At 35.8% G+C, this 71,707-nt stretch overlaps 8 protein-coding genes across 10 annotated transcripts; 3 read left to right on the forward strand and 5 right to left on the reverse strand.

Annotated features, from left to right (window-relative positions):
* Window positions 1-11,014: 11,014 nt before the first annotated feature.
* LOC108341314 (protein ASPARTIC PROTEASE IN GUARD CELL 1) lies at window positions 11,015-11,618 on the forward strand. Its single transcript, XM_017579016.2, has one exon. It carries the CDS (start codon window positions 11,097-11,099, stop codon window positions 11,616-11,618), a length of 522 nt encoding a protein of 173 aa, XP_017434505.1. The 5' UTR covers window positions 11,015-11,096.
* A 589-nt stretch (window positions 11,619-12,207) lies between these two features.
* On the forward strand, window positions 12,208-13,503 carry LOC108346649 (uncharacterized). Its single transcript, XM_017585709.2, has one exon. The coding sequence runs from the start codon at window positions 12,208-12,210 to the stop codon at window positions 13,501-13,503; it is 1,296 nt and encodes a 431-aa protein (XP_017441198.2).
* Window positions 13,504-16,621: 3,118 nt separating this feature from the next.
* Window positions 16,622-20,251, forward strand: LOC128193316 (pentatricopeptide repeat-containing protein At5g50280, chloroplastic-like). Its single transcript, XM_052876894.1, has 2 exons — window positions 16,622-17,491; window positions 18,732-20,251. Exons 1-2 carry the CDS (start codon window positions 16,686-16,688, stop codon window positions 20,038-20,040), a joined length of 2,115 nt encoding a protein of 704 aa, XP_052732854.1. The 5' UTR covers window positions 16,622-16,685; the 3' UTR covers window positions 20,041-20,251.
* A 3,194-nt stretch (window positions 20,252-23,445) lies between these two features.
* On the reverse strand, window positions 23,446-26,059 carry LOC128196376 (pentatricopeptide repeat-containing protein At2g22410, mitochondrial-like). The gene has a single exon (XM_052877175.1). It carries the CDS (start codon window positions 25,896-25,898, stop codon window positions 23,865-23,867), a length of 2,034 nt encoding a protein of 677 aa, XP_052733135.1. The 5' UTR covers window positions 25,899-26,059; the 3' UTR covers window positions 23,446-23,864.
* Window positions 26,060-30,817: 4,758 nt separating this feature from the next.
* Window positions 30,818-50,395, reverse strand: LOC108331426 (phosphatidylinositol 4-kinase alpha 1). Of its 2 annotated transcripts, XM_017566091.2 has the most exons (26): window positions 49,226-50,395; window positions 48,546-48,887; window positions 48,281-48,442; window positions 47,727-47,897; window positions 47,442-47,600; window positions 47,218-47,345; window positions 46,761-47,067; window positions 46,332-46,500; window positions 45,824-46,041; window positions 44,646-44,804; window positions 44,348-44,530; window positions 43,267-43,806; window positions 42,802-43,161; window positions 41,902-42,116; window positions 38,427-38,610; window positions 38,105-38,241; window positions 37,854-38,004; window positions 35,846-36,112; window positions 35,467-35,544; window positions 35,288-35,332; window positions 33,377-33,549; window positions 33,081-33,276; window positions 32,534-32,674; window positions 31,749-31,957; window positions 31,411-31,572; window positions 30,818-31,318 (listed from the first exon to the last, which is right to left on the reverse strand). In XM_017566091.2, exons 1-26 carry the CDS (start codon window positions 50,213-50,215, stop codon window positions 31,060-31,062), a joined length of 6,105 nt encoding a protein of 2,034 aa, XP_017421580.1. In that variant the 5' UTR covers window positions 50,216-50,395; the 3' UTR covers window positions 30,818-31,059. The 2 variants fall into 2 exon arrangements, 1 of the variants encoding a protein (XP_017421580.1); XR_008248320.1 differs by lacking the exons at window positions 30,818-31,318; window positions 31,411-31,572 and adding an exon at window positions 32,293-32,459 and having other exon boundaries at window positions 31,820-31,957.
* A 5,215-nt stretch (window positions 50,396-55,610) lies between these two features.
* Window positions 55,611-58,444, reverse strand: LOC108330999 (uncharacterized). Of its 2 annotated transcripts, none has more exons than XM_017565602.2 (5): window positions 58,234-58,444; window positions 57,934-58,086; window positions 57,436-57,796; window positions 57,157-57,314; window positions 55,611-55,954 (listed from the first exon to the last, which is right to left on the reverse strand). In XM_017565602.2, exons 2-5 carry the CDS (start codon window positions 58,018-58,020, stop codon window positions 55,691-55,693), a joined length of 870 nt encoding a protein of 289 aa, XP_017421091.1. In that variant the 5' UTR covers window positions 58,021-58,086; window positions 58,234-58,444; the 3' UTR covers window positions 55,611-55,690. The 2 variants fall into 2 exon arrangements, with proteins under 2 accessions (XP_017421091.1, XP_052733166.1); XM_052877206.1 differs by having other exon boundaries at window positions 58,171-58,438.
* Window positions 58,445-60,192: 1,748 nt separating this feature from the next.
* On the reverse strand, window positions 60,193-61,290 carry LOC108330529 (uncharacterized). The gene has a single exon (XM_017565009.1). It carries the CDS (start codon window positions 61,288-61,290, stop codon window positions 60,193-60,195), a length of 1,098 nt encoding a protein of 365 aa, XP_017420498.1.
* An 8,523-nt stretch (window positions 61,291-69,813) lies between these two features.
* LOC108330530 (uncharacterized) lies at window positions 69,814-70,623 on the reverse strand. The gene has a single exon (XM_017565010.1). The coding sequence runs from the start codon at window positions 70,621-70,623 to the stop codon at window positions 69,814-69,816; it is 810 nt and encodes a 269-aa protein (XP_017420499.1).
* Between the last annotated feature and the right edge of the window lie 1,084 nt (window positions 70,624-71,707).

Genomic DNA, 71,707 nt, shown 5'->3' on the forward strand with positions numbered 1-71,707 from the left:
GTTAGCAGGTGGGTTGGAAATGATAACAGTTTTAGAGTTAGTCAAAAGTTGGTGCCCTTTAGAGTTGTTGATGTGTTGATGAGCTTAGGTTTAGAAATAGGTGGTTTAGAGATTCCCTTTGATGAAGTAGTTGGTGGATTGGTTGGTGAAATGTTCAAATAAAAAACCATCAGTTTGAAGGACTTGACAGACATGTTTAATGTCATTGTTGATGATAAAAACATTGAAGTCGATGTAGTGTGTAGGTTATATATATTAGTTTGTTTGGTTGTTTTCTATTTCCCTAGGAAATCAAGGCATGTTTGTAACATGCCTTTTGGAGTGTTAGATGACTTAGACCGTTTGTGTCTATATGATTGGTGCACCGGTGTACATAAACACATTGTAGAGAATTTAAATAAATGTAAGAAGAAAATTATGGGAGCAGGTATCCCCCAGTCAGTCACTCTCAGTGGCAATGTGGCAGTGTTGCAGGTAATATGATATGTAGTTCACTATTTTGATGTAGTGCAGAACATTGTGAATTATGTTTGATGAAATAATTTTATGATATTTTAGGCTTGGGCGGTTGAGAGACTCTCTTTGCATGGTCATCCTTCGCACCGGTTTTTCCCGCGCATAATGAGATGGTTCCCGTTTAAATCAAGGACCGAAAAAATTGAAAATATTTTTATGACCGGAGATGTAAGTGTTTTGTTTTTCGTTATTTTGTATGTTAAAATGGATTGTGTATTTTGTCTGAATTTGTTGTGTGCTATTGGTGCAGTTAAATATGGAGTGGTATATACGAAATGAAGATCGTCATAGGCCGGAAATCCGTGCAGCTTTCAACATGGATGACGAAGGATCCTTGGGTGAAGGATCCAAGGTTGACAAAGACGATGATGAAGACGAAAGCTCTGATGACGGGGCATGGGAAGCAGGTGCGGAGGAGAGATTGAGGAAAAATAACGAACATATCAGAGCATTGAATGCCAAGATTGGAGTTTTGACTAGGGAGCTATTTGAAATTTATCAAACTCCAATCTTTCACGAAGAAGATGCATGTGCCACTGATTAAGAGGTTGGGGGTGGAGTTGGAGGTGAGGATAATGCTGAAGTTGGGGGAGAAGAAGAAGGTGATGGACATGGAGTTGGAGGTGAGGAGAATGCTGAAGTTGGGGGAGAAGAAGAAGGTTATGGAAATGAAGTTGATGACCCCCTAGGTGCACATGCTGAAGTAAGAGGGGATGATGAAACTGTTGGTAACATTAATTTTATTGAAATAGAAGATGATGCTGATGAAGGAGAACCAGAGGTGGTGCCATTGGCTATACCCCCATTGCGGAGTTTTGTTGGTGATCCAAGCACTAGTGTTGATGCTGTTGGAACAATCGGTACCGTTATAGAGTTGCGCAGCGGAATAAAATATTCGGAAAGCGTGTTACGGTCACAAATCAAGTTTTGATGGTTCGTTTTAGAAAAACAATTTTCTTAGAGAAAATTAATCAAACAGTTAACATGCGTAAAAGGTAAAGAGTATAGAGAGTAGAAAAATTGATACACTGGATTTTTATCCTAGTTCGAATCAAAAGAATCTACGTCCAGTCGTTAATCACTATAAAAAGTGATTAACAATTCCACTAAAAAGATGTTTCACAGATTACAACAAATAGTTAATAAAGCAGATAAATAAACCTTCCTTCGACGAACGAACCGGAAGAAGAACACTCTGCCAACTCGAAGAGAACCGCTCCGACTATCGACAAACGAAACGCGAGCTTCTCCTATTCACGAGACCAGGCAGAGCACCTTGCTAACTCGAAGAGAGCTTGCTCCGACAATCGACACACGACACGCGAGCCTCTCCTGTTCACGAGACCAAGCAAGGGAACTTGAACTATAGCTTCTGAGAACTTCCTCTGACAAACAGTATTCTGCAAGAGCTTCTGTTCAACAACGTTACCTTCTGATTTCTCCAAATCAAAATATATAGCCAAGTACACTGAATGTCAAAGGACAGCTCCCAACTGCCATGAATAATCGATTATTGTAAGTGATAATCGATTATTCAAGTCCGTTACAGGTTTTCAAAGATGTGATAATCGATTATATGAAGAGATAATCGATTATTCCTGTATGACTTTGTGATAATCGATTATTGCCATTCCATAATCGATTATTGCAGTTAAAAATGCAAGTTTACAAGGTTTACAAGAATTTCCTACTACATTTAATTTCTACAAATTGCTTTTAACTAATTCTAATATCTTCTTCAACTAAAACTTCTTGTAGCATCATCAAAACAAATTTCTTCAAGATTTACCAATACTCCTTATTGGTAACAATCTCCCCCTTTTTGATGATGATCAAAAATTCAATTTTAAAAGCAAGTTTGGCTTACCTGCAAAACATACAAGCTAACAAACAACAACAAGGTTAGCAATACCTGTAATAATTTATACTTCTCCCCTTGTATTATTCTTCTCCCCCTTTTTGATCAGAAGCAAAAAGATCGGATGTTGAAGGCTCCCCCTAAATATGATCTCCCCCTCAATTAATCAAAGGATGCATATAATCAAGAGATCATTTTATTTATGAAAATAAATATTACATTATAAGAAGAATGGACAAACTAGCCGTTTATGGTCGTTTATGGCCGTTATGGGATGCTCCAACGGCTCTATTTTTGAACCTGTCAGCGTGATAATCGATTATGGCTTGTGATAATCGATTATCAGTTCAATAATTACTGCCCAGAATTGCATGATAATCGATTATGCATAATGATAATCGATTATCTGCTCAAGATTTTCCAGAATTGATTTTAATGCATGAATAATCGATTATAACTTAGTGATAATCGATTATGAAGCGTTAAGTTTACGAAAAATGCAAAAATTTGCATAGATTTTGATTCTAAGATATGTCTAACACTCCTAACTCTCTTCTAAGCTCAAAAAATCTATCTCCAGGTTTAACAAGAAAGCATTTCAACTAGCACAATCAGTTCAGAAACTAATTTTGACAACACAAATTTCAACTTCCCAAACACCAACTATGATTCATGCACTCTCATATCCCAATTTGTTCAACTTCATATATTCAACTATGCATATCAAAACAACATATGAAAAAAAAATTCAATCACAAGAGCTGATTCAGGTGCTATCTTTCAACATTTTTTAAACAAAATAATTTACATCAAAATTATGCAAATTTGATAAGTTCATTTTCTACATCCAAGCTCTCAATGTATATTATCATAGCTCATTCGTTATGCATTTGAACTTAAAAATAAATCTCCACAGAACCAACTTTGAAATAGAAATGACAATTTAATTTTCACATATCTTAATCATTAAAAATTTCTAATGAAAATCTGTCGGCCAACTCATTTAAATGACTTTTTCATAGTTTTTGATGCTTGACAGAGATTACACCAAAGTAACTTCAAAGTACTCATGAAATTGAATACTAAGCCAGTTAAACACAAATTCAATAGATAATTATCAACAAAGCACTGAAATAACAATGCACATGGCTTTACATGACATGAATGAAATTCAACACCTGAATATTTTAAATAAATGAATTCACTTGATCAAAATGTGTAAACAGACACGAACATACCACAGGATGAATGAAACAGTGATCAACATATCATTTTCTCAACCAGGCATGAATATAACAGTAACTAAATAATGGAAGATCAAGTAAATACAGGATGCAACACCACAGTTTAAACAACACTTAGCTCAATTACTTGGTGCTTGAATGAAGGCTTTTGGATACCACTTGATGGAGTTACATCCTGATTTGTAGCATCACTTCAAAGAGCATAATACCATAGAGCTCTCTTATCCTTTTGAAAACTTAACCTGCAAAGTAAAAACAATAGAGTTTTGGTCCCCATAATCTCATTTGGGTCCTTTGAGGTTAGAGACAATTTACTTTATAACAGGAATCCAAGCATATTTTCCATTTGGAACATCAAAATGTTTAATTTTACATTTGTTAGAAGTATGTCCCTTTTTCATACAATAAAAACAACAAACATCATGCACCTTGTTTTTCACAAAAGTCCCTTTCTCAACCCAAACTCTACGAGTTCTCTTAACTTTAGACTTTTTATGAAGATGCATGTTTATATTTCTAAGATTGCTCTTCCTAAAAACATTTTGAACATGTGAGATAGGCTTGATTTCTTTAGAAAGTAAATTTTCTAATATGTCAATGTCAAACATGTGACTTTTACAAGATAAACACTCAACAGGTTTTTCATTTGAATTAGATTCAGACAATTTTGTTTCAAGATTACTAACTTTGTTTCTTAATATGACTTCCTCATCTAATGCATTATCATACTTAATTTGCAATTGTTTAAATTCCTTTTTCAAATTTTTATGAGCAACATTCAATTTTTCAGATTCATCAAGCAATTCAAGAAAAGCCTTTTGTACATCAAATTCACTAGATTCAAAGCTGGAATCACTTACTTGGCTTCCAGTATCTTCTGATTCAGCCATTAGACAAATATTGGCTTCTTCATCTGAATCACTTGAGCTTGTTGAGCTAGATGCATTGTCTTCCCAAGCTATGTAAGCTTTCTTCTTCTTTGGGAATTTCCTTTCTTTCTTTTCTTCACTTTTCTTGTTCTTTGGACATTCAGTTTTCATGTGTCCTTTTTCTCCACATCCATAGCATTTAACACTTGAAGAAGATTCTTGATTTTCTCTCCTTTCTTTATGAGATTTGTCCTTACCTTTTGCCTTCATAAACTTGGCAAATTTCTTTATCATGAGGCTCATGTTCTCCTCATCATCAGAATCATCATCTTCAATCCTATTAGATTTCTTTACTTTGGAGATTTCGGACTTGAAGGCTAGTGTCTTTCTTTTGCCTTGATCTTCTTCAGCCGTCAATCTTCTCAACTCAAGCTCATGCTCACGGAGTTTCCCAAACAAAATTGGCATTGACATTTGAGTGAGATTTTGAGACTCAGAGATGGCAGTTACCTTTGGTTGCCACGACCTGTCCAAGGATTTCAAAATTTTTACATTCAATTCATCAGTATCAAAAGTCTTACCCAACCCTGTCAAGTGGTTCACTATGTGAGTGAAACGCTTTTGGACATCAGAAATTGTTTCTCCAGGTTGCATTCTGAACATCTCATACTCCTGAATGAGAGTGTTCTTCCTTGCACGTTTCACATCCTCTGTTCCTTCATGTGTGACTCTCAGAACTTCCCACATTTCCTGTGCTGTCTTACACACAGAAATTCTATAAAATTCATCAAGCACAACAGCAGATGAAATAATATTACGAGCCTTAATGTCAAATTGGGCTCTTCTATTTTCCTCAGGAGTCCAGTTAAAGTATGGTTTTTCTTCTTCTACACCATCAATAGTTCTTTTTGGAATATAGGGACCATTTAGTACAGCTTCCCAGATGCCTCTGTCAACAGACCCCATAAAAATTTCCATTCTGACTTTCCAGAATGCATAGTTATCACCAATAAAGAGTGATGGTCTGTTGATGGAAGCACCCTCGGCATATACTTGAGTTTGATGACCGGCCATTTTCGAAAAAAAAATTTGAAAAAATATCAAAGCAAGCTCTGATACCAATTGTTGGAACAATCGGTACCGTTATAGAGTTGCGCAGCGGAATAAAATATTCAGAAAGCGTGTTACGGTCATAAATCAAGTTTTGATGGTTCGTTTTAGAAAAACAATTTTCTTAGAGAAAATTAATCAAACAGTTAACATGCGTAAAAGGTAAAGAGTATAGAGAGTAGAAAAATTGATACACTGGATTTTTATCCTGGTTCGAATCAAAAGAATCTACGTCCAGTCGTTAATCACTATAAAAAGTGATTAACAATTCCACTAAAAAGATGTTTCACAGATTACAACAAATAGTTAATAAAGCAGATAAATAAACCTTCCTTCGACGAACGAACCGGAAGAAGAACACTCTGCCAACTCGAAGAGAACCGCTCCGACTATCGACAAACGAAACGCGAGCTTCTCCTATTCACGAGACCAGGCAGAGCACCTTGCTAACTCGAAGAGAGCTTGCTCCGACAATCGACACACGACACGCGAGCCTCTCCTGTTCACGAGACCAAGCAAGGGAACTTGAACTATAGCTTCTGAGAACTTCCTCTGACAAACAGTATTCTGCAAGAGCTTCTGTTCAACAACGTTACCTTCTGATTTCTCCAAATCAAAATATATAGCCAAGTACACTGAATGTCAAAGGACAGCTCCCAACTGCCATGAATAATCGATTATTGTAAGTGATAATCGATTATTCAAGTCCGTTACAGGTTTTCAAAGATGTGATAATCGATTATATGAAGACATAATCGATTATTCCTGTATGACTTTGTGATAATCGATTATTGCCATTCCATAATCGATTATTGCAGTTAAAAATGCAAGTTTACAAGGTTTACAAGAATTTCCTACTACATTTAATTTCTACAAATTGCTTTTAACTAATTCTAATATCTTCTTCAACTAAAACTTCTTGTAGCATCATCAAAACAAATTTCTTCAAGATTTACCAATACTCCTTATTGGTAACAGATGCAAACCAATTGTATACAGCAGTCAGCATCGGAGAGATGAACGTACACATGTATGTGGTATGAATTGTAGTTGTGGTTGAGGAATATGTATTGTTTGTGATTGACTAATATTTGTATGTTTAGGGTTGTAAGCGAGATAATTGGCCAAAGCTTGAGCACGACTTCAATTTACACTTTGGCCCCAATGAAATACGTTGATAACATGGTTAGTATTGTCACATTTGGTTGTGTTTCATGTTATAGTTTATCTTAGTAATGTGAAAATTTTTTATTGTGTAGGTGGTGTTATTTGCTTGTACGGTCTTTATGTACTTTGAGAAAAGGTTGTCCGGTGTTGTTAAGAGGTTTCATTTTAGTCCGTTATACTCGGTAAATAAAATTTGATATTGTGTCATATTTATGATTGAAGAAAGTATTTTTGATCGATTTTTTATTGATGATTTTGAAATTGTCCACAGCACCATATTCTTACAGATTATAGGAAACGTCCTCAGAATCGGCATGTAGTGTGGATGTGAGCAGATGGAGAGGCGCCACTTGAAGAAATGCTAGAAGAAGAAAATTTGGAGGACGCCAATCTGGTAGAAGTAGAGGTTAAAGCCGAGCAGTAGAACGCTCGTTCTGTAGTAGTTGTTAGAGTTTCTGTATTGTATTTTGGGACGTTCGGTGTTTAGTTTTGTAGAACCGTTCGTCCAGAACTTGATATATTGTAGATAGATTCTGAACACTGTATATCCTTGTGCGTACGGTTTAATTAGCTGATGTAATTTAAGACTGCACTGTTAAATCTGTAAATGTGATTAGTTCTAATTAATGGTTATTACTATTTATTGGGATGTTACAAGATGGATTGAAAGAACTGCAAGAAAGGTGGGACAAACTGTAACATCCCGATTATATAATAACAAATATTACATAATCAAGACGTCAACATTCCAATAAAGAGAACAGTCGGATCATGACGTGTAATTAAATGTAAAATTACAGTCATCCAGAAATAAAAGAAAACGGAAATTCAAACTTAAATAGCTTAAAGAGTCGAACACTACACGTGTTCAGATGGGAAACTCCTAAGAAGACTACTCCGCAACCTTAGTATCCTCCAGTTCTTGCTCCAAAGGAATCTCCTCAACAATATCTGCTCCCATCGCAGTGGATGATCATCGCCAACGAAAACATACCCAAACAGCACATAACGAAAACAATGCAAGGGTGAGCTAGGTACGAAAAGCATGTTAGAAGTACAACACAATTAATTCATGTCATCATATACAGGAACAATAAAAACATACTCATAAAACCACATCTCATAACCTCATACGACTCATCCTTACACCTACATAGTTCAGCTGGCACTCCCCAACACCATGCAGAGTAAGTCACAACTCATATTTACGCTCGCATAGTTCAGCTGGCACTCCCCAACACTATGCAAGGTAAATTCCCAACACACGACTCATCTTTACACCTACATAGTTCAGCTGGCACTCCCCAACACTATGTAGAGTAAGTCACAACTCATATTTACGCTCGCATAGTTCAGCTGGCACTCCCCAACACTATGCAAGGTAAATCCACACACCTGACTCATCCGGATTTGTATAACTGTCGAACTATCAGTCGTCTTTGCACTTGCATAGTTCAGCTGGTCTTTCTCCAACACTAGCAAGGTAAATCCCCCAATCTGTCTATGTCCAAATTCAAAGACTATAGACGAGGACCTCCCTCTACTCTCACCACTTACATTGTTCTCCTCTACTTGAGTATCAACAATGCTTTGAGTGTAGGGATAGACAGACCAAAATACAAAGTTCACTACAGTTATACAGAACAACAACAACGCCCCACATAACACTTTCGTCCATCTCTCCCCGAGATGTCCAAATCATACTCCAATTCATTGTTCACATTCACAATTATATTTTCACAGTAAATTAACATATCTCATATATTCACATACTTTCACGTAAATTTCATCACAGCATATATTCCAAACATTATTACACATAATTCAATTTAAAAGCAAAGGAACTTAAAATTCAACATATTTGTAAAATACTATTTGGACGAGCACTATTCACTGGACACTATTGGACGAACGCTCAAACTATTCGGACGAACGCTCAACTATTTGGACGAACGCTCAACTATTCGGACGAACGTCAACAACTCGGACGAACGCTCAACTATTCGGACGAACGTCAACAACTCGGACGAACGCTCAACTATTCGGACGAACGCTCAACAATTCGGACGAACGCTCAACTATTCGGACGAACGCTCAACTATTTGGACGAACGTCAACAACTCGGACGAACGCTCATCTATTCGGACGAACGCTCAACAACTCGGACGAACGCTCAACTATTAGGACGAACGCTCACCTTACTGTTTGGACGAACGCTCAACAATTCGGACGAACGCGCATTTATTTGGACGAACGCTCAACTATTCGAACGAACGTCAACAACTCGGATGAACGCTCAACTATTCGGACGAACGTTCAACTATTTGGACGAACGTCAACAACTCCGACGAACGCTCAACTATTCGGACGAACTGTTTGGACGAACGCTCAACTATTTAGACGAACGCTCAACAATTCGGACGAACGCCAACTATTCGGACGAACGCTCACTCACTGTTTGGACGAACGCTCTACTATTTGGACGAACGCTCATTGGGACGAACGCTTAACTATTCGGATGAACGCCAACTATTCGGACGAACGCTCAACTATTTGGACGAACGTCCAATGTAGCTCAAAACGGACGAACGTCCAATTTGGATCAAATTGGACGAACGCTCACTTAGAATAAAGGCCGAACGCTCAACTTAGAATAAAGGCCGAACGCTCAACTTAGAATATAGGCCGAACGCTTGATCGAGCCATTTGGACGAACGTCCAATGTGGCTCAAAACGGACGAACGTCCAATTTGGATCAAATTGGACGAACGCTCACTCTAGCATCGCGCGCTCAGGCGCGACATGCCAGGCGCGACTCTTCCAGAGGCTGGGGCGCCTGGGCGCGACAGGGGCGCCCGGGCGAGAATTCTGCAGAATGCAGAATTCTGCAGATTTGAGGCCAGAACCTCGTTTTACCATTTTCAACCCTTTTTATTAACTTCTAACACCCTAAATTCATATTTTATACAAGATTGGACTTACCTAATTGATTATAAACGTTCCTTATTCAATTCTTAAGGAATTCATACTCAAATTCAACCATAAAACACCAATTTTCACAACTTAGATACTCAAAATCCAATTCTACCACTTTGCACCTATTTTGGTCAATTGATGGTTCTAACAAGTCATAATACAGTGGGTGAAACTGTTCCAAAGGCTCAATAACACTCTAGACCCCAAATACTCAAAATCACTACCTCACTTCCTCTCCAAATAACTAAAAAGCTACAAAATCCTAATTTCCTGCAATTCCAAAACATACAAGATTACATACATGAATCAACATATCATTTTCAGTCCAACCATACACACAAACCTCAAATTTTCCAGCATCCTACTCATGCAACCACTATCAACATCCAGAAAATCCAACTCCCCTTACCTCTTGAAGACCTCCTAGCAATCTTGAATGCAGTAAAGCTCTGGACGTTCTCTGCCTCACCTTTGGATGTAGCACCCAACACTTCACTTGAATCTACCTTCCTCAAGCTTGCAGCTGCAACGCCGGACGACCTCTGCCTCACTTCTCCCAAGTCTGCAGCAAGCTTACTTTCCTCTCCAGATGCAGCATCCAACCTCCTTCAATCCCTGATTTCCCTTTTTAAGAAGAAGGACACGTTGCTTCTCACAGCCACTGCTCAGTGCTATGCCCACCAAGGAAGGAGATGATGGTGTTCTCATGGTGCTTGGAGCACTTGGAAGTGGAGAGGTCCACCATCCACCAGCCGTCCACTCCACCCAGCCGTCCACCATCATCGTGCAGCCGTCCACTGAGCTCCTTCCCCCACTAACAAAGTGCAGCAGCCCATTAGAAGGCCTACCCTACCATTTTCATTTTTTTTAAAAATTTAAAAAGGACACCCGGTCCTTACACAAACTTATACAGGATTTCGAGGAAACTGAAGAAAATATTGAAGAGAAAGAAGAACAGGAGAAAGACTACGTGCAAAATATGAGTGTTGAATCTACCAAGAATGGGAAGAAAGTTAAATTTTGGTGTCCTTGTGGTAAGGGATGCCAATTTTTGATTTCCGACGACAACGATTGCTATTATAAACTGGCATAGGAAAATTTTCAAACATTGTTATCATTGTTATCAGTACTTTTACTTTTAGTGTATCGTGACTGATCCAGAAAGGAGTTTTATCAGTTCAATTGCTATGCTATCCAGAAAGGAGTTTTATCAGTAATTCTGCTATATGCTATCCAGAAAGGAGTTTTATAAATTATGCTATGATAACTGCACTATTAATCAAATCGACTTCGTTTTCGTACTGTCTCGTGGACCGTGACTCCGACGCCGTTTCCACTCTTGAATTCGACTCGCCGATGCCGCGCAACGCTGTCACCGCGCCGCTTTTGCGGAACCCCGAGCTCGACACGTTCTATTACCTCGGTTTGAAAGGAATCAGCGTTGGTGGAGAGACTCTACCGGTACCTGAGTCGAGCTTTGCTGTCGATGCCACCGGAGGAGGCGGCATCATTGTCGATTCCGGCACGGCCGTGACACGGCTACGGAGCGAGGTGTACGACGCGCTCCGCGACGCGTTCGTGAGGGGGGCGCAGGGGTTGCCGAAGGCGAACAGTGTGTCGTTGTTCGACACGTGCTACGACTTGTCATCGAGGAACACTGTGGAGGTGCCGACAGTGTCGTTTCATTTTCCTGAGGGGAGGGAGTTACCGTTACCGGCGAAGAATTACCTGATACCGGTTGACTCGGTTGGGACATTTTGCTTCGCGTTTGCACCAACGTCGTCGTTGTCAATCATTGGGAACGTGCAGCAACAAGGGACACGTGTCGGTTTCGATATCGGTAACTCGCTCGTTGGATTCTCTGCCAACAGCTGCTAATGAAAGAGTGAATCTTCCTGCACCTCCCTCACCTCATCCTGCACCCCCAAAATTACCTATATATCCTTCATTTAATTAATTAAAAGTCAAAACCTTCTGTATAGTATAAAATATTAACCGAACGGTTACAAACAACCAACCGGATATTCAGGTAATCTGTTTATATCTTATTCTGTTTATATTTTATTGGGCTTATATCAACAGCTTAAGATCCATGAGGTAAATTATAAATACAAAGCCAAGGCCAAAGGCCAGGTACGTTCCACTTACGCATTATTCACTCTACGCTACTCTCAAATACTCAATAGTGAAAATCATTCACAAAACATTCAACTAAGAGCCGAGGCTCCTCAAAATCACACGCCTAACTTGAGCGTCGGAGTACCTTTTGCAGGTACATCCACCCCCGTCCAAAAGGAGACCGATCGGCTTGCGCCAACACCGATCGGCCAACAGCTGGAGTTTGGAGGCGAACGAGCAGCCCAGACACATCAACAGGTTAGTTTCTCGGTCCCAAAACTTTCCACCGAAACATTTTGGCGCCCACCGTGGGGCCGAGCGGCAAACCCAAATGGTGACCACGAGGAGCATGGAGGAAGAGCAACACACCAGAGATTTGATAGCGCAGATGCAGGCGCAAATACAGGCACATGCCAGAACCATACAAGCACAAACGCACGCACAACAGGAGATGCAGCGACGACACGCAGAGGAAATTACAATGTTGAGAGCAGAACGAGGTCGTGTCGAGCGGTCAACTCAACACTCGGAGTCCACAGCCGATCGGGGTAACAACCAACACAATGATAACGCTGGAAGTCGTAATCAGCAGCCATCTCGGCATACTGACCCGAACGATCGGGGAAGAAGGGAACCGTCCCCCTTACGAACCGATCGGCCCTCCAGTCTGCTCCCTTTCACTGCGATCGTCATGCAAGCTCCAATGCCGGAGAAGAACCCTCCTGTATTGGATAAGTACGATGGCTCGACAGACCCCGACAATCATCTCAGGATTTTCACCAATGCAATGGTGTTCTACACGGACAGTGATCCGGTTATGTGCAGAGCCTTCTCCTTATCACTCATGGACGAAGCATTAGAGTGGTATAACACTCTTCCCCCAAACACAGTGGATTGCTTCGCCACTGTGGAAAATCTTTTTAAAAGGCAATACGCCTCCAATCGTAATCAGGAAGTAACGCCAGCAGAATTGGTAAATACTAAGCAGGAAAAGGGAGAAACTTTGAAGGCCTTTATGAAAAGGTATATGGAAACTGCACGACGAGTCAAAGAGGTAAGTCAATCTTTTATCATCACCACTTTGCCTTCCTGTCTAAAACCAGGGTACTTTGCTGAGAAGTTGTATGCGCGACCCCCAAAAACAATGGAGGAGCTCCAAGAACGGATAGCCGAATTCATCCGCATGGAGGACATGCGAATTTCACAAAGAAAGCGACAACAAGAAACTGAGGCAAGTGGAGGTAGAAAGGACGGTAAACGACCGTTCGACAATAATGGTAAAAGCGGGGAGTTTTCCCGAACATTTAAATTTAATCATTATACACCCCTCAACACACCTAGGGCAAAAGTTCTTGAAGAAGCTCTAAACGCTGAACTTCTCACACTCCAAACGAAACCATCTCCAAGATACGCAGATGAAAGGAAGCGCTGTCATTTTCATCAGAATCGTGGACATACTACAGAAGAATGCATTACGCTCAAAAACGAAATAGAACGTCTCGTTCGGGCAGGACACCTCCGTAAGTACATACAGGAAGCAAGAAGAGGTCCCGAACGAGCGTATCGGAAGAACGAACGAAGGCGAGACTATAGTCGTACTCCTGCTCGCCATCGTGAACGATCGGTTCGCGGAGTTATAAACTGAAAATAAGAATCCCAATCTCTATTTAATGTCACGTTTAAATTCTTGATTTAGACTTTTGTTATTTTACTAAACTTTCGTTATGCAATGAATAAAACCGAGCAATTCACGCTCGACCATCGGTTACCAATTTCGATCAAGAATTTTCAGCTCAAAGCAGAGGTAAAACCCTCTCAAAGTCGAACGGTAAAGCCCGTTCCCTAGGAAGCACTCCTAGGTCGAAGACCGAGCGGTAAATCCCCCTCGGGCGAGAGGTAAAACCCTCTCAAAGTCGAACGGTAAAGCCCGTTCCCTAGGAAGCACACCTAGGTCGAAGACCGAGCGGTAAATCCCCCTCGGGCGAGAGGTAAAGCCCTCTCGACGACGAACGGTAAATCCCGTTCACTAGGAAACACTCCTAGCTCAAAGCAGAGGTAAAACCCTCTCAAATTCGAACGGTAAAGCCCGTTCCCTAGGAAGCACTCCTAGGTCGAAGACCGAGCGGTAAATCCCTCTCGGGCAGGAGGAAAAGCCCTCTCAACGACGAACGGTAAATCCCGTTCACTAGGAAACACTCCTAGCTCAAAGCAGAGGTAAAACCCTCTCAAATTCGAACGGTAAAGCCCGTTCCCTAGGAAGCACTCCTAGGTCGAAGACCGAGCGGTAAATCCCTCTCGGGCAGGAGGTAAAGCCCTCTCAACGAAATGTCGAAGACCGAGAGGTAAATTCCTCTCGGTTCCTGTCGAAGGCCGAGAGGTAAATTCCTCTCGGTTCCTATTGAAGGTCGAGCGGTAAATCCCGCTCGGTTAAAAGTTGAAGGTCGAGAGGTAAAACCCTCTCGACAAATGTCGAAGGCCGAGAGGTAAATTCCTCTCGGTTCCTATTGAAGGTCGAGCGGTAAATCCCGCTCGGTTAAAAGTTGAAGGTCGAGAGGTAAAACCCTCTCGACAAATGTCGAAGGCCGAGAGGTAAATTCCTCTCGGTTCCTATTGAAGGTCGAGCGGTAAATCCCGCTCGGTTAAAAGTTGAAGGTCGAGAGGTAAAACCCTCTCGACAAATGTCGAAGGCCGAGAGGTAAATTCCTCTCGGTTCCTATTGAAGGTCGAGCGGTAAATCCCGCTCGGTTAAAAGTTGAAGGTCGAGAGGTAAAACCCTCTCGACAAATGTCGAAGGCCGAGAGGTAAATTCCTCTCGGTTCCTATTGAAGGTCGAGCGGTAAATCCCGCTCGGTTAAAAGTTGAAGGTCGAGAGGTAAAACCCTCTCGACAAATGTCGAAGGCCGAGAGGTAAATTCCTCTCGGTTCCTATTGAAGGTCGAGCGGTAAATCCCGCTCGGTTAAAAGTTGAAGGTCGAGAGGTAAAACCCTCTCGACAAATGTCGAAGGCCGAGAGGTAAATTCCTCTCGGTTCCTATTGAAGGTCGAGCGGTAAATCCCGCTCGGTTAAAAGTTGAAGGTCGAGAGGTAAAACCCTCTCGATAAATGTCGAAGGCCGAGAGGTAAATTCCTCTCGGTTCCTATTGAAGGTCGAGCGGTAAATCCCGCTCGGTTAAAAGTTGAAGGTCGAGAGGTAAAACCCTCTCGACAAATGTCGAAGGCCGAGAGGTAAATTCCTCTCGGTTCCTATTGAAGGTCGAGCGGTAAATCCCGCTCGGTTAAAAGTTGAAGGTCGAGAGGTAAAACCCTCTCGACAAATGTCGAAGGCCGAGAGGTAAATTCCTCTCGGTTCCTATTGAAGGTCGAGCGGTAAATCCCGCTCGGTTAAAAGTTGAAGGTCGAGAGGTAAAACCCTCTCGACAAATGTCGAAGGCCGAGAGGTAAAATCCTCTCGGTTCCTATTGAAGGTCGAGCGGTAAATTCCGCTCGGTTAAAAGTTGAAGGTCGAGAGGTAAAACCCTCTCGACAAATGTCGAAGGCCGAGAGGTAAATTCCTCTCGGTTCCTATTGAAGGTCGAGCGGTAAATCCCGCTCGGTTAAAAGTTGAAGGTCGAGAGGTAAAACCCTCTCGACAAATGTCGAAGGCCGAGAGGTAAATTCCTCTCGGTTCCTATTGAAGGTCGAGCGGTAAATCCCGCTCGGTTAAAAGTTGAAGGTCGAAAGGTAAAACCCTCTCGACAAATGTCGAAGGCCGAGAGGTAAATTCCTCTCGGTTCCTATTGAAGGTCGAGCGGTAAATCCCGCTCGGTTAAAAGTTGAAGGTCGAGAGGTAAAACCCTCTCGACAAATGTCGACGGCCGAGAGGTAAATTCCTCTCGGTTCCTATTGAAGGTCGAGCGGTAAAACGCTTTCAGTTCCGCCAACGCAGCCTCCCTCAAACTCATCAGTCCTATAGTTAACCACGGCTAAAGCCGACCGCTTAACTCGGACTTGGGGGGCATGTATAGTATAAAATATTAACCGAACGGTTACAAACAACCAACCGGATATTCAGGTAATCTGTTTATATCTTATTCTATTTATATTTTATTGGGCTTATATCAACAGCTTAAGATCCATGAGGTAAATTATAAATACAAAGCCAAGGCCAAAGGCCAGGTACGTTCCACTTACGCATTATTCACTCTACGCTACTCTCAAATACTCAATAGTGAAAATCATTCACAAAACATTCAACTAAGAGCCGAGGCTCCTCAAAATCACACGCCTAACTTGAGCGTCGGAGTACCTTTTGCAGGTACATCCACCCCCGTCCAAAAGGAGACCGATCGGCTTGCGCCAACACCGATCGGCCAACAGCTGGAGTTTGGAGGCGAACGAGCAGCCCAGACACATCAACAGGTTAGTTTCTCGGTCCCAAAACTTTCCACCGAAACACCTTCATTTAATTAAAAGTCAAAACCTTCATTTAATTAAAAGTCAAAACCGTAATTAATAAATTAAATTTTTTTAACCCCCAACCATTTTTCTAACTCCCAACCACATTCCCTTTTTATAAACCCTGAGCTGCCTTAGGTGCGTGCACTGTTCATGGTTTTTTTACTGTAATGTACAACTCCATTGAAATGGCACATAAACTTTGTGCATATTTTAATTAAAACTCCATACTAATTGTTTTTCTTTCTAATCCTTGGGTTTATTATATTTTTAAACTTCGAATGCAATGCACGTTAATTATTTCGTGTGTAAAAGTAAAAGACAGACACGCCCCCATGTCACAATGTGGAAAGAACTACAAGAAGATAGCCTCTGCATTTACAGAGACGAAACATGTCTCCGAACCTCATCCACCTTAAACCTCTTTCTTCTTCTTCTACTTCTTCTTCCATCTTCTGCTTTCACTCTTACTCTTCACTCTTTACTCATACTCTTTCAAAACCTTTCTCGCTCTCACAATCCATAACCTCTTTGTCCTCTCTCTCTCTACGTGCAGCTCAATCTGATGCCCATCACTCTTCAACAACCCCCATTTCCCTCCCACATCTCCAGCAACCACAACACCAAGAAGACACAGAACACGAAGAAGGTCATGACCCAAATGATCCAAACTACAATTTCTCCGACAATGACGCATGGGTTTCCTCCCAAGACCCTCAAGACGGAGAAAAATTGTACCTTGAGGAGAACCCTTTTACCTCGTGGCATATCGATGAAGAGCCTGAAATGAGTTTGGAGATTGATGAAATGGGGTGTTGTCAAAAGAGGGAATTGCGTGAGGCTGAGGGCGTTGTGGGGGAAATTGTTCAACTTGCAAGGAACTTGCCTCAAAATATGACTCTGGAGGAGGCTTTGGGTGAGTATGAAGGAAGGGTCAATGAGAAAGATTGTTGGGAGGTTCTAGAAATACTTGGGGAGGAGCGCCTCTTGCTGTGTTGTGTATGTTTCTTTCAGTGGATGAGGTTGCAGGAATCATCACTTGTTACACCTAGGGCCTGTATTGTGTTGCTTCCGCTGTTGGGAAAAGGGGGGATGGGTGATGAGGTGATGGGTTTGTTCAGAAACTTGCCATCTAGCATGGAGTTCAGAGATGTTCATGTTTATAATGCCACAATTTCAGGACTTCTGTATGGTGGCAGGTATACAGTTCTTGCACAATTATATGGTTTGCTTTGTTTCTTCCTTGCTGCTTTTGTGCTTCCTACGACTGGTAAGATTAGCTTAAGTAACAAGGATTCTAATCAAAAATAAAAATGCTTGTACCTTTTTCTGAGGTTTTTTAAACTCTGTAGCAGCTTGATTGAGTTCCTTGTTATACGCTTGGAATTGTGGTTGAAATGTGATTGTGGAGACCCCAAAATCCTTGACATTGCTATCACGATCAGTCTTGGATCATATTTTAAAACCTCTGTCTTTTGCTTAGATAAGATATATCACATTTTCCTTGCATACTATTTCAGTTGTCACTATTATAATTTTTCTAATTGTCCTTCTCCCATCTCCTGGAAAATGTAGAAAATAATTGTGTGCAACATGTCTGTTATCTTATCATTCCTGTAATTCTAATTAATGCTGATATCTAGAAAACTGAACAAAGACCAAACAAGATGATGTTGTGACTTGTGACATGCATATTCTCTCGCTGTTCTGATGCTAGTGCATCAGTTTTGGCATGATGTTTTAGGTTGTCTATATTCTTTTCAAATTCTCTTAAAGGGGTATAATTTTGCTTCCAAACTCCATTAATCCTGTGGTGAGAAACATTGTTTTTGTGTATTGCTCTATTAAGGCAGAACCAGAAGTTCATATTTTCTTAAATGTCTTTGTTTTCTAAATGTTTCTGTATTTCTGTTACAAGTGTCCAATTGTGGAAATATGGTTTTTGACAGAATATAATTTAAAATTTTAATTGAATGTTAAACATTAGTTGGTTACCACGTTGATGATTTGCCTTTCTGGGGTTTGAGCAAATCATAAGCATTTCTCTTCTACCAATTTAGTTTTTCCCTTATGGCAGATGAAAATCTTCTTGTTTACCTCTTGGGTGTTTGGTCTTATGACGTGGTTATTTTGTTACTAAGAAAACTTATAAATGACTATAAAGTTTATGAAACTTAATTTTCTACATGTCAAAAAATTATGATATTTCACATCACTTCACATGTTTAGGCGCTGCTTTCCAACATAATACTGTGCTACGTTGGGGGAATACTAATTAAGTATCGTAAACACATTTAATTCCTTACCAAGAACTTGATGTTACAAAAAGTTATTTCATCTCTTCCTACTACAAATTATCTTACTCTGTTTTGGTCAGCATTTTTTTTATGAAATGCTATACAATGTATTGTGTAAGATTTTATCGTGTTCTTATTTTAGGTACGAAGATGCTTGGAAAGTGTATGAGTCGATGGAAATAGAGAATATTCATCCAGATCATGCGACATGTTCTCTTATGATTACCGTTATGAGAAAACTTGGCCATAGTGCAAAAGATGCATGGCAATTTTTTAAGAAAATGAATAGAAAAGGGGTCAAATGGAATGAAGAAGTCCTATGTGCATTAGTAAAGTCTTTTTGTGATGAGGGTCTGATGCGGGTAGCTCTGGTCATTCAATCCGAAATGGAGCAAAAAGGGGTTTCTTCAAATGCAATTGTGTACAACACTCTGATGGATTCATACTGTAAATACAACCATGTAGAAGCAGCTGAAGGGCTTTTTGTGGAGATGAGAGCCAAAGGGATTAAGCCTACTGTAGCTACCTTCAACATTCTAATGCATGCATACAGCAGAAGAATGCAACCCAAGATTGTAGAAAAGCTAATGGCAGAAATGAAAGATGTTGGCTTGAAGCCAAATGCCGAATCATATACTTGTCTAATCAGTGCATATGGTAAGCAAAAAACCCCGAGTGACCTGGCAGCTGCAGATGCATTCTTGAGGATGAAGGAAGTTGGTATAAAATCCACCTCACATTCTTATACAGCACTAATCCATGCATATTCAATTAATGGCTTGCATGAGAAAGCTTACATAGCATTTGAAAACATGAAAATGGAAGGTATTAAACCTTCTGTAGAAACCTACAATACTTTACTAGATGTGCTTAGGCGGGCAGGTGAAGCTCAAATACTTATGGAAATATGGAAGTTGATGAAGAATGACAAAACCGAACCGACACGGACAACGTTCAACATTCTTGTTGATGGTTTTGCTAAACAAGGTCTCTACATGGAGGCAAGAGGCATAATATCTGAGTTTGGAAAGCTTGGAATGCAACCAACAGTGGTGACATACAATATGCTGATAAATGCACATGCAAAGGGAGGGCAACTCTCAAAACTGCCACAGATATTCAAAGAGATGGCAGTTCTTAAATTACAACCAGATTCTGTAACTTACTCGACTATGATATTTGCCTTTGTCAGATTTCATGATTTTAAGCGGGCATTTCTTTATCACAAGCAGATGGTCAAGAATAAACAGACTATGGATGTCAGTTCTTATCAGACTCTTCTGGCCATTCTGGAGGCCAGAGCTGCTCGGAAAAACAAGGATTGGAGAGCCTTGCTTGCTCAGATTAAAAGTAAGACTGGTGTGAAAGTGATTAGGCAGAAAGATGAGTTTTGGAAGTACTACAAGAAAAGACATGTAAGAAAAAATAGTTCTGATGTAAGTGTACAGTAAGTTAAGGATACAATGCTCTGTAAGAATTGTAGGTTCAATTTTGGCACACTTTTATTTTCTCTAAAGAATCAATATTAGGAGTTTCTTGATATTAGCTGTGAAGAATATATGTCAGTATATGCTGCCTCTTCAATCAGCAATATCTTTCACATTATATTTGTATGTTGACATTGAGTATCAACAACGATAAATAGTACAGATTAATGTAGTCAAAGACGTGTTATGTTTCGGATAATATTGATATTTAGATTATGGAAATCTTGGGTTGGCTCTCTCATCATACTCAAACTAAAAATTGTTAAATTTTGTCTGCAAGATCGTACATGGTCACTTTTAATTCTTTTAGAAAGCTTTTGCCTTGTTCACGCTATGCTTTGCGGGTATATGGTCAACCTAATGAAGGTTGGCGTTGGATACCTCACATCACTTAACATGGTTAACTTGGTTTCATACTTACCATTGTTCCCAACTTATGTTCGTCTTTGGTTCAACATAACAGACAAGAATAAAAAACATGTAATAGAAATAGAAACCTTAAACAAACATTCTATGACGTGATTGCCACACTACCTTTTTTTTAAACATATGATCAGAGATTTCCGTGCATAGAAAAAAATGTGTTCTGAGAAAAGTGACTTAATAAATGTATCTGAATACCTCAAGAAAAATAATTTTTGTTTGTTGGCCAAAGAATATCCTTGGTTAATATGAAAAACTAAACATGTAGAAACAAACTTCTAAAAAAAGTATAACATGGTTATAGTTAAGAAGTGGTTGTTAATGGTGGACATTTTTCACCTTAACTGGGCTGTGATCCAATAATAAACAGTTTTATACGAAAATGTATGTTTGTTCACTGAATTGGGTGACCTAAATAATTAGGAAAGCTGCTTGACCACAACCAGAAAAGAGACTAAAAGTTGGGATGAATTAATGGTCCTTCAAGTAAAAACATGTCAAATGCCATACAATCCGTGATTGTAAATCCTTCCTCTTCCTTTTTTGGTACACATTCTTCATAACTGAAAACATGAAGGCATGATGAAACACATGAAGTACTTTAGAATAAATGATAATGCTCGTTTTATTAATAAATTTAATCTAAGTAAGAAAAAATAACCAATTTGGTTATAATTCAAAGATAAGGGGAAAACAAAAAAAAAAATTATAAGACTTAGATAAGATGAATATGGTCTTTCAAATTCTAAGATTCTGAAAGGATTACTTAAATTTTGAAAAGAAAAAAAAATCCTTACTACTGCACAGGTAAGCATAATTTATTAATACTCCAGTGGTGGGAGAGGGTGGATGGTGATGTGATGTGAGGCCAAGGAGGCTGGGGAGATCCCTCATGAGTTGGTGGAGCAAGCTGTGCAAGGAATGAGTGAGACTGCTGAAAAAAGGCTCTGGTAATCGTTTACAGGACCCCTGTAAACGATTACCCGAGAGAAATTAGGAATTATGATTCCAGAAGTTAGCATTTCAGATACTTGTTTTTCAATTTCTGTTTTAAGCAAATGGGGATAATGATAGGGCCACACATTCACAGGATCCACACCTAATTTGACACGGATTTGATGGTTCATTGACCGGTTAGGAGGTAATCCCTTTGGTTCTAGGAAAATATCCTCAAAATCTTCCAAAATGTCCTCCAACTCTGCTTGCTGCTCTGGGTGCAATGTTTCACCTTCATCCACCCTCTCCTCTAATTCTGTACAACCCATATTCCATACCAAAGAAACCACTTCAATCTCAATTTCTTTCAATAATGTCGCTGGTGTAATAACTCTTTTTGTTAGAGTTGGGTCTCCTTGAATTCTCACTTCCCTCGCATCTTGGTTAAATCTCATAGTTAAAGTCTTCCAGTTAGTCTTAACTTCTCCTAAAGTAGCCAACCACAAAACTACCAAAAATAGATCTACTCCACCTAATTTAAAAAGATATAATTTTTCCTCAATCATCAATCCCTTCAATTGCAAAAGCAAATTTGGACAACATCCAACAGGATGCTTCTTATGCCCATCTCCCAAACAAACAATGTAGGAAGGAGTATTTTCTACTTCCAAATTCAATTCCTCCACTAACTTGGTGGAAATAAAATTGTGGCTAGCACAACTATCAATTAAAACTAACACCTTCTTCCCTTTGAGCACCCCTTGTAACTTCATAGTATTAGAAGATATCAGCCCACCTATAGAAAAGACTGACAAATCCATATGATTCTGTTTTTTCTCCTCTTCATCTTCTTCCATGTCTTCCTCATCATCTCCCATAATGAGAACTCTAATATTTTTTTCAGGACACTAGTGTCCCGGACTAAAAGGTCCCCCAATATGAAAGCAACGCCCCTCCTCTCTTCTTCTAATGTATTCAGGATAGGGTAGATTCCTCATTCCCATGTTTCGGCAACTCCCTATGTCATTACTCCCAACTCGGGATTCCATCATGGTTCCTCCTTCCTTCCTAAACATGTTGGCATTATTGAAACTTCCTATTTCGTTCCTTGTCCCTTTCAAAGTTTCCACCCTGGAGATCACCCCTCCACTACCATGATAACGATTTTGATAACCTCCACTTCTATTAATAGTTCTCTCCCCCCATTCTATTCTCCTTCGAAGCTTCCTCCACATCTCTCGCTATCTCCATGGCCCTCATGAGATCCTTAGGATTATGCGGTCTAATCTGACTTCTTATATTAGAATGTACACCCACAAAGAAGTATCCCATTAATTGTTTCTCCATCAACTCAGTTGCTTGTCCCACCAACATTTAAAATTCTTGAATATATTCCTCTATTTCGCCTTTCTGCCTAATTGATACCAACTTTTTGAATACTGAAGATCTTTCTTTTCCCCCAAATCTCCTAATAAGGGCTTGCGTCAACTCCTTCCAAGTGGGGTTATTGGTTTTTGTCTTCCAAAATTGAAACCAATGACTGGCTACTCCCTCCTTACTAGTAAAGGTCAATCTGATTTTCTCTCTAGATGTAACCTCCTGAACTTTGAAGAATTTTTCTGCTCTTGTTATCCATCCCACAGGATCTCCTCCTTCAAATGTGGGAAGTTCTCTCTCCTCGTCCATCCCCACTGATTCCCTCTTCTTTCGTCCTCCGATTCTTCGTCATTCTCATTCCTTTTCCCCACTCTATCTCCATTCATAGATCCTCTACTTCCTTTAGAGTCTCTTTCTAAATTTTTCCTTCTGCGCATTAATTCCTCCATCATTTCATTGAGCCTTTGAAAATTGGCTCTAGATTCATCTCTCCATTGTCCTCTCCAACATGTTTAATCTACCCTCCATGACTCTCTCTCCCTGTTTTTTTGATCCGGGAGGTTGGGCCAAATTGTTAGGTTTCTTAGTATCAAGTAACCTAGATACTATCTTAGAGTCAATAATCACAACAAGTTTATGAATTCTCACAAGGGAAAAACAATTTTATTGAATGGGAAACTGTGAAAGCAATCAACAACAGTCAAGGGAAAAACTTTCCCTTACACATGACAAATCCTGTTTCAGAAATAAAACACTCGACAACCAACACAATACACCCCCAACTCCTTAAAAGACATAAACAAAACATAACTGACAAAGAAACTACTGCTAACTGCTATAAAACTCCTCCTAACTCCTACAACCACCACTTACTAACTGTTCTTTCTATTTTTTCTGACATAAACCTTCCAAGACCTATCAAATGTCTTCATGGTATTTACATATATTTTCTAAGGTAGGACACCCTTGGTAGAATGAAAAGTTGGTACAGGCTATCCAGGGAAGATTGTAATAAAATCAGCAGAAGAAATAGAGAAAACAAACTGACAAGTTTAGGAAACAAATTCATCTCCATAAGCAGGAATTTCACATTTTAACATAAGAAGCTCTAGTTGCTTTGTCAATGAAACCAGGCATTCATAAATCCATTCAAACTGTGGATGTAACACATCCTTTGCCACAAACTCGTGCACAATGCCATTGATTTCAATTGAGCTGCAACCAGGAATCTTTTCTACTCCTCTCTTCTTCATTATATTTCTTGCGTTACTTGCCTCCTTCCACATTTTTGCCTCACTGTACATAGTAGCAAGCAAAACATAAATACCACTATCTTGAGGATCCATCTCAAGAAGTTTCAAAGCTGCCCTCTCTCCTATTAAAACATTACCATGAACACGACATGCAAAGAATAAAGCACCCCACACAGCAGCATCTGCTGCTATTGTCATATTTCTAATAAGCTCTTCTGCTTCCTCCAAATGACCAGCCCTTCCTAAAAGATCCACCATGCACGAGTAGTGTTTAAGCTGAGGAGTTATATTAAAGTTAAAGCTCATTTGGGAAAAGTATTTTCGGCCTTCTTCAACTAAACCTCCATGACAACAAGCTGATAAGACACCAAGAAAAGTGATCTCATCAGGTCTTAAGCCACTACGGATCATTTCTGAGAAATAGGATATAGCATCCCAGGCATTCCCATGAAGTGCTAAACCACAAATAATGGCTGTCCAGGTCAAACAATTCTTTTGAGGAACCTCTTGGAAAACCTGGAGAGCCTTTGCAATATTTCCACACTTAGCATACATGTCAACTAGTGCAGTTCCCAATGCAACATCGAGAGAAATACTATGCCTTTTAGTATAATGGTGAATCCATATTCCTACGTCAAGTGCTCCTAGTTGTGAGCATGCAGACAAACAGTTAACCATGGTAACTTTATCAGGTTTGATTTTCTTAATTTGCATTTCATGGAACAGAGCCAGGGCCTCTTTACTATTCTTAGCTTGGACACAGCCACTGATGATTGCATTCCAAGGCACAACACTCTTTTCTGGAATTTTATACAAAAGCTCCCGAGCGACATCCAGAAAACCAAATCTAGCATACCCCAAAACCATTGTCGTCCATGAAACAATGGTCTTGTGTGCCATTTTATCAAATAGAATTCGTGCAGCCAACAGGTCTCCACACTTGACATACATGTCCATAAGTGCATTACTGAGTGGGATTGTCAACTCAATGCCATGTTCTGTGACATAAAGATGAAATTTTCTACCGAGATTCAAATCCTGCAGTTGAGAACAAGAAGAAATAATCCCAATCATCGTAATCTCATTTGGTTTCACTTTCTCTCCCACCATTTCCTGATAGAGTTTTTTAGCCTCATTAGCTAGCCCTCTTCTAACACATCCCGTAATCATGGCATTCCATGTTACCAAGTCCCCCACACAACCATTGTTGAACACATCATACGCTGCCTCCAACTCTCCATACGAGAGTAACATAGTTATTGATGCATTGTGCACAAATATATCAAATTCAAATCCAAACTTCAACACATGTCCAAGTACTGTATAACCAACACAATTCATAGATGGGAAAGAGCAAGCCTTGAGCAAGAAAGGATAAGTATGATTATCTGGTTTCGTAACACCAGATTGCAAAATTCTCTTGTACAACAAAACAGCTCCTTCTAAGTCCCCACTTTCCACAAATCCCCTAATTGTCACATTCCAAGAAAATACATTTGGTTCTGGGATCCAATACAAGATCTTGGTACAATACTCAAGGGCCTGCGATTCAGATAAAGCACAGAATGTAACAAGACGACTTGCGGCAAAGCTGTCGTTAATGAAGCCAGTCAGGATCATCTGGGCCTGGATTTGCTTCAACTGGAGCAAGGACTGACACCTTTCTAAGAGAGAAAGGAGAGGGTTGTTTCGAACGAAGCTGTGGGAGGTGTTCCAATTGATGGGTTTCACATAAGGACACAAGGAACGAGTGTGTACACAACAAAGGAGACCTAAAAGTGGGATTTTTAAAGGGTATCTGAATCTCAGTTTGTTGGCAAACAGGATAAACATGACTTGCCAATGATCCACGAAAGGCAATAATATAGTGTCGGGTTTCTCGTAAGTCCTATATAGAGATATAGATATAACAAGTGGGAACAAACAAAATTTTATGTGTGCATGATACTGAAGGATTGAAATGAATTAGGGTTGACAGTTGTAAGGACCTAGTATTTTATTTTATGTTATATTTTTATTTTAATATTATTTTAGAAGGGGTGGGGGAAACAACTAGGAAGTCACGGGACTTGGTTTTATTTGGAAGTGGGGAACAAAGAAGTCCGTGACTTCTCTCTTGTTTTGACACCATGCAAACTTGGAAGATAAAAAGGAGGTACTGGGTTCTCAAATGGGGAAGAGTCTTTGCTACCTTGCTGCCATTTTTGTGAGAAAAGGAGAAGTTCAAAGCTTGGTGGAATTGCTTGGAGCTGCAAGTTTTGGAAGAGTTAGACTCAAAGAATTCACAAAAGAAGTCTTCAAGAGGTAAGGAGTGCTAGATTTTGTTTTGATTAGTTAACCTTACTGTTTTTGTAGAAATCTAAAAGCTTTAGAGTTAAAAATGGAGGTTTTCTGGTTTTCTGGAAAACCTGCGATTCTGCAGAATCTGCAGAATCGCGTTCGTCCAATTTGGTTTCAAATTGGACGTTCGTCCAAAACTTGACAAATGGAACGTTCGTCCACGTTGTTTTGAGCGCTCGTCTCTTTTTCTCTGTCGAGCGTTCGTTTCTGAACGTTCGTTCGTCTTAGTAACGAGCGCTCGTCCAAACAGTGTTGTCGAGCGTTCGTCCTTAAGTTACATGTTGAGCGTTCGTTCTTAAATATTCTGAACGTTCGTCCTAACAGTATATGACCAAATATAGGTGGGTTTCTGAGCGTTCGTTCATATATAGTGGATTAACGAGCGTTGGTGATAAGGAATTGAGTAGAGAGCGTCTGTGTACGTCTGTGAACGTTCGCCATTTTCCAGGTAAGGGAAGCTTATTTAATTTAACTGGTTCGATGTATGTGTGTGAACGTTCGTTGTTAATTGCATGAGTATAATGCATGATGTTGCTGAAATTTTGTTGAATGCACGTTCGTTAATTGATTGTATGAATATAATGCATGATATTGTATTTTCTGAATGTATGAACGTTCGTTATTTTTGGTAAAAAGAGATATATGAATTTACATGATACGGATTGAATAAAATGTGGAAGTTGATGCCGATATGAACGTATGAAATTATGAGAATTACATGTTGAGGTTAACTGGAATATAAATGAATTGAAAAGAGTCTTCCATGATAATGAATGTTGGTGCCGAACGGTCTTTAACCGTTCGGTTTTTCCTTATCTAAAATGGTCACAGTTTGATTCGTTCATTTGGAATGATTCCTGGTCGAGGACGAGCGTCCTGATGTTACACTGCCTTGTTGAGCGTTCGTACTTTTGTTTGCTCGGTTTTAATGGGAGCGTTCGTCCGAGTACGGTTCGGTCTCATACCGAACGTCCATCCTAATCGGTATTTAATCTTATACTGAACGTTCGTTCTGTTTAGTGTTCGTTCATAATGAGTGCTCGCTCAAAATGGTGTTCGGTCTTATACCGAACGCTCGTTCAAATTGGGGCTCGGTCTCTCACTGAGCGTTCGTCCTAATGGTGCTCGTCCTGAACTGAGCGTTCGTCCTTTAGGGTGCTCGGTTTTATGATGAGCGCTCGTCCTAATTTCTGTTCAGTCTTATACTGAACGCTCGTTCTAATTGGTGCTCGGTCTAACTCTGAGCGTTCGTTATGATGGTGCTCGGTTTGAACTGAGCGTTCGTCCCAAAATGTTGCTCGGCATTATTTTGAGCGCTCGTACTATTTTCCACAGCGTTCGTCCAATGAACAGTACCAGACTTGTACATTCTGAACTTAAACCGTTCGTTCTTTGATTCGAACGAGCGTCCCTTTTGGGTCTCATTTCACAGCGTTCGTCCTCGACATATTGGGGACAGAACGTTCGTTTTTGATGGTTTTCTTAAGAATGATGAAAATGATGATGGAATGATGAATAATGAATGACGAACAGTTTATGAGATGAAATGAAAGTATGAATACATGATGAAAAGTGAATGATGAAGAATATATGAGATGAAAGCAAATTGTGACTTTTGAACGAGCGTTCCAGGTAGGAACGACTCAGATGAATGTTGAAATTCGTAAAGTATGACTGTGGGAAGTTAATGCTGGCTGTTCGATCCTGATATTCCGTGAGTGATCATCCTCAAGTAGAGGGGCACGTCATGCGTGGGAATGGCAGGAGGTCGTCGTCCTTAGGGGTACTTTGGACGGACGTACTAACCTCGGGTGGCAGCTGATGAGGATGCCAGTTACTACACCACCCGGGCGCATGAACGCCTGTAACTACGCAGATTTCATACAGTCCGGACAGTCAGTCGTGTTGAGTTTTATTTAGTGTGTGCATTACAGTGGGTTGTTATGTAATGAATATGTATGTTGAGTTATGCATGTATGTTGAATTGTTTACCTGAAATTGCATGTTGATGCATGAGTTGAATTACATAAGCTTACCCTTTCGTTTCCTTGTGTTGTCTATTGTCCTTGTACGTCCGTCTTGTCATTGCAATGATCATCTGTGTGGATGTGAGCAGATGGAGACGAGCGTTTGGAAGATGCGTTGAATGAAGAGAACCTGGTTGATGTCGAAGTGAAGATCGAGCAGTGAGACCGCTCGGCCTGTATTGTATTTAGTTGAATTGAGTGGTCGTTCGACCATCTTTTGTTTTCGTTTAAGTTTATTTCGACCGTTCGGTATTTGTCTGTGTAAACCGTTCGGTCAGGTTTTTATTTGTGCGTTCGACTTCAGATTGTGATTCGTGTTGTAAGGAGTACGGCTTGGCTTTTGTTTTTAGTGAAAGACTGTACTGAATTATTATTAAATGTGATTTTTCTGAATCTATAGTGCTGACTGTATTTTTGGGATGTCACAACAGTGAGAGAGAAGAAGAAGAAGAAAGGATTGAAATGAATTAGGGTTGACAGTGAGAGAGAAGAAGAAGAAGAAAGGGTTACCTTTAACGTTAGTGAAGAAGATCAATGTGTTGTGTTCTTTCGCAGGGTGTTTTGTTTTTCGTAATTTCAACTCACTGCTTTCTAGGAGTTCCCGACACTGAAACACATTCCCTGATCTGTTTTGTCTTCCCTTCTTTTCCTTTTTTTTTTCGACAACTTTCCAGGAATTCGGAGACATATTCCTGATTTCAGATTTTTTTTGTTTTTTTATTTATTTTTTTTATTATTTCTATTTTTATATATTTTTATTATTTTTATTATTATATATTTTTTATTAAAACAAATAAAGTGTAACGAAATAAAAGACGCACGCCCCACTGTTGGACGAACGCCTCGAAAACACCAAACGCCTATGACGAGTACTAGAAAACATCTAGAACGGCCGTTCACTATGGACACGAAAAAACGTAACAAGACCGAACGTTCAATGGAGAATAAACCCATCAAGACCGAACGTTCAACTAACATAAGAAAATGACCGAACGCTATTTGCTGAACACCACAATAGGCCGAACGTTCAAAACCGAACGCTGGAGAAAATAAGCACAAATAGTACGAACGCTGAAGACAAATATCATGGAGACCGAACGTTCATCAAAACACTATGACCGAACGGTAAAGCTGCGGGGACGAACGGTCAAACGTTTGAACTGAGAATAGCCGAACGTCCTAGCGGTTGAATGGACGAACGGTCGAATAAGGCAAAGGACGAACGGCTGAAGAGAAGGACGACCGGTAGATGAGGAGGAACGAACAGGACGAGCGGAACGATCGTAATCAAAACTTACTGTTTGGCCGATCGTTCAAAACCGAACGCCGGACGAGCGGTAGATGAGGAGGAGCGTCCTCAGACCATTTTAAAACACAGCACCGCCTATGTCGAACGGTAACACTATGAGACCAAACGTTCAGTTTGAGAATAAACATTCGAACGTTCAATCTGCGAGGACGCACGGTCGAACGCTTGGCTGGCAGAACGGTATCCGGCTAGGACTCGTTCTCTCTCTCTCGCTCGTGCACCCTTTTCTCCAACTCTCTCGTCTTCGCGCCGCTTCTCTCTCTGTCGCTCGTGCACCCTTTTCTCCAAACGTTTTGGTTGTTCGCGCCGCTTCTCTCTCTACGAAGTGATAAAATAAAATTCAAATTTGAAACGCACAAACGCAAGCTGCCCGTGCCCGTCCTCGCCACGTCACATTTGAAGCAGGTTTGATCAGATTTCCTCAGAACGCAGCAGCTTTTTTCATTTAAAACGTGGCCCTCTCAAACGCTGACACGTGTGCTGTATCGAAATGTTGTCAAATTTGGTTGTTCGAGTATCATTTTCCTAAAAAAAAACACATGTTTTCTTAAAAGAAAACAAAACTAATTCACTCCCGATGATGGCAAGTGTTCCTAGTGATTCTAACCACATCAAAAGTGACCATCAAATACGAGTAATATTTCTTTCATTTAATTCCATTCTCTATTAATGTTCATAAATTATCTGCAGTCCCATCGTTCAAGTTTATTCCCTTCAATCTAAATTGACTTTAGATGATGATGATATCAACAATAATTTTAAACTGCTAATAAAAGGCCCTTAACAATTCTAAGTCTATTTAGACTCAAGATACAAAGTCATATCGATTTTAAAAATTAAGATATAAAGTGAATTTGAAATTAAGTGATAAAATTTAATTATTTACTACTAATGAGACAAAATTGAATATAATTAATAAATAACGAGGAAAAAAGAATAATTAAACCTTATTAATAAAATAAAGATTAATTCACTCTCATTATTAAAGTAGTCAATGTCTGGTAAAACATATAGTGCATTCAATATTTATCATAAACTCAATCTGGTAAAGAAGGTAACGGGAGAGCTTGTACGAATGACCTCAATGAATTGTATTTACCATTAATAAATAAGATTACAAAGCTGTATTTTTACACTATGAGGAACCCTCAAAAAAATATTACAGAACTTGTGAATATTCATCGCACTTTACTACAATTCCCTCAATACCTACTATAACCGTGAAAATTCCTCAAAAAGAAAAAAAGTAAAGCATATGACAACAATGAAGGTAAAACTACAAGCAACCATGTACATGTTAGGTAAGGTCTATAGTATCTCACTTTTCGATGCCTTGCTGCAGATATTGTATCAAGTCATAGCCAGCAGTGGTCCACTTATTGTAAGCATCTTTACAAACATGGGTCATGAAATTGGCTGCTTCACGCTCACTCATCTCCGGATGAAATCTCTTCCGAAGATTGCCAATAGGATCACCCCTGCTGAAGCAAGGCAACCCGCTGTCTAGCATTAAAGCTACAGTGGTGATGATCCCATCCATACGTCGACGGGCAGCAAGGTACCCCTTCACACACAAACTAGATGTACACGAAACAGTGTAAGAACGCTTAGTTTTCTATATACATGACTTGCAGGGAAAAAAAAAGTAAGTTCGGAATGCCATTACTACCTTAAAAATTGGCTCCATGTATCACTCTTCATAACACCAGATGGATCTAGTAATTGTGTCATCTCATGGCTCAGCTTAAAATGAGCACTTTCGAAACGCATATTCCCACCCGGAGAAGTTTCAAGGATGAAACCGAAATCAATATGAACTAGCCTTCCAACACTGCATCAGCATTCATATTAGTCATTCTATTTATGGGACAAAAAGGCAGAAGGGGCAGGGAGGCAAACAATGAAGATGTTCTAATACTTCAGAGGCATCTAAAGCTAAATTCAGATCCACTAGAAATTATAACTGACTTTGCTGACACAGTAATAGAAGAAAGACAGAGATCATACTTATCAAAGAGAAGGTTGCCATTGTGTCTATCCTTTGGTTGAAGCAAAAGACTAGCAACAGCATAACCAGCACTGCTAATGATGAAGTTCTGGCGGGCAGCCTCAAAACTGGCAGATCCTACAGGTCCAAAGTCTTGTTGAAATATCTCAAACAAACCTCCATCAGTCGTTTCCCCCATCTGACTTCTACTACGTGAATTTGGCACAACCTGGAAAAGTAAAAAAGAAAAAAAATTACAAAATCCACAAAACAATTAGGACCAAAATATTTTGAAGAGATACAAGGCTAAAATACAAGTTAAAAATTTACATCAAATAATAATAAGAGAACTTTTTAACCTAAATGACTTTCAGTATAGTTAGCTAAACACTTATATTATTTGTTAGTTTAACAAAACATAAAATAATAATATTATTGTCCATAGTCCAACAAAATTAGTATCATAGGCCATCATACGCGTGTTGCAGGAGTACCCAACAAAATCAACCAAAATTGTTTGTCTATCAAAACAGTGTGTACGAGTTTGATAAAAAAAAACTTCACATGTAATTCAACTTGTTTGTGTCCAAGGATCGTAAAACTTGTGTTTAACATGATAATTTGACAACCATGCCAGTTCCACGTCCTAGACTGAGAATCCAATTGCCCAAAAGTACACTTCCAAGGACTACCATAAGTTAGCAGTTGTCACTGCACTGGCATTCTCCATTCTGATCAAGAAAACACTTAGACTGATGAACCAAAGAATTCTCACAATGTTGTAGCATAACGATAGCGCACTCACCTCTATTATACCTCTCTCAGGACCAGTTGGCAGAACACCATAAGGATATAAGTAAAGATTAATTCCAACAGCTTCAAATATATCACTAAGTAGTGATATTACTTGAAGGGCGAGAACATCTTGTCTACAGTCATCTCCGACCTTCAATGCAATCAAATAGTCAGCCCAAGAACCACAAAACACTCAAATTAAACTTAATTGACAAGAAGCAAGAAAACAATCACGCGTTGCAAAAAAATTGGTTTATCCAAATACTAACCATACTCCAAACATGTTACTAACTACTATTTATTTTGCTCATATTTCATATGAAACTATCTCAGCATCTACCAACCCAGTCCTAAAAAAAAGGAAAAAATCTATAGCGTACTTTAAGAAAATATACATGTATAGCTAGGGTATACATGAGCCATACTAAGGGTATAGTTTGAAAAGGGCTAATTTTCCAAGTCATACAGCGGAATGTTCTGCAGTTTTGTTAACAGGATAACAACTAAAAATCTTGAAATGAGCCTACAAAGGATATCATGAATAAAACCCAGCTAACCTTGAAAATGCAAGCTTGTGGCTTTTCATCGCTTCTGTCCCCATCTCGATCTACTACATTAAAAGTAATCATGATTGGGACTTTTGCAGCTGATTGTAAGGGAATACCACTATCCACTCGAATTCCCGTAACAAGTTTGTTAGGAGCTGTTGGGAGATAAAGGTCCTCGCCATCCAGTTCAATTTTCTCCAACTCCCTAGCAGACGGTAAAAATAAACACTAGCTTCCACCAAAAAAACATTGAAAAATTAACTTAATTCACAATTAAAATATGCCTTCAGACATTTGCCCAGTACCTCCGAATACCAGCTCGGCGTTCTTCTTTAGGGAGTGGAAATAGTACACCAGAGATGGATGTAACTTTGTCAAAGAAATCAAACTCTCTTTTAAATATGTCAAGTGCCTTTCCCCTAAAACCGTCAATTATGCGCTGCCTTACAGCTGGCAGCAGTTCTAGAAATGAACCATTCTGAAATAGAAACAGAAACAAACGTATAAAGCATGATTTAAAAAACAAAAAATCCCGCAGATTCTATGCTAAAAATTATGAATTCACATCGAATATATTTAAATGTTAGCAATACATTTTCTTATATACTCTAATCTAAATTGTAAACTACAAAGTCATGGACAGGTTCATTAAGCTAGGCACGGACCGGAAGAAATTGTTATTTTTTGGACTTTCAATAAATTTCTGTTAATAATAAAAATGTGATTGAAAGAGTGTTATAGTGTTTGATGCTAGTATTTCCCCACTATATTTCTCACGAAGTACTGAAAGTAGTGAAGCATATTTGAATGCCAAGTGCCAAAAATTACAGACAACACTAGGATGATGTCTCTGCAAATTGAGGAACTTAAGGTAATGTGAGCAACAGCCATGTTGATACTAACTCGAGATAGTGTTTTCTCATTGCATCTTATTGACTGACTGTCAGGACAACAAGCAATTAAACAACATAATTTGATTGCGGGCATACCGATCTGACAATTAAGAGACCAAATAGTTGATACGTAGAACCTCATCTTTTAATTCTGAAGCCAAGAAATAGGTAAGGACTAATTGTTATAACCGTAAGTCTAAAACAAAAACTATATTTCCTCCTATTTTATGCCTTAATCACCTGCTTTGGAGTCCAGGAATGCATCTCACTTTGATTATCAATACGACAACTTCTTGCTTCACACTGTTGCTCTTCTCTTTCAATTTCAAAAACAGAGGATACCTTTCACAGTGCTTGATCTGATGCCAGATAAGTTGTTGTGTTATAACTTATTCTGTGTCATAAATAGCTGTATTTTTTTCTGTATCTATTGTATCTTATCCCAAAGTAGGCTATAGGTACACTTCTTCGTAAACATTCTCTCTCTCTTCTAATATTTCAATTGTTTCAGGGTGAGTACTACAGCTACAGATGAACTTGAGATGATTTGCGAGAGATGTGGTTTTGGTTGCACTGAAAGACGTTGATTTGAAGGGATGGATTGTTGCAATTGTTTCCACTCGTCACCCACCAGAAAACATGTGAAAATCACGCTGGTAGTGAAAAATGTACCATTTTGACCATATCTTTAACCACACAATTGACTCAAGAACAGTGCTGGCTCGTGATTACAACAAGCCAAAGCAACGTATCTCAATTGAATTTAAATTATTTTGTATCTAAAACTTACATAATTCATTATGTATTGGCCATAATCCATTATATAGGGCTAAAAGAATAATATTTTGCATGCAATAATGGCCACATAATCAATTATTCATGAACATAGTCGACCATGTGAGTTGTTTTTGCAAAAGATGTCTGTTTGGAACATCTTTTTTCCCACCAACAGGGGCTACTTTTACGTTGCATGCTTAAGTTTACAAAATAAGGTACAGGGACAATTTGGACTTTGACAGAAAATGTCTACCAACCTTTTTCACTTCTATCAAATCGATCACACACACTTACAAACTTGTCCCTAATTTCTATCCGCTTTTGACTAATTCAAACAACCTCCTTATTCACTATAATTCTCTTTGCTTTCTTTTTGCACTATTTCATTTTCCATCTCTCTATCCAAACAAAGGCTAAGGATCACTTTGTTAGGCATACAAGAGAGGGGAAACCAAACTTGACTTAGAGTCAATCAATATAAAAAAAAACTCTTAACTAATTAACTACACAGCATATGAAGAAACATTCGTTTGGGCTTTAGCATACCTTCCCACTGTTTGGGTCTTTTCCTGTCTCAGGTACAGTCTCACCCTGCCAAAAATAAAATCAGTGTTCTTAAACTAAACAAATAACTTGCAATGCACACGTTAACGATAAAAAAAAAGGGGGGGGGGGGGGGGGGGACCACAGTCTGAAAGTAAGAAAAACATAATCACAAGTCATACCTGCAAATGCCAGATAAGAATATGGGCAAATATGTCACTTCTTTGAGCAGCTCTAAGCAAATAACCTTCAACTAATTTCTGCAAAAAATAAATTTACGCATTTGGTTACTGAGAAAAATCATTGAAAGTCATTAGTGACCTTTTATTATTTACACCTTCCCCGTCAATTATTAGAGATTGACTTCAGAAAATGTTAAATTTAAACAACATTAAAAAAAGGTTAGAAATTTTCATTTGTTAAATGTCTGAGCTGAAGATGTTTTCCTCAATGAGATTTTTCATGAAGTCAAGATATATATTAGAAGTGACTAAAAAGAGTAGGAAGAAAGCACACACAAAGGGAATAATTCATGAAAATAAATTTCAGTAGATATCTAACCCCTTCATCATGTCGCAAGGACTGCACCAGCTGTGGCATGAAAAAAGTTACTCGTTCAGGAGGATAGGATTCCAAAACCCTTAGAACATATGCCATAACCCGTGGGTGTCCCTTGTATGCCGGAGTAAGGAACTCTAGAGCTTGTGTAATAGAACAAGGAGCCCAATGAGGCAATTGTTGCAAGAGCACTGAATTATCATCAACTGCCTTTGGGGTGATAAAGAAAGGTAATGCTTCTGGTATGTTGCGGACATCCACTATATTCTCCTGTAAAGCAGAGACTGGTAATTAAATAGTCTTCGAAACATGACAAAAAATACAGCTCAGTTAAGGCTGATTATATTCCCTCCTTCAACACAAAGCATATTACTTTTGAACGATAACAATATAACTATGAATTTCTTAGTGGAATTTAAAATGTATGAAATTTCTGTTCAGGATACACAATTTAACAGCTGAGCAATGGATGTATGCGTTCACTTTGGGGGTGTTTGGTATAGGGGATTATTGTAAGCTTCCCACCCTAATTAAAGTAGCTTCAATAACTCCTTTCTTGTTACTTCAGTAAAATGTTTCCCAGTGTTGAAATAATTAGTAAATTTATGTAATCATTACGTCTAAGGTAGGGGATTGAGTGTTAGATAACCTGTACCTAGTTCTCTGTCCAAGAAGTCTAGGACAATGCTTTTGGTGTCTCATCTCCCTATTGTATCAACCTTCAAATATATATATAAATAGAGAACCATGAGAGGGGTTCTTTAACCCTGCTAAAAATATATTTCTCTGTTTTAATCTTAATATCTAGTTCTTGTAGTCACTCCATAAACTTTTTGGAACACCAACTCAATTGCTTCCCTATCAACATGTAAAGCTTGTTGGTTGTTTCTTGTGAAGCTCATATTGGCGACAAGCCAGCCAGTGTTAAGCTCAACAAAAATAACATCTACCTATCAATACTGTCAAGCATAACCTGGGTCACCTTTCCCATTGCTGCAGCAGCTGCATAACTTGTATCCCTTGGCTCATCATTTTGCCTCCCTTTTTCTTTAATGAGTTGAAAATTTTTATAGTCCTTACAGCAGGTTCAACAGTTCCATTCTCAGGAATTTCATGTCCTTCTAATGGGTCCAAAATATTATACATTATTCATGACTTACCTCTTCCTGGATGGGGTATGTCACAAAAATAGGCCTACCAATTAATCCAAGGAAATTATATGGGTGAGAGTCCAAGTATCCTTGTGATGTGACATTCGTTTATTTTCTTCATTGAATTGGGCTAAGACCACGAAGTCACTTGAAAGACCCACACTGGATTATTACTTCACTGCCCACCCTTCCCTGTGCTTTATTTATACATATCATTTCTTCAATGGGATGTGAAATATAAGACTCCTCATGCAATTAGCTACTCATGATAATCTCTACCTACATTTTTTATCATAAACCCTGGGTAGAAAGTGGACTTTAAAACTAATCTAACCTCACCCAAAACTAATTTGTAAGGTAAGATTTGTATATTCACATTGAGGACTAAAGATATCGAGCACAAAACTAGGTATTTGTAGGTTGTTTGATAATGGCTCAATAACTGATGGCACAAGGATAAGCTCTGATACCATCATTAGACAATGGACTTTAATTCTAACTTCACTTCAAAAATCAGCCTGTCAAATGACATTTACATCCACTTGTATATAATAATTTGATTTTATCTCTGGGCTTGGGCCCATCTCTTTATATTTTTTCTTTATAAATGCATGACCCTATATGCTCAATACACATTAGGGATACATCCTATGTTTCTCTTTCTTTTATTTCAACAATCTCTAATCGATGTAAAATTTCTAACAACATTTTATTGTCTGACAAGACTCAAGAGAACATAGGCAACAGAAGTTGCTCAAAACATTTAAACGTTAATCTTAAACTTATTAAGAAAATTGCCACTTTGAAGAAACTAAGCATTAGGGCTTCCAGTTAATCTTTATCACTGAAAAAGAACATACCTGTACAAGCTGAGTAACTTCTGTTTTTATAAATGTATTGGAAGGGAACCTTGAGGCCAAAGATAAAGCAATCCTAGGATCCACAGAGAAGGCAGTCCTAGTATATTCTACCCATTTATCTGCACTAATCTTGGGTCGGGAACTACTTTCCCTGAAAATACATACCAGGTATTTGAAAGCTTAGGACAAGTAACACAAAACATATAATGAAATTCAAGTGATCAGAAACAGATAAATATATATTTATATACTTTGTGTTAGTTGGCTGTGCCCAGACGTCAAGCCTATCAGCCTCATACTGGCATAGCATTAAAAGTAGCTGCCTCCGCTTTTCTCTTCCTAAAGCATAGTTCTCCATTTGACCCCAAACAGGATGATAGAGATCACTCTAGCATAAATGTAGAAATTCAGATTAGGATATATTGAAGTCCATTTAAAAAATAAAACAACCCTCATAGACAAAGATAAAAAATTAAAAGGACACGATAACAATTTTAAGTTTGAAGGTAAAAAAATTAAAATTTCAAAGTCAACAGTGTAAGTTGATGATAATTTTAGCCATAAAAATATTACCGTATCAGTCAAAGAGTTCCCATTTTCTTGTCCATTTCCTTTTGACCCAACTTGAATGGTATCTCCTTTCATATTCGTGAGGTATTGAACAAATAAAGAAACAGACTGGGCTTCACACTGCGCAAAGTTTGCATAGTTTGTGTCATACCATTCAAGCTCAAAAGCAAACCAACCCAAAGCGGCCCTATAAAAGCACCAAATAGCATTTGCAATTAACCCAAAGAAAGCTGAACATGATGAATCCAATCTATCTCTGAAAGAAACTAATTGTTCCAGCAGAATAGCCCACGTAAATGTAAAGATGCATCATCTGAAAATGTTTATAAAAGCCTAAAGACCTACTTTATTGTAGAGCTAACATGAAATGCTAGCTAGGCCTTTTGCAGTTATACCAGGCCCCGGACTCTCACACATTCAGCTGATTAATCTACTAAAATTTCCAACTCAATGAAATAAATGACAGGTCTAGCATTAGTAAGACACATTTTTATCAGTGGAACAGGATATAGTTTTGATTTTCAGTACAAATGATAAAATAAAAAACTACAGAAGATACACTGAATCTCTTTGAACAGGGCAAAGCATTCAGCTTGAAAAAAAAAAATTAAAGCACGCATTGCAAGCATTGTGTTAGGAATCTAGGTAAGAATCCTAACTTTCTAACTCACTCACACAGGTCAGTAAAACTCACAACAAGAAATGGTAATGAATTGAACTGTATTCACATCAAAGAATCAAAAATACAACTAGGAAAATCTAGGAGCTTAACCTCCTCCACCAGGTCTGAACCAGTCTACAAACTCAAAGGTAAAAACTGTCTACTTGTAACCACAAAAGAGGTCATTTTTATAGACCTTTTCCCGCCCCCTTAACTGCTCAACAGTTAAGTACTCATCTTTATTTCTCTACTATCTTTCTCCTTTCATAAACCCTCAAGGTCCTAACATTACTCCCCCCTGAAGATCAACCTTGTCCCCAAGGTTGAACTCTGGAAAATGCTTTGGCATTGTTATCTAGTCTTCCCAAGTTGCACTATCCTCCCCTCCTGCTTGACATTCAACTAGAACCTGCTCCCACCTGTCCTCCCCTTGCTGTTGGATCCTTCTATCCAATACCTTGGTTGGCCAGCAAGATGGCCCCTCCATTTGCAAATCCGCTAGCCGGAAAAGCCGATAGCTCCCTTCGTTGTGGCTCCACTTCAACCTCCTCCTCTTCAGCTTCCGCTAATAACACTACCCGTAAACTCTTCTCAGGGCATTGGTGCCCAGGGCTGAAGGCCTCCCCACATCTAAAACACCTCCCTTCTTCCCTTTGTTTAAGAAATTCTGGGTAGGGAAGGTTTCGCGAGTTCCTTCCTCTACTATCACTTCCCACTGGGCTTCCTCCTCTCGTCGAACTACTCCCTGCCGTGCTGTCTCGTCTCACTGATCTGACGCTCTCGGTTGCGGCATTTCTCCCTGGGTTACTCCTCGCCGGTTCGGTTCTCACTACCCCCGCTCCTCCTCCCGTCGTTCAACCCCATGATTGGAAATTCTTGGGCGTTGTCCACCCACTCAGACCTAACCCATGTAAAGCCTCCTCGACATCCCGTGCATTCCTCATTGCCGCCATCAGATTTCGCGGATCGTGTGGCCGAATTTGACATCGCAGTTCCTCTCTTAGGCCAGCTAGAAAATATCCCAATAGCTGGTCATCCGAAAACGCCTTCGTCTATCCTACCCGCGCTTCGAAATCCCGCACATACTCCTCCACGATGCCCGCTTGTCTTATCGTTGCCATCCTCTCAAAAATCCCCCCTCGATTACGACTCTCAAACCTGATCAACAAAGCCTCCTTGAGCCCCTCCCACGAACGGTCACTCGCTTTCTCTTTCCAGAACTTAAACCAGTAGCTGGCGCTCCCTTCCATGCTAAGATACGCCAGTTCGACCTTCTCCACCTCTGCTACTTTCTGAATTTCAAAGAACTTTTCTGCCCGATTAATCCAATTCAGAGGGTGCGGTCCATCAAAGGTGGGTAACTCCACCTTTCGCCGCCAATTGAGTTGCCCCTCCGCTTGTTCCCCATCTCTCTCTCCACCTCGTCCCTCCGTTAGCCATTGACCGACCCCTGGCTCCCGTCGGAGTTATCTTCTGTCTGTTTGGTTCGCGCACCCATGATCCTCATCAGTTCTTGGATGTCTTTGCGCATCGCAATAGAATCTTGACGATTCACTGTTGATTCCGCCTTCAAACCATCCACGGTCATTTCAATATGCTCCAATAGTCCTTCCACCCCGTTCATTCTTCCTTCAATTCGGTTCTCCAAAGCATGTAACTTCCCATCCATCTTGTTCTCCCCCGATTTGAATTCGGCACGTCGGACCACTTTGTTAGGAATCTAGGTAAGAATCCTAACTTTCTAACTCACTCACACACCTCAGTAAAACTCACAACAAGAAATGGTAATGAATTGAACTGTATTCACATCAAAGAATCAAGAATACAACTAGGAAAATCTAGGAGCTTAACCTCCTCCACCAGGTCTGAACTGGTCTACAAACTCAAAGGTAAAAATTGTCTACTTGTAACTACAAAAGAGGTCCTTTTTATAGACCTTTTCCTGCCCCTTAACTGCTCAATAGTTAAGTACTCATCTTTATTTCTCTACTATCTTTCTCCTTTCATAAACCCTCCAGGTCCTAACACATTCTTTATTGGTTAGAATTGAAAGATGAGGGATGATAATTAATGATATTTAAGTCACGAAAAACATTGGAATATTTGGCATACAAATTTCAGGGGATGGGGATAGAGACTGATTTGACTTAACAAGCAAAGTTAATCTACGTAACTTCACCAGTTCCATGTTCTAACTCATCCCAGCAAGTCCAGACAAACTTGACCATCTAAAAAGAGCAGGCCAAGTTGTGCAGTTTCCAGAAAATGTTTCAAGCCACCATGATTAGAGAATTAAAACAATGCAACAAGAGAGGAACTGAATAATGAATACAATTTATGATTACGACCTTTCATGAATTATGGTAAGAACTTACAAAGTACATGCTTCATGAAGAGAAGGGACAAATTGATGAATAAATAATAGCAAACAAAGAATATTGCCAGCAATACTAGCAGTTAGCACTTACAGAATTTGTATATTTGATAAACTAAACAGAAAAACTGAAGGATTTTATTATTACTGATTACTGATGAATGGTACAAATTTATAGAAGAAACTCCAAGAAGTGTCTTGATGAAGCTAGCTATAGTGCTGACTGCGGGTTGACTTGATGCTGACAAGACTACAACTAACTTGTAACAAAGTCCTAACTGACTGACAGTAGGTTACAGAATGAAAAAATCACCTATTGCAAGCTTTACAATAGTACTTTAAGCATTAAAGGCATACAATCTAACACGCACATATAAAGAAAATGAAAATTTTAGGAGAAATTCACCAAGAATGCCAAACAAAAAACTGTCACTTGTGTTCACCTATAAATCCGATCTTCCAACAACTGAAGCCCCAGATGAAATTTTTGCAAATTTCCCTGAAACTGGCAAGAGCAGTACTTGAGCCCTAGAAGCATCAGAGTGAAAAAAGTGCCAGTGGCTGCAGGATGGTGTGAAAAATTCCAGGGAAGCTTCGTTGTCCCCTGCAGCAACCTACCAAGGAGCAGGAGTTGCTCCACGCTTTGGTGTCGAACTACCTACATGATACAGGATAAGAAATGATTCAGGGAAGTAATGCAAATAATGGAAATATTTTAAGGTTGAAACTAGATTCAGCATTTTACAACATAAGGGGACAATGCCTCCCTCAATCACGATGTGTATCTATATACTGAATGCTTTAGAAAAAAAATGTTACCAATTAGTACAATAAAAACACTATAAACTAACATTTGGTGGCAATTTAACTCGAAAAAATATACAAGATCCACTAGTCACGAATTAAGTATCAATCTTTAAATAAAGGGTGGTTCATGAAATATGTTTCTTAATTCAATAACCCATATCAAAAAACTATAACATAATTGTTCACTATAAACCCAGTAGATTTATAGAGAAATCAAAGATTTCACATTTAAATATGGCAATTTAAATATAGCACCAAACAACAGAATTTCCAATTTAAATGAGTAACTTCAACGGATAATTTATTAACAATCACAATGCAAACAGTGATTTAAATTCCTGTCTTAGGTTCCTCAAACTAAATAACTTACCCAATAGTTAGTTGTGAATTTCTTTTGCGTGCCATACAAAAATGAAAACATACTATGGGCACTTAGGATCAAAACAAACAGTTACACAAAACAATTTAGATAGAGTGGAAAAATGAGAAAATGCATGTTAATAAATAGAGGAACCTCGAAGCAATCAATGCCTAACCTCAAAACGATCAATAAGAAATCCAAGCCATAGTCGATGAGCAATTATTTGCTCAACAGGATTAATGTCAGGCTGCAATTCAGGTTCCCCAGGTGACAGGTGAGGCCTGAGTTTTGCAGCAGGTCCAGAAAACCTTGCTTCAGAGGCAAAAAGACCCCTCTTGGTGTCAAGTGTCCATAACCATGCATCAACAAGCTCGGCAAGAACAAGAGCTCCAAGCTCTGGTGCAGCAGAAACCAACCATGTCCATATGAAAACACCAGTTTCCATTGCATCATGGGTAGAAATGTAAGCAGGACACCAGCAAAGAAGACGAAGAAGTTGAGAGAAGCCCTCCATGTTTGATTTGGATCCAGAACTCTTGTCCATAAGAAAAAACATAACTCAGATAAAGGTATGACATATAGATTCCCTGAGTTCTAACATCTAGTATAACTAACTAAAATACTAGCAAGAAATGTATACCAAATGTGACAAGAGCAGCACAGTAGCCTGAGAGCAAGTATCACGAAATTCAGATCTGACCACTTCCCCACCTTTCTCTGCTACGTTGACAAACTGCTGAAGCAAACGCACAAACTTATTAAGCAACATTCCATTAAAAGAGTCATCCTCAGCTTGTGGGTGCTGAGGAAAAGCTCCCGATATAATTCTCTGAAGTCCAGCTCCAAGTCCAAGACCACCAGGAGGTGCAGTACCGGACTGAAATCCACCAATGCTGTTATACAACCTTCTCATTCCAGCAATTTCTCCAGCATGGTTGCACTTAACTGTTGCTGCAGCTTGGTTACACTTACCAGAACTGATAACATCTAAGTTAAAAGACTCAGATACTTTTAAGTTTGCCCCAGAAGCTGCAGCTGCTGCAGCCATTACCGCAGGAATATTTGCTGTTTGTATTGGCCATTCATTTTTCCCAGTGCCAATTTTTATCTCAGATAAAAGTAAAACAACATCAATTGTGGGCTGTGCTCTTTGCCAAGTATTTGCTTTACAAAGTTTATCCTGATGTGAAATACATACACACATAGTGCAAAGAGAAACTTGTGAGGACTTCATAAAAGTAAAGACATAATTACACTGTCACCAATATATACATACACACACACATATTAGAAAGTAAGTAATAATCAAAATGAAATGGATTTAGGCACAATAAAATATACGCAACCACCACACTTTTGGACCAGTTCCAGAATGGAAGTTAAGTACAATCAGATTTAAGTACAACCAGTAGAGAGCAAATCAAAGGAATTTCAACAGAAGGCGCAGAAGCATAAAATCAAACCTTAAATTTTCTAATAAGATACTTTTTTGTGCAGAGAATGACTATAAACCCAAGCAAAAGATCATCAAGTATTTGACACTGGCATAAAAACGGATTTGAATTATAATTTTCAAATAAGCTTACAATTATGGTCTTATAGGAAACAGCATATCACAGCATGTCCTCCATATTGTGGAGAATATGATTGTGATGATGATGACAAGGTAACTACAAAAACTTAAAATATTGGTTTTCAACAATGAAACAGATAAGCCCAACCTGAAGAAGGCCCTGGCTAGTGCATGGAGCACTTGAAAGTGATTTAATTATCCAATCTCGAACAATTCTCTGATACAAGGTACGGACTGTGGCTGTCCAAGCAGGATCATTGATGATGGTAGTAGAAGAGTCGTCACTAAATGAAAATAGCATAGAGTCTATGCAGGAAGTATACCATAACACCTGCAAATATACCATTAATCTTAAATATATTCCAGATGTCAAGAAAGAAAATTGAGAAGGGAAGTAACTAAATATACTGTAACCATAATCAAAACAGATACTGTTGAAAATTTACCTGTGGAAACTTGTCTCTCAGTTGAGTCAACAAGTTCTCTGCAATATCTCGTATATGATCCTCCCTCTGGGACAGACTCTTTACTAGAAAACAGGTATGCATTGTAAGAACTGAATCCCGGGTCTCAGCATCATGCCCTATTTCAGACAATCGTTCTTCCTGAAGCCAGACCAATCAGTTGTGTCCATAATCCATATGGTCAAAGACACAGAAAACAACACAAAAATCAGTCTTTAACCCCAGAAAACATAAACACAACATAAATGAAAGAATCTGTACATAATCACAACCATTATAGGTCATGTACACCTAATCTACACTGTAGTGTAATAATTCATAATCACTAAACTGGGCATGAACCCGTTGAATTTGTCAATACAATTATTCAACTATAACAATCTTCTAGTTTTCCTTAAGGAGTTCGATTTTGGACATAAAAAAAAAAAAGCAAATGCAGATGTTAATTATTTAAAGAGTAAACACTGGCCTTTTGGGCTTCGAGTCCAATTCAACCCCATAAGACACGCTGGAGGTGATCACAATTAAGATGGCTTTCCAACACATTCTCTCTCAATACCGAGGTTATAGACTGAAAGTGTGACAATGCAAGTGACCCTGATACCAACTTAGAAAATGACCCAAAGACTTAACTCAACTCCAGAATTTTTCCGGTCATCCCTACATAGGTTGCCCTTACCAAGACACTAACAACCAATTCTAATATACACTGCAATTAAGCCAGGCTAGCGATGACCACAATTAAAGCCACATATATTTCAATCCTCTTTTATCACCACTTCAGTTCTCCACAAGAAAGAATCAGGTGACATTTTAGATGCTTGTGGGACTGTTCTGAACAAACTTCTTGATGCCACTTAACAAAGAATTATGAAGTTGCATTCATAAATATAAAACAATTGGTGCAGCAAAAGCTACTTGCTTCAAACAAAAAACAGAGAATATTATAGACTTGTTATACACACTTGGCCATTTTTCATACCACCTTAAATATTTGATATGAATAGTAAGCAATTGCTAGATCAATTTAGACAGTAGCTGCTTATCACTAAGTAAATATGTCCAAGCTTCATGGGTTGAGGTTTACAGGCCTCAGGATGAGTACACAAAACGGGAAGTATTATCAATAAATGAGGTCCAAACTTTAAACAAATGCCTACCAGCCACAACACAGCTGTTTCAAAAGCCCTGTGGACAATTGCTGTTAAACACTGAAAGACAGCTGGCATTAAATTTGGAGTCTTGAGATATTCAAACACACAAGTAAAGGCACTTCTTGCAGCATCAATAGCGGTGCCACCATTTAGGATTCCACCATTGCTGATGAAGCGGATGATCTCAAGAAAAGCTACGGCAAGAAGGTAAGTTGCCTTCACTCCTGCAAAACAAATAAACATAAGTAATGCACCACAATAGTCAGGATAGAGTGAAACTTGTACCAAAATTAATATATAATACGAAATTGATCACAAAACATGTCTTAGAAGAAATAATAATTAACTTTGATGTTTGCTAGTGTCACATGACGATACACAAGTCGTATGGAAAATGCCAGTCTAAGGCATGACAACACGTTCGAAAACTGTATGCAGCACCTCTCTAAAAAGTTGAAGGTGTTCACAATTCCTATACTAAGAATTAATGAATTATAAAGCAAGTGCAATCCACCTGAGATTGTGGTCATTGCTGTGACATCAACTCTCCCTCCTAAAGCTGCAGAAAGAGCAGCTCGTTGGGAAAGAGCAGCTTTCTCATTGCCACTGCCTTGACGGCTACCTGGGTTGTGCAAAGCATTTAATTCTAACTCGTCCTCAAGCCATTTCACTGAGCTAACAACCTGGGCAGAAACAGCATGATACAATATTAAACGTTCAGTCCAGTAAAAAGAAAATTTAATTTTGGGCTGAAAGAGAAAGTCAATGAATTCATAATAACTTAAAGAAGTATGGGAAGAAAAAGTAAACGGTACTGCACTCTTTGATAATGATGAAACAAATTTCCCAATGATATAATATAAAAACTATAAACATACACAGCAAAAATGTATCAATGGAGTTGTTTACCAAAAAACTTGAAGACCTTCAAGGATCAACTTACAAGTGGAGGAGTCCCCTGAGAAATTCGTTGAACAGCAGAAGACCACTCCACATTCCACATATATGGTCCAGTTACAGCTTGAAGGGAAATGGCACCGGTGCTTCCGACACTGTTCAGTGTGGTAGAAACTGACTTTGTAGTCACTGGAGTCTTCTGTATTGGTGGTGCTAGGCCAAAAAGAGCAATATAGAACCATAGGTTGCGAAATAATTTTAAAAGTGATGGCTCCGCATTTAAAGTAGGATCAAAATCAGAACAAATCGCAGCAACTGCAGGCAGCAGTGGACCCAGGAAATCTGCTCCACTCCTGCAGTGAGTGAGCATCAGATGTGAAATCTTCAGAAAGCATAATTCATCATGTAAATAAAATTTAATTTAAACCTATCCAAATCTTAAACTATTAAACATTATTAGAACATTGTAATGTCAAGTGCTTAGCAGAGTAAAACAGGTGTACCTTCCACTTTTAGCCTCTGCAGCTAAACCAACATCTGAGCATAAGGAGAGCAGTCGATGACGAAAATCTGAGCGCAGTCTATCACCAGTAAGACCACTAGCAATAACAAGAAATCCTGCAGGTAGAGTCTAAAATGTAATTCAACTAGTGAGAATCCATTTGACAATATACAACAAACAAACCAAATCTAATGTATTATTGAAATTTTTAGATACACTACATACCTCAACTCGCTCAGTCGTTGCTTCAGCAGCCTCTGTTTTGCTTTCAGCTGATCCTACATTTGAAAGTTTGTTCAAGTAACTTCTAGTCATCAAAACCACTGTCTCACGGTAAGATTTGTCAAAACCTAAACTGGCCATTCGAGACACAGCGTCAAGAAGCTGTATGGATCACAATACAAAAATGTAAGATTCATGATACAAGAAGCCAAAAGATTGACAGATAAATGAACAAAGGGGAGGTTAAATCAATTTTAAAATACATGCTCTGAAGGCAAAGTTCCATACTCGGAGTCTCAACAAACTAGGCGTTGAAGCATCACCCTCTTCTAGACTTTCAATAAAAAGAGGTAATATCACATCTACTAGCTCTGATTTGTTGACTGCAACACTGAGCTCAGCGAACAGCCGTATAACATTAAGCTGTACAAAAGGTACTGCAGGTTTCTCTTGGTTTTCCTAGTGGCAAAACAGGATTCTGTAAGCATTCAAATAATTTAACGCAAGACCAGAAACTTTAAATTAACATGCTTAAATTAAAAGGATGTCAATAACTGAAGATCCCATTATGAAACAGGAAAAACATACTAACCATATGACTTGATAAAATTACAAATGCAACTGGAGATTGAGTGGATGCTGAATTTGTGAAATCCGTTAAACAATATTTGGGAATGTATGAAATACAAAATTAGCGTGTATCACGTCTGAATATAAAGACATGATATACGTACAAAACCAAAACAAATAACACAGTAAAATGCTGACCCGACCAGATATTCATTTACTAGTATTTATCACCAGTTTATACATTATGGGCAGATGACCATTAGTAAGTTTACCTGCTCTTCATAATCATTCCGTTCACGTATGCTTGTCGCTAATCCCATTATGTATGTGTCTACAGGGGCTCGCTCCTTTTCCCAGCATGATTCAATAATCCGACAGCTGGCCTTTGTGACACTCTCAAACATGGTCCCCTGGTTGTTACTCCAGGTATCAGGCTGTGAAAAAAATATTTTGGAATTTTAAGGAAATATCAATTGGAATGTAACTAGAAAACAAATCATCAATGGATATGTAATATTGAAAAGTAACAAAGCATACCTGAGCGCAGACATTGAGAACAATTGGCTTTAGGCGAATGAGCAAAATGCGCAGCGGCTGTCCTCCTCGAGCAATAGCAATTTGTCCTACCCCTAGAAGCAATGAATCGAAGAGCTCTTCACACGATCTCAACTTACGCCATCCAGAGAGTAAGCATGCCTCAGCAGCATCTATTAAAATTGCAACTGCCTCATAAACCAACCTCTTAACAGACCTTGAATCAGAATCCAGTGCCGAGAGGCTCTTGATTTTCAGGTTCACTGCAGCTTTATAAACTGAAAGTTTCGTATTAATCCTCGCTTTTAAAAGTGACCCCTGCTCATGCCAATCCCTCTTCCTGATCTGAAAGAAAACACAAACACGAAATGGGCCTCATTCTTAACCTAAATAGAAGTGCAAGCAACACATTCTTGTAAACAGTTTCTACTGTTGGTTGAACTTTATTCGAACTCGTAAAATTGTGTCGGTCTCACTCCTTATTAATGTCTAATTCATAATGTCGTAATTTCCAACAGATGCTAACCTTCAGCAAAAATGTTTTAGAAAACCTGTTGCTAACATTCCTCTTAACCTGAATCCCAACTATCATCCACACAGTGAGGAAAGAAAGATACACGCTAATTCACATAACCGCAATAAATAAAGTGACTAAAGAGGGAATTATAGAAACATATTTTTACCTTCAGAAAAACAGACAAGGACTGTATCTGCTTCTTCCCAATTAACCTAACCTGCTCCAAAAGTCCGGACTCAATGTGGACATTTTCCAGCACGTGAGCAATCAAGTTAAAAGCTGTCTCCTGCCTCTCCAAGAACTCCACAGACTCTTCCTCGAAGGAAATAACTTGCTGGGTAGACGAGATTGGTCCAAGATTACCATCATTTAAACCCAAATTCAAAGCCAATAGATCAGCACTGGACCTGTAAACATGGTGGGGGCCGTTCACCACTCCTCTCGAGGACGCCGTACTACCATCTTCAGCAGGCTTAGAAGCCACACTGCTCGAGGAACCCGAAGTATTCTCATTCCCGGGACTGTCATTGTAATTGGTCAGGGGTTGGTGGTTTACACTGATGGGCGAGCTCTGAGACGATGAATTTTCCGCAATGAGCAGTTCCCTCGGAGTGCATGCAACAGAAATAGTATGCGAGGAGAATTGATCGATTAAACAAGTCACCAATCTGTTGGCATCGGACGACGAAATTGGGATATAGTTCTGCGACACACCGGCCAAGAAAGCCCTAGCAATGCTGGAGCGAGGTTCGCCGATCGCGGAAATGATTACTTCGCCGGCGAAGGCAGTGAGCTCCTCGGCAAAATCCAGCGACGCTTGCGCGGCCTTGGAGACGTAGCCGGTGAAATCGACGAAAAAAGAGGTCACGGAATCGGCGTTGAAAGGGTGCGGCCAGAAGGACTGAGTGAAGGAATTGGGAACGGAGCGTAGAAACTCGACGACGACGGACTTTGGGCGCAGATCGGCAGAATCGGGGCACTTGGAGAGGAAGCGCGAAACGGCGAGGACGGCATTGAGCTGAGAGCGCGAAACCCTAGGAGATCCCGCCGTTAGGTACTCCGGCGGAGGACATTTACCGCATATCCAAGAAAGCTTGTCGGAGAATTGCGACGGATTCTTCGCAATGAGGTCGCATAACTCGATTAACGCCTCCATCAGATTTGCAGGGAAAATAAATTCAAACGGAGAACGAAGGGAATTGATCCCGACGCGAGAGGTGACGCATTCAGATCTTTTTCTCTCACTGCTAACCACGCAGCAACATTGGTGCTGTTCTTCTGGTCATGCCATATGCTTTCTTTCTCTTTTAATTCCTTTCTCGTTTTTTTTTTCATTTCGCTTTTGGCGTTGTCTAGGATTAGAATTAAAATTAAGTTTAGAAAATTCAGATTGGAGTGAGAATAGGATAAAATATGTTTTTTCTCCTTATAAAATTAAAATGTTTACATTTTTTTTTTCTTAATTTTTCTTTTGTTTCAGCTTTTCTATTGTTCTTATATTGACGTAATTTGACTCATAAAATAAATTACAAATGTCCCTTTTCCTTTGTTTTAAGTTCAGGTTTTTATTTTAAATTCTATCCATTTTGTAAATTTAAATAAATGATTGATTTTGTTATTTAGCAAATATGTTAAATAAAATATATAATAATAAAAAAACTTATTTTGAAATTGACAAGAGCAACGAAAGTTTTAAGTCTCACGTTAGATAAACATAAAAAAAACATGAGAAAGGAAAACGTGAAAAATTCATTAATTTGTTGTTTTTAAATTTTGAATAAAAAATTATGTTAATATTTTATGTGATTGAACTCATGTTCCATTAATATTGTATTTCTCTTATAAATTTCCTCCTATTCTCGTACTCAATGTAATCATGTTATATTATTACAGTATTTATGTGAATTAAGAATTTTGTTTATCTTATTGAAAAAGATAATGATATTTTTGATAACATTTTTTTTACAATATTTTAACATTATTATTATGTGATTGGTATAAAATTATTCCACGAGTATAATTATCGCATTGAAAATGAGTCCAGTTTGTAGGTTATAACTCTCATTCTCCTTTGTTTCAGATATTGTTATGTGCAAAAATGCAAAAGCTCAATTATAGTACCGGTGTTGCAGAATAAGGACAATTCAGGGAGGGAAGAGATCTAGCAGATGCTGCTCAGATTGGAACTTAATTTGTTGGTTTTTAAATTGCATTGTGTGCGAGGTGCTTGATGTGTTTGATCGAAAAGGACAAATAGGTATTTTTTGAAATCTTCTCCATGAATATTGTTCATGCAATTTTTTGATTGGTTAATGAGACTGTTCAGTCATGCATGCACTTAAAGTTGAAGTTAAGGGTTGTTAGAATAATGGAGGTGGCAGAGTCAAAAGAACAAGAAAATGCAATTTTAAGGAAAAAGTATGGGAACATGTTATCTTCTTTTAATGAATTTGTTTTCTTACTGAATAGAAAAATTGCAAGAAAAATTGCAAGAAAAATAATATGTTTGGTACAGAGAGAAACACGACGAACGTTTTTAATGCCTCAGATAGAGTCCTATTTATAAGCAGTGTTATTAAAAATGAATTAAAACCTGTGAGTTAATTTCATTTATGTGAATTTAAGTTGGGTTACATTTAAAAATAATTTGAAGTATTTAAGTTGAGTTAGATTTAAAAATAATTTGAAATTTTGACACAGTTAAACTTTAATCCGGTTTACTAAAACCTGTTATGTGATGGATTGAGTAATCAACATATCATAAATTTTAAATTTATATTAAAAAATGAAATTCTAAATATGAATTTTTCTATGTTGTGCATGGTACATTTAACATTATGATATTATATTATAGATAGATAAATGACAAAAATAATTAATGTTACGTATTAATATGTTTTGTATTTTTGTATTTTAAGATTGAATAATTTAAAATAGTATTTTACTTTTTTTATTTTTTGATTATATTTAGAGTTTAATATCATTTTATATTATATTTTGATTGAATTTTATTTAGATTTTAATTAAAAAAATATTATTATATTTTAAGGTTAAAGAAAAAAATTATATTTAAGTAAGTGATACCTAATAAGTCAAATTTAAATTTTTTAAATTAACTGATAAATAAACTTGATTGAATTAACTCATTAACTAATAAACTCGTAGTAAATTGAATCAAATTCGATATTTTGTTTGAGAACACTATTTATTTATAAGTATTTTTATTAACAAAAGCAAACATAATATAATAAATATTTGAAAAAGTTCATGTATTTTATCTGAAGATATTTAATTCTATAGATTCTTCTTTGTTGAATTTATCAATTTATGTATTGATTTTTTTTTATGAATAGAATATTATTAAAAACATCTTTAAAATTACTACAAACAATGAAGTAAAATACATGCAAAAAATAAATCTTTACCTGTTCATTTGTATATGTGTTTCTATCTATTTACATGTTTTAATTTTTATTACAAAATACAAATATAATATCTATACAACATTCATTTTAATAATTTTTTATTAACCTTTATTTCTCAATAAACTCGTATTAGTATCACTAACGTCTTGCTAATACTAAAGTCCACATTCACTTATCTTTACATGAGATATTATTAAAATAAAATATATAAAAAAACATAAGAAATCACATGATAAATATTACACTTTATAAATTATACATATTATAAAAATATATATAAAATAAATGGAGGTAAAACATTAAATTATTTATAATGTTATTTGTGAATAACAGTAAAATTAACTAAGTAATCAACCCAATATTTTCTTGTAAAACAACATGAGAAACTTTAATGCTCCAATAAATTACTTGTTGATAAAAAAATGTCATCCATAAAAATCAAACACTAATAGAAATGTATTCGTAAAAAAAAAACTAAAAAAACTACTTACATATTTATCACGACTTTTTCTAAAAATACCAATAGGATAATTCCTAGTTGCATCATTAATATCCATCTTAAACTAATTAATAAATAAAATTTGTCATATTATCTTGTAAATAAAAATACTATACACTTCTTTGTTTCAATATTGAAAATTTTATAAAAAAATCAAAGATTATATTAATCATATGTTTTTTAAAATTATTATTAGTCATACGCACTAATTATTTAATTTGAAAATAGTATAAGTAAAAGTAATTTGAACATGAAATTTATTAAAACTTTTCATGTTTCAAATCATCCATATAATTATAGTAATGAGAGTTACTTTAATCACTTCAAACAAAAAATTATAATGAGACTTTATAGACCAAACAATCAAATATAGACAGAAAAACTAAAAATATTAAAAATAAACCCTTCAATCATTCTCACAAACTTCTAATAATAAAACAATGAAAGAACAAACGTGAGAAAAATTCAATATTGTTTCCATACAAAAAACACTTAGAACATAACCCCTTTTTTAAATATGCAAATCAATAGATAAATTATCATATAACTTTTAAAGAACCAAAGGTTTAGGTGGAGGAACAATATCCAACTAAATTAAATTCTCCAATCCACACATTTCATATTAAAAGAGTAAAGTTTTTTAACAACTTTTTGAAAAATAACATTAATATAGTTCAAAGTACAATTAGGCATATCCTCATTCTCATTAATCATAAAAAAAGAAAAATCGTATAAGTTAATAACAAAAGAAATAAAGTTTCAATAAATACATGTCCAAGTTGAGATAAAAATAGAATATAACATTACTTTATCAAAATAAGGAATTAAAATCAATTTAAATATACAAATGTCAACATTCTCATTATTATTCTAAAAATTAATATAATCACGTTTATATACTCTTTAAAAAGTAATTTCAACAACAATGTCACATGCATCCCTAACATTACTCTGAATTGACGAAGTTTTAAAAACATAATTTACATTAAAACAACATAAAATAAAGAGTAGTCCCTCCTTATTATTTTTATCCTTAATCCAAACAAAATTTTGAATTCACTCTTCTAAACAAAAACTTAATATGTCATTTAAAAATTTAAAAATTATAAAACAATAAATCAATCATCACCAAATTTATTACTATATGAAAAATTAAAATATTAGTATAAATACCTCAACTAGTAGTACAGTTTGAAATTTGGTTGTATAATGTTTGTAGGGACAGTTTTGTCTCTTTCATTCATTCAAAAGAGGACAATTAGAAAAGAGTATTTATGTGATGTGGGGTGATTATTAAATTTGACCCAACTCATACCAAAATGTAGGTGTGATAATCAGTTCATCCAACTACACACATAAAGCCTAAAAATTCAAATCAATTATGTAATAACACTTAGGTGAAGTTAATATATATCAAAATTTATCGACAGTAAAAACTATATATCTGAATAAAAAAATACAAATATTTAAAGTTAATTTTTATAATTTTATAGTTTTACTATTTTATAAAACTATAAATGTATAAACTTATGAAATTATAATTTTTAAAATTTTAAAATCAAAAAATTATAAAATTATGAAATTATAAAATTATGAAATAATAAATTATATTTTTTTTAGAAAAGGTGTGTCAAAAAGTTATAACAGAAAAATATATTCAAATTCTCTGTAATTAACCCTTAAGTCATATAAAATTATATAATAGATTTTGACAAAAATTCTGAGTTTAGTTTTAAATTTTGACAAAATTCGCATAGCCTTAGGAATCCAACTTAAGCTGAACTTAATGTATCATTAAAACAAACTAATAAATTTTCAGAAGATTGTAAAATAAAATATAGATTAAAATGGAGTTAATTTTGATTTAAAAATGTAACTCTAGATCACCCATGGATGTACAAATAGAGGTTATCTTTTATTTTATTTCATTGTACTCTTAGTTCATTTTTATACGATTTAGTGAAATATCAAAAGAGCAACATAAAGAGTTGAAACAATGTGATTATTGAATTAGTAATTTACATGGTGGAGTACGACAAATTCTCATTCAAGATAAAAAGAGTGAAAAATATCTTTTATATATATATATATATATATATATATATATATATATATATATTAATAAACAATTTAATTTAAACAAAAACAAAACGAGGATAAATATATATTATCATCAACATGAGTATGAGAAAAAGGACCATATTAAGTCTCATTCTCATACCCATATTAATGGTAATATATATTACTTAAAAAAACTATGGAATACAAAGTATGAACACCAGATTAAAAAAACTATGGAATACAAAGTATGAACACCAGAACGGAACATATATGTATATAGTTATTTCTGTTCTTATATTCAATTGAAAAAAATAATATCCCTCAATTGAAAAAAATAATATTACTCATATATGTGCTTATACTCAGTCAATACGAAGATTCTCATTAAAACAAAGACAAATTTAAACAATATTATTCTCAAAAACAGATTGCCATCTCTAAATATATATACATGATACATATTAATTGTTTTTAGTCAACTATATTATAATTTCATATTTTTAATATTTGTTATTAATTGTTTTATCCATTGTATGCTTAAATTTGGATCATCCTGCCCCTTTCCAATGCTAAAATTTCTCTCAGACTTTTCTTCTTTAATTTAAATCAATATTGTCACGATGTTCTTAAATCTTTTTTCAACCATTTATTTGAAATAATATAACGATGCAACAACAATTGTAAGAGTTGATAACAAAGCTGCAGTAAATGTAACCGTAGAAACAAGACCAACATGCTTATTTATGCCAGAAGGTATTCTCCAAACAATATGACTGTCGTAGACATTAGCATCACCTTTTTCCAATTGGAAGAAGCAATAGTGATTTTCCACCTTGTCCTTTGTGCTACAACGAACTAACATATCCGGTGCACCAAATTCAACTGTTGAGTACCCAGTTTCATTTAGAGACTGCAAAAAGAGAGAAATGATTTAGTTCAGACTCTTAAAGAATTCAATGTGAGTAGGAAGTTTTATGTTTGGCAAAATAAGATAACCAGTATATATATATAACATACAAATCTATTGTCTGAAAGTTTTTGATTGAAAATTGTGTCTTGGTCTCTTACATGGGTTGCTTCACCCCTTATTGATACCCTCATAATCTCCTATCAAAATATCTTACAATAATACCAGAGCTGATGGTTCATTCTAAAAGTATAAAGTAGGTGAAAAATCCTAAAAGTTTTAAGAGTTTATTACTACTAAGACACTCGTACTCGAGGGAAAGATGTTCCGACTCACACTTAGGTCTTGTTCACTTGAGTGGATTTGAGGGAGAGTAATTGAGGGGATTTGAGAGGATTTAAAAATAAATTTTTTTGTTGTTTATTTGAGTCAATTTAGAGGTAAATAAGATTGGATTTGGAAATAAATTTTTTTAATTTGTCACGGTAAGTTGAAAGTTTCACGTTATGTAAAAGTGAATAAAATGACTAATATATAAGTAAAATGATCCACAAACTTATTGTCTTAAGATTTTTTATTGAAAATGATGTCTTGACCTCTTATATGGACTTATTCACATTTCATTAGTACTAAATTTTCGTAAAATCTCCTATCAAAAAACCTTTCAAAGGCAGTGTCATATTCTATAGTGTACCCTGCTAAATGACATGTAATAACACTAGTATGACAAATGTTACTAATACACCTCTCACATTTGCTTTCCAATATATTCTCTTATGTTAAGTAAAGTTTTGTGACTATAACTAAATATGCAGTCTCATTCCTCCTTTTTTTGGTCGTCTCATACTCAAACTAACAGAACTCGAGTAAATTTCAAACTAGAAGGGAGAAATTTAGAAGTTGATAACGATCCTCGTACTGCTATAGTATTTTTTTAAAGCCACATTCGTTTTATTTGCAGAGGAACAAATTAGTGTTATTAGCATAGTATTACAATATTAGAATCGGTGGTAAATAAAAAGTAATTAGCCTAGGTGATGTTGCTTCAACTTGTTTATAATTACATATGGATGTCTAGTTGAAGCAATTATCATGGTGATAAACTGACAATTCCTTCGTAATTTGCTACTGCTTTTGTAGAACATTAGATTTCAAAGACAATCTTAGATGAATGTGGTAAAGTAACTGAAACATAACAGTCTTACTTGATATCGAGCATGCAAGGGAAGCTCAGTCTTGATATCAGTTGGCTTTTGAAATATATTTGGGTCTACAACTAAGTGAATTTCAACAACAGAACGATTGGACAAAAATGAAGGTAGCTCCAAATTTGTATCACCAAAGACGGCTATGTCACTGAACACTGCAATACAAAGTGTAACTAACTCAAAAGAAACAAATTAACAATCCTAAAATTACAAATATGAAATTCTTTTACATTTTTCTGTACAAATATGAATAACAAATGTAGATAGAGTATTTACCACCACGATGAACAAGATGTTGTAACTCAAATGGGTCAGCAAAAACTCCGGAAGGAAGTCTTTCAATAATTATGAGTTCACATGAGTGGCTCAACAGTTCAGACAGAGACTTTAAATGTTGGCTTTGAAATTTGATCAATGTCGACACACTACGATGGGAACCTTCACCCGTAAGATTGCGCTTTATATCTGACAGTCTCCAAACAAGATCATGATTATCTGGAAGCACTTCACACAAGCTAGAAGTGACTTCTTGAGACACAAAGTTTTCGAAATCGGAATTGTGTAAATTGGTGTGTCTGTCATAATAGGACTGCATCAGAAATTTATTCATGGGAGAAAATTTTTCGGAATCCATAACCTGAAAATGCAAGAAATCATTTGACAAAATTAAAGGAAAATAAAACATATCATAATGCTGCAAGGTTGTCCCATCAATTTCTATTTCATCAAAGACAAGGGAAGATCATTTATAAAGAAAGGGTTTTTTTTACTAACCAGAGGTGAAAGTGAATGAACAATTCCAGGCGACCATGTAATAGAAACCCATGCTAATAAATGAACGAAGGCTTGAATAGTTCCCATGAAGAAACAGAATTGATTGTATAATGGAAGGGTAAGTTACGGTATAAAGAGATATAAGACGCGTCCCTGTAAAAGATCTCGTTAGTTGCAGATTCAGTGATATAGCAAGAAATCTGATAACACTAATCATGTATTAGAATCCAACTTAACATTTTGTATCAATTATAGAAATCATCACCACCGAGACTTAAACGGAAACCCGCATTCACCCACCTAGAATTCCTCCTAGCGCCTCCAAAACGAAAACCCCCACGCCTTAACTCCAATTCACTCACCCACCGTTACCAACAGCATTCAATGCCCTACCGCTCGCCCTTGGCTGCCCAACCTCCTATAGCTGCCGGAGGGTTTTGGGTTTGAAAGAATAAGAAAAGGAAAGAAAGACTAGAGAGGAAGAGAACGGAGGAGAAGAACGAGTGATACCTTCTGCTGGTGAATGCCTCGACCCCCATTTCGCTGGCTAATTGGGCTTTTCGATCCAGCCCACTCGTAACCCAAACCACAACCCCGCTACATGAGTATTTCTCCTGCACCTCCACACATTTATCTCTGCACCCTCATATCTTTTAAAAATTCCAAAATTATTTTCGCAATTAAAAAAATCCTATATCTTTTTCGTATTTCAACATATTTCAAAATCAGTTCAATATTTTTTTCTTCAATATTAGATTTTAAAATTTATTAAATAAATTTTTTTCAATAAATTGTTAAAATCTTTGAAAACTCTTTAATAATAAATTTCAAAATTTATTAAATAATTTTTTCTTTAACAGATTTTTGAAATCCGTTGAGCAGAAGTATGTGGAATAGTAAACGAAAATTCTTTAATTTATTTTATTTCCGTCATACATTTTTTTAATTCCTAATTAATCTGTATTTTGTTTTATTATTACTTTTAATTAATTTTATTTAATTTGAAATTAATTGTAAAAATATTGCATTGCAAATTTTACAACTATTATTATTTTTTCAAAATAAAAACTTTTCTTCACACGAATAAATTTGGGTGTTAAATAGTCATTATTACTATTTTTTATTATGTCGCCCTTGTGTGAACTATGGTTGTCAAAGAAACAAAATAAAACCATGCCAAATAAAATTTGAATGTTGTCGCATGCATTTTTTTTTTTAATTTTCCCTTCTCAACTAAAATAATTTTTTTAAATAGAAAATTTATTATATATAATTAATTTGTTTTCTTAAGTTATAATACAACAATGTTGATATTAAAGTATATTAATTTCTTTGTATTAAACTAAACGAAAAATATATATTAGTTAAAAACAATAAAAATATATTCACTTGATTGTTTGTATAAGTCAGTCATGTTGACCATTTAACTCCGCTGAATAAAATATAAACAGAAACATATTTAATATGTTAGTACCAATATATTTAAGGTTATTATATACTAAAGCAAAATTATTGACAATAATTGTTATGTGAAAAAAATATAACCTATTATTCTACCGTATTAGATATAAATTAAAACTCAAACCAAGTTAGACATTTTGATATTATGAAACTCAAAATAAAAAATGGTTAATGTATATTGTACAGAAAACCAGACTATAAACTTAAATTTCAAAAACAGATTGTAAAAGATTGTAAGATGTTTCCCAGTTATAAGTATAGTTCAACACCAATGATTTATTAATTCTGGTGCAACTTACTTTGAATATGCAACAGTTCACTTGTTAGAAAATATGATTCTTATATGATTTTATACATTCATTATTATCACTTAGCTTTTAGAATATATTTTCTCTAATACTGCAAGGTTAACCAAGGTAAGCTATAATAATTGAGTTAAACTCATGACTTTCATATCATTAGAAGGTGGATTTTAGTCTAATTTATTTCACAAAACCGGTTTATATAAAGTGATTTTATTTATATATTATAAATTAATGTTATTGTTAGTGAACGAGAGTTCCAATCATATATTACGTAAAATATTGTGTTCAAAAGCTAATTAATATTTCTTGAAAAGGCAACGTATATAAGAACCTTTATACAATCAAAGTGATACTGAATCATAAATAAACATCGCTTGAAACAAACTTCAATTATAAAACTAACATGAAAATTTAAAACAAATAAACAAATCTTGATATTAAGACAAAACTTAGTCACAAAAGTGGTTCCTAATGAGAGAAAATCTAATGAGAATCAAACAAAAAAACCAGGTACGAGCTGATTGACTAGGCTCTTATAGGTATCATAAAGAAGACGATCTTTGGCAGCAGTTCGATGGACCTCATTGTGCTTGCAGAAATATTTGAGATGATTAAGTGTGCAGCAACCAAGCATCTGGCTAAGCAATAAAAACAACCAATTTATCTCCTTTTTGTTTTTGGCAAGGATGGGTCTGCTGCTGCTTTCTCTTCCGCAAATAGGGCATTTTGGGAACACCGGACTCGTCCAAACATGTGGAGCTCTATTATGCCACCTATGTTTTCCTTTGCTAATAAATTGACATAAGTCGTTCAATTTCTCTTCCAAATTCAGACTCAACTCGAATTCATGCTCGCACCTCTTGCAGTGAACCTTTCCTTTGATGGTGTTGATATTATTCTCCAATAGATATTCCTTACTGTGGACGCTGGCTCGCTGATTCTTCGCCCAAGGAAACAACGCAGGAACAATTTCGCTCCTTCCTTTGCTCCGTTGAGCACGTGAAATCCGACGAGACTTACCCAAAGAGCGTCTAACTGTGGAAACATTTTTTGCCGCTTCAGCAGGTGCATTTGGAGGGTTGGTGTTGTCGTTGCAAGATGCCGACGAAAGGTTGGTTTTGTTGTTGCCGGAAAGTGACTCCAAAGAAGGATTAAAGTTAAAGTTAGGATCAGAACAAAATGTTTGGAGTAAGGGTAATTTTGTTTGAAAATAATTTACTGAGGAAACATTTTCGGTCGCTTTAGCAGGTGCGTTTGGAGGGTTGGCTTTGTGGTTGCAAGATGCTAACGAAAGATAGGTGTTGCTGTCGTTGGAAAATGACGCCAAAGAAGAATTAGGGTTAGGGTTTAGGTTAAGACTAAGATCAAGATTAGGAAAATCTGTTTGCATTGAAGGTAGGTTTGATTGAAAAGAGTCTTCTAGGAAAAGAAAAGGTGTTGTTTCCTCTGATCCTAGGAAAAGGAAAGGTATTGTTGGTTTCTCTGATCCTAGGAAAAAGAAAGACGATGTTGTTTCTTCTGATCCACCACACCTGAGTGAGAGAGTGAGATCTACTTCTCCTTCTAACTCCATTGAATTCTTTCTTTCCATTGATCCCAAAAAATTTAAGACGCTATGTGTATGTCTTTGAAACTGAGAAAAACGGGCAGAATGGAAGAATATATATAAAGAAAAATATGATAGGATTTGATAAAAGATGAAGATATAAGATTTTTTTTTATGTTATATCTTTTAAAAAGATAATATAGGAGATATATAGATAATGAGTGTAATTTAAAATTATCGTTTCCATGGATGTCTGTAATTTTGAGATACTATTTCAAACATTGAAAGTTGGATGTTCGAATTCTGATATTAATGAAACTGGTTTGAAGTAACAGAATATATTATTTGCTATATCTCCTATTATCTTATATCTCTTTGGATTCTGAAATTCGAAAAGTAATAAAAAGGAGTTAAAACCTTTTGAAAATGATTTATCCAGTGGTTCTATTATTATGTGTATCTAATATTATTTTAATTTATTAGAGGCGTTGGGAGAAGGCAATACAACTTTGTTGGAATATTTGAGAAATTATAGTTGTTTAAAAAATTTAAATTTAAATATCTTATGAAATATTTCTAAATTTTTTACAGATAATATGTCATAATATAATCATTTATTATTATATTTGTATTTTTAAAATATTATGATATAATGATTGATTTTTTAATATTTCAAAATAAAATTTATTTTGTTATATTTTAAAAATATTATGATATAATAATTTATTATTTAACATTTTAAAGATATAATAATTTTTATTATATTTTCAAAATATTATGATATAATAATTATTAATTATTTAATATCAATAGGATATTATATTTAATATCTTCAAGTAAATAGAAACTATTATAACCTAGAAAATCTATAAATATAAGAAATAAATACTTAATTATCATATTCAACTATAAATCTCAATTTTGATATGTTTTACCTTCATCATATTATTATAATTTATAACATATCTTTATTTTTTTATTAACTTAAGTATTATAGAGTTTTTTTAATAAACCCCTCTGCTTCTCTTTAAACTCAAAGCTCTCGCACCAAAATACAATAATTCAACTTTTGAAAGTCTCATTCTATTAAAACAAAAATAATCTGATTCAACTTACTTTACAAAAATCAACTTGACAAACTATAAAAAAAAATAAAAATAATACTTTCAGTACCATTGCCAAATAAATTATTTCATTTTCTAAAATTTAAAAACTTCGACAACATCTTCAAACCTACTTATTTAGGAAAAAAGCATGTATATTATTATTTATTTATTATTATTTCACGGTAAGAATTGGGAAAGGTATACTGTAGAAAAAAAACGTGAGTAATTTTTTAAACTCGTTTATAATTTATATTTTAACTCTGAATTTGTTCTAATCATTTCTAAGTTTACAATTGTGATATAAAAAATGTCAAATTTTTCTTTTAATTTCATTTGAAATTGGTTTTTTGGCGATATAATACCAATACAGTGGGATTCCTCCTTTACCATACTCATACATATATATATATATATATATATATATATATATATATATATATATATATATATATATATATATATATATATATATATATATTCTACATAAATTATAATTCTTAACTTTTATTCACAACCTTTTTCATTTAAGTTCCATTTTTTTACTGTATTTTAGGAAAATGGTAGGAAGTTTTTATCCTAAATTTTTTGAATTTTAGGAGTGAAAGATTAACCTCATGTCAGTAGGTCGAGTTACCATTATTTATAACTCTGTAGAGTATAAATATTAGTATGAGTGCACACCTTCATTGACATATATGTCAAAGTATTGTATTTGAATAACTGAGTCTAAAATCAACTGATTATATGAGTTATATAATGTTTTATTATCGAACTAACATGTGATGAATGAGATTCTTTATGGAGTTTTCTTTTGAACACTATTTCACTGTGTTGTCTCTTTTGTTGTTTCTTTCTTTTACGATGATCATTTTATTAATGAGAGCAAACGAGGGATATGTGTTGAAGTATGCTTCCTGAATAACACTACAAAAAATATTAATATTATCGACGGACTTTTACCGACGGATCAATATTCGTCGATATATCTTAATTTCCGACGGAATTACCGACGGTATTTTTTTTTAAATTACCGACGGATTTACCGTAGGCTTTCGACCGTCGGTAAGTGACATGCGCATTACCGACGGATTAACCGAAGGCTTTTGGCCGTCGGTAAAAAGAGCGGGATTTTTCCCGCCCATTATTTTGCGGATGACATTATCGACGGATTTACCGAAGGCTTTTAGCCGTCGGTAAAAAGAGCGGGATTTTTCCCGCCCATTATTTCGCGGATGACATTACCGACGGATTTACCGAAGGCTTTTGGCCGTCGGTAAAAAATCAGAATTTTTCGAAACCAGCTTCGCATCCAGTGCCAATATATGTGGGTAAAAGAAGTATTTCTTCTCTCATTTCTCTCTATCTCAGTCTAATACTTCAATCAGTAAAGAAATCTCCACCGTCACTGCTCTCCACCGTCACTGTCCTCCACCGCCGCTGCCCTCCACCACTGTTGCCCTCCACCACCGCTGCTCTCCACCACCGCTTCTTTCCACCGCTGCTCTCCATCATCGTTGCTCTCCACCGTCACTACCCTCCCGCCGCTGCCCTCCACCACCGCTTCCCTCCACCACCGCTGTCCTCTACCACCGTTCTCTCCACCACCGCTGCCCTCTACCACCGTTCTTTCCACCACATTCAAACGATTAGAAACATTTATCTTACAAATCTGAGAATTGCAGAAAAACTCTCCATGATTCCCTATAATTTTAACTATTGAAAATAAATTGGTTGTTTGATACTTTGGAAATTAGTTTGTTACTCGCGTGATGCCGTTTTGGTGGCGGAGTTCGTGGAAATAAAAAAAAAATTTACACAGCGACGAAGGAAGAGGAAGAAGATGAACCAGGTCGCGACATTTACCGACGGATTTACCGACGGCCAAAAGCCTTCGGTAATTACCGAAGGATTTACCGACGGATTTACCGAAGGATTTACCGACGGCCAAAAGCCTTCGGTAATTACCGACGGCCAAAAATCCGTCGATAAAGTTTACCGACAACGTTTTTACCGACGGTATTTTGGCCGTCGGTAAGCCGTCGGTAAATGCTAATTACCGACGGATTTTATATATTACCGACGAATTATGACCGTCGGTAATTTCAATCATTCTTGTAGTGTAATGGTGATGTTACATTAAAATTAAATTTTAATAAAATAAAATTAGGTAGGTGGGTCAATCCGACCCACCACGGGTTTAACCCGTATGAGTCGGGTTTAAATGAGTCGGGTTGAAATCTAATCCACATAAAAGAAATACAATTTTTTCAAACCCAATCCGACTCAAACCTGTGGTGGACCGAGTTGACCCGCGAATTGTGACCGATTTTGACTAAGTAATTATGTTTAGTACTTTTAGATATATATTCATCAATATAGTTATTTTTTCTAGATAATTGTACTATTATTGTATTTATAAGTGGTGACATATGTTTTGTTATATAATTTTATAACATCTTATTTTGTCAGCGATTATAATTTGGATGTTACATATACTTTTTAAATTATCCTTTTTTTACCTAATTTGTTTTCAAATACAAAATTTATTATATACAATTGATTTGTTTTTTTAAATTATAATAAACAAGTTTATATTAAATCATACTAACTTTTTTGTATTAAACTAAATTACCTAAATATTTATTTATTATTATTTCATGGTAAGAATTGGGAAAGGTATACTGTAGAAAAAAAACGTGAGTAATTTTTTTAAACTCATTTATAATTTATATTTTAACTCTGAATTTGTTCTAATCATTTCTAAGTTTATAATTGTGATATAAAAAATGTCAAATTTTTCTTTTAATTTGTTTTGAAATTGGTTTTCTGGCGATATAATACCAATACAATGGGATTCCCTCGTTTACCATACTCATATATATATTTTCTCCATAAATTATAATTTTTAACTTTTATTCACAATCTTTCCATTTAAGTTCCATTTTTTACTATATTTTAGGATAATGGTAGGAGGTCTTTATCCTAAATTTTTGAATTTTAGGAGTGGAAGATTAACCTCGTATCAGTATGTCGAGTTACCATTATTTATTACTCTGTAGAGTATAAATATTAGTATGGGTGCACACTTTCATTGACATATATGTCAAAGTATTGTTTTTGAATAATTGAGTCTAAAGTCAACTAATTATATGTTTTTATGAGTTATATAATGTTTTATTATTGAACTAACATGTGATGAATGAAATTCTTTATGGAGTTTTCTTTTGAACACTATTTCACCGTGTTGTCTCTTTTGTTGTTTCTTTCTTTTGCGATGATCACTTTATTAGTGGGAGCAACCGAGGGATATGTGTTGAAGTATGCCTACCGAATAATGGTGATGTTACATAAAGTTTTGGTGTTATAGTTGTCAAAACGGGCCACCTAGCTCGCCCCACCACGGGTCAGTCACTTAGTGAACCAATCCAACTCGGCTTATTTATTAGCGGGCTAGAAAAATTTGAACCTGGCCCGATCCATCACGGGTTGGTGGGCAAACGGGTTGGCTCACTTAGTTACAATTTTTTTAAATATAAAAAATTACAAACTTTCTATAATTCAAATTTAAACAAATTTTATTCCCAAATTTCATTCCCAACATGAATATTTAATTAATTTTGAAAATAAGGAATTTAAATAATTTTTCAAGTAAAAACAAAATAATAAATATTTTTTTACAAAATTAAAATTAAATTTTAATAAAATAAATTTAGGTAGGTGGGCCAACCCGGCCCACCAACCGGTATGAGCCGGGTTTAAATGAATCGGGTTTAAATCTGACCCACATAAAAAAATACAATTTTTTCAAATCCAGTCCGGCTCAAACCTGTGGTGGACCAAATTGACCCGCAAGTTGTGACCGATTTTGACAGCTCAAAGTAGTTATGTTTAGTACTTTTAGACATATATATATATATATATATATATATATATATATATATATATATATTCATCAATATAGTTATTTTTTATAGATAATTGTACTATTATTGTATTTATAAGCGGTGACAAATATGTTTTGTTATATAATTTTATAACATCTTATTTTATCATGGATTATATTTTGGATGTTACATAATGTACTTTTTAAATTATCCTTTTTTTACCTAATTTGTTTTTAAACACAAAATTTATTATATACAATTAATTTGTTTTTTTAAATTATAATAAACAAGTTTATATTAAATCATACTAACTTTTTTGTATTAAATAAACTAAATACAAAAAAAGTTATTAATTTCAATTAATTATTTTTTAAAGATGAAGGCTTTTATGAAGCTAACTGACAATATTTAATACATTGATATTTGAAAAAAAAAATTTAGTTAAAAATAATAAAAAATAGTCACTTGATTAATTGTTTTCATAAGCCACACATACTAACCATTTAACTCCGGTGAATAAAATATAAACAGAAACCTATCTAATATATTAGTACCAACCGATATTGTACCGTTATTATATACTAAAACAAAAATATTAACAATATTTATTATATGAGAAAACTATAACCCACACCGTATAAGATATAAACAAATGTGCTTAAAACTCAAACAAATTATGATTGCTATAAATCGATTAGACAATTTGATATTATTGAATTCAAAATAAAAAATTGTTAACGTATATTGTACAGAAAACAAGACTATATAAACTTAAATTTCAAAAACAGATGGTAAAAGGTGTTTCCCAAATTATAAATATACTTAAACACTAACAGTTTATTAATCAAAGTGACACTGAAATCATAAGTAAACATCCGTTGAAACTAACTTCAATTAAAAAACGAACATGAAAATTTAAAACATCTAAACAAATCCTAATATTAAGACAAAACTCAGTCACAAAAGTGGGTCCTAATAAGACAAAGTCTAATTCGCAGGTGCATTTGGAGGGTCGGCGTCGTGGTTGCAAGATGCTAACGAAAGACGGGTGTTGTTGTGGTCGGAAAATGACGGCCAAGAACGGTTGAAGTTAGGATCAGAAAAAAGCATTTTGAGTAAGAATAAGTTTTTTGGAAGAGAAAATACTTTGGAAACATTTTCAGCTGCATTGTGGTTGCAAGATGCTAATGAAAGATAGTTGCTGTTACCGTCGGAAAATGACGCCAGAGAAGGATTAGGGTTAGGGTTTAGGTTAAGACTAAGATCAAGATTAGGAATATCTCTTTGCATTGAGGGTAGGTTTGTTTGCGAAGAGTCTCCTTGAACAAGGAAAGATGTTGTTTCCTTTGATCCTAGGAAAACGAAAGGTGTTGTTGTTGTTTCCTTTGATCCTAGGAAAACGAAAGGTGTTGTTGTTGTTTCCTCTGATCCACCGCACTTGAGTGAGAGAGTGAGATCCAGTTCTCCTTCTAACTCCATTGAATTCTTCCTTTCCATTGTTTCAAAAATTAAAGTGATATGTGTATGTCTTCAAAACTGAGAAAAAACAAGCAGAATAGAAGAATATATAGAAAGAAAAATATGAGAGGATTTGATAAAAGATAAAGATATAGGATTTTTTTTTATGTTATATCTATTAAACAGATAATAGAAGAGATATATAGATAATAAGTGTAATTTAAAATTATCGTTTCCATGGATGTCTGTAACTTTGAGATACTATTTCAAACACTGAAAGTTGGGTTCGAAATCTGATGATATTAATGAAACTGGTTTGAAGTAACAGAATATTATTTGCTATCTCCTATTATCTTATATCTCTCTTTTGGATTCTGAAATTCAAAAAGTAATAAAAAGGAATTAAAACCTTTTGAAAATCAGTCATCCAGTGGATTCATTCTGTGTATCTAATATTATTTTAATTTATTACAGGCGTTTGACAGAAGGCAATACAACTTTGTTGGAATATTTTGAGAAATTTTAGGTGTTTAAAATATGTAAATTTAAATATCTTATGAAATATTTCTAAAATTTTTAAAGATAATGTGTCATAATATAATTACCTATTATTATCATATATTTTTAAAATATTATGATATAATAATTGATTATTTAATGTTTTAAAATAAAATTTATTTTATTATATCTTTAATATATTATTATATAATAATTGATTATTTAACATTTTTAAGATATAATAATTTTTATTATATTTTCAAATTGTTATGATATAATAATTATTAATTATTTAATATCAATAGGATATTCTATTTAATATCTTCAACTAAATAGAAACTATTATAACCTAGAAAATCTATAAATATAAGAAATAAATACTTAATTATCATATTCAACTATAGATCTCAATTTTCATATGTTTTACCTTCATCATATTATTATAATTATAACATATCTTTATTCTTTTATTAACTTAAGTATTATAGAGTTCTTTTAATGAAACCCATCTGCTTCTCTTTAAACTCAAAGCTCTCTCACCAAAATACAATAATTCAACTTTTGAAAGTCTCATTCTATTAAAACAAAAATAATCTGATTCAACTTACTTTACAAAAATCAACTTGACAAACTATAAAAATAATAATAATAATACTTTCAGTACTATTGCCAAATAAATTATTTCATTTTCTAAAATTTGTAAAAACTTCGACATCTAATTCAAACCTACTTATTTAGGAAAAAAAACATGTATATTGTTATTTCATGGTAAGAGTTGGGAAAGGTATACCTTAACTCTGATTTTTTTTAACTCATTATAATTTATATTTTAGTGAAGAACAGTGATGTGTAGAGTCATCTTGATGGTATAAGTGGTTATGTTAGTACTTTTAGATATATTCCTTAGTATAGTTTTTTTTTCTCTAGATAATTGTATTAATCTTGTATTTACAAATGTTGATAAATATATTTTGTTTTATCAATTTTATAACATCTTATTTTATCAGTGATAAACATTTTAAATACAAAATTTATTATATACAATTAATTTGTTTTATTATGTTATATTAAAAAAAGTTTATACTAAATTATACTAACTTTTTAGTATTAAACTAAATACAAAAAAGTTATTATTTCCAATTAATTTTTTTAAAGATCAAGACTTTTATGAATCTAACTGACTATATAATATATTGATACATGAAAAAAAATATTTTAGTTAATAATATAAAGAATAGTCACTTGATTAATTGTTTGCATAAGTCAGACATATATTAACCATCTAACTTCGGGTGAATAAAATATAAACAGAAACCTAGGTAATATATTAGTACCAGTTATTATATACTAAAACAAAAATATTAACAATATTTATTATATGAAAAAAGGAGATTCAACTCATAAACCAAAAAATCTTAACTATAATGGTTATTAAGTTAAAAAGCTAACATCTCTTGAAAAGACAACGTATATACAATCAAAGTGATACTGAAATCATAAGTAAACATCTCTAACTTCAACTAAAAAGCTAACACGAAAATTGAAAACATCTAAACGATCTTAATCTTGAGACAAAACTTAGTAACAAAAGTGGTTCCTAACAAGACAAAGTCTAATGAGAATCAAACAAAAAAACCAGGTACAAGCTGATTGACTAGGCTCTTATAGGTATCATAAAGAAGGCGATCTTTGGCACCAGTTCGATGAACCTCATTGTGCTTGCAGAAATATTTGAGATGATTAAGAGTGCAACAACCAAGCATTTGACCAAGCAATAAAAACAACCAATTAATCTCCTTTTTGTTTTTGGCAATGATGGGTCTGCTGCTGCTTTCTCTTCCACAAATAGGGCATCTTGGAAACACCGGACTCGTCCAAACCCGTGGGGCTCTATTATGCCACCTATGTTTTCCTTTGCTAATAAATTGACATAAGTCATTCAATTTCTCTTCCAAATTCAGACTCAACTCGAATTCATGCTCGCACCTCTTGCAGTGAACCTTTCCTTTGATGGTGTTGATATTATTCTCCAATAGATATTCCTTACTGTGGACGCTGGCTCGCTGATTCTTCGCCCAAGGAAACAACGCAGGAACAGTTTCGCTACTTCCTTTGCTCCGTCGAGTACATGAAGTCCGACGAGACCTACCCAAAGAGCATGTATCTGTGGAAACATTTTTTGCCGCTTCAGCAGGTGCATTTGGAGGGTTGGTGTTGTCGTTGCAAGATGTCAACGAAAGATTGTTGTTGGAAAAAGACGACAAAGAAGTAGAATTAGGGTTGAAGTTAGGATTAGAACAAAGTGTTCGCATTAAAGGTAAGTTTGTTTGAAAAAAATGTACTGGGAAAAGGGAAAGGAAAGAGGTAGGAGTTTCCTCAGAAGTCCCACACCGAAGCGAGAGGGTGAGATCTAACTCATCTTTCGCCTCCATTGAGTTTTTCCGATACGTGTCTGTGCCTTCAAAATTGATAAAAGCAGAGACAATTGAAGAATATAAAGAATATTAAGATAGAATTTCACAAAAAAAAAATAAAGATAAAGGATTTTTTGGTTATTATTAAAAATATAATAGATGATAAGTGTTATTTAAAATTATTGTTTGGATCGATGTCAGTAACTTTGAGACACTGTTTCAAGTTTGTTTTCAAACATTGAAAGTTGGATGTTCGAAATCTGATATTAATGAAACTGGTTTTGAGTAACAGAATATTTGCTATCTCTTACTATCTTTTATCTCTTTGGATTCTGAAACTTGGGAAAGTATTAAAAAGGTAGTTAATACATTTTGGAATCTGGTTTGTCCAAAATCAAATAACGAATTAAAAAGTATAAAAACTTGGCATTGATGCATTGATATACGTATAAGACTTTAATCCTTTTCACAGATAAGTCTGGGAGGAGTTAAAACCTTTTGAAAATCATTCCTGTTGGTTCCATTCCATGTATCTAATTAATATTATTTTAATTTATTACAAGGCAATACAACTTTGTTGTAAATATTTGAGAAATTCTATGTAAGCTTGTTTAAAGAATTGAATTTAAAACAACTTAATATATATTATGAAATATTTCTAAAATGTTTACTGATAGTATATTATAATATAATAATTTGTTATTATATTATATTATATTTTTAACATTTTATAGTATAATAATTGATTGTTTAATATATTTAAGATAAAATAGATTTTATTATATTTCCAATATACTATTACATAATAACAAATTATTTAATATCTTTATCAATTTTATTATATTTTCAAATATTATAATATAATATTTGATTATATAATATTTCTAAGATATATAATATTTAATTATTTTTAAATAAATATAATCTATCATGATTTAGAAAACCTGTGAATACAATTCCACTGTAAGGAGTAAAGACTTAATTATCATACTTAACCATGAAATTTATGTTTTATATTTTCTATATCCTTCTTATATTATAACAATTTTACTTCCTTATTAACTTAAACATAAAAGAATTTTTTATAATGAATATTGTTTTG

Source organism: Vigna angularis, chromosome 4 (assembly GCF_016808095.1).
Source record: "Vigna angularis cultivar LongXiaoDou No.4 chromosome 4, ASM1680809v1, whole genome shotgun sequence".
Classification (NCBI taxonomy): domain Eukaryota; kingdom Viridiplantae; phylum Streptophyta; class Magnoliopsida; order Fabales; family Fabaceae; genus Vigna; species Vigna angularis.

Excerpts from the sequence above, each read along its gene's own strand:
- LOC108330530 (XM_017565010.1), bottom strand. The coding sequence starts at position 70,623 with ATGGAGGCGAAAGATGAGTTAGATCTCACCCTCTCGCTTCGGTGTGGG.
- LOC128196376 (XM_052877175.1), bottom strand. The coding sequence starts at position 25,898 with ATGTTTATCCTGTTTGCCAACAAACTGAGATTCAGATACCCTTTAAAA.
- LOC108330529 (XM_017565009.1), bottom strand. The coding sequence starts at position 61,290 with ATGGAAAGAAAGAATTCAATGGAGTTAGAAGGAGAAGTAGATCTCACT.
- LOC108341314 (XM_017579016.2), top strand. The coding sequence starts at position 11,097 with ATGCCGCGCAACGCTGTCACCGCGCCGCTTTTGCGGAACCCCGAGCTC.
- LOC108330999 (XM_017565602.2), bottom strand. The coding sequence starts at position 58,020 with ATGGGAACTATTCAAGCCTTCGTTCATTTATTAGCATGGGTTTCTATT. Across the intron at positions 57,797-57,933 it reads TTCATTCACTTTCACCTCTG|GTTATGGATTCCGAAAAATT; the intron begins GTTAGTAAAAAA and ends TTGCATTTTCAG. Across the intron at positions 55,955-57,156 it reads CCTTGCATGCTCGATATCAA|TCTCTAAATGAAACTGGGTA; the intron begins GTAAGACTGTTA and ends CTCTTTTTGCAG.
- LOC108346649 (XM_017585709.2), top strand. The coding sequence starts at position 12,208 with ATGGAGGAAGAGCAACACACCAGAGATTTGATAGCGCAGATGCAGGCG.
- LOC108331426 (XM_017566091.2), bottom strand. The coding sequence starts at position 50,215 with ATGGAGGCGTTAATCGAGTTATGCGACCTCATTGCGAAGAATCCGTCG. Across the intron at positions 48,443-48,545 it reads TTCTCAATGTCTGCGCTCAG|CCTGATACCTGGAGTAACAA; the intron begins GTATGCTTTGTT and ends TTTTTTTCACAG. Across the intron at positions 43,807-44,347 it reads CTAGCCAGGGCCTTCTTCAG|GATAAACTTTGTAAAGCAAA; the intron begins GTTGGGCTTATC and ends ATTTCACATCAG.
- LOC128193316 (XM_052876894.1), top strand. The coding sequence starts at position 16,686 with ATGTCTCCGAACCTCATCCACCTTAAACCTCTTTCTTCTTCTTCTACT. Across the intron at positions 17,492-18,731 it reads GGACTTCTGTATGGTGGCAG|GTACGAAGATGCTTGGAAAG; the intron begins GTATACAGTTCT and ends TTCTTATTTTAG.